The 71,005-nt window shown below is 37.1% G+C and overlaps 5 protein-coding genes, 1 long non-coding RNA gene and 1 pseudogene across 19 annotated transcripts in view; 2 read left to right on the top strand and 5 right to left on the bottom strand.

Annotated features, from left to right (window-relative positions):
• Positions 1-4,272: 4,272 nt before the first annotated feature.
• On the bottom strand, positions 4,273-4,370 carry LOC120104144 (annotated as a pseudogene).
• Positions 4,371-13,611: 9,241 nt separating this feature from the next.
• LOC103716170 (peptidyl-prolyl cis-trans isomerase CYP63) lies at positions 13,612-24,340 on the top strand. Of its 8 annotated transcripts, none has more exons than XM_008804062.4 (14): positions 13,612-13,700; positions 16,709-16,795; positions 16,951-17,005; positions 17,410-17,498; positions 17,772-17,796; positions 17,883-17,921; positions 18,023-18,140; positions 18,553-18,713; positions 18,796-19,162; positions 19,257-19,396; positions 20,779-21,001; positions 21,118-21,441; positions 21,516-21,596; positions 23,636-24,340. In XM_008804062.4, the coding sequence occupies exons 2-14, from the start codon at positions 16,718-16,720 to the stop codon at positions 23,991-23,993; spliced, it is 2,058 nt and encodes a 685-aa protein (XP_008802284.2). In that variant the 5' UTR covers positions 13,612-13,700; positions 16,709-16,717; the 3' UTR covers positions 23,994-24,340. The 8 variants fall into 8 exon arrangements, with proteins under 8 accessions (XP_008802284.2, XP_026663932.2, XP_008802287.2 ...); XM_026808131.2 differs by having other exon boundaries at positions 13,621-13,744; positions 16,713-16,795; XM_008804065.3 differs by having other exon boundaries at positions 13,621-13,744; positions 18,796-19,153; positions 20,782-21,001.
• Positions 24,341-25,722: 1,382 nt separating this feature from the next.
• On the bottom strand, positions 25,723-32,000 carry LOC103716169 (2-methyl-6-phytyl-1,4-hydroquinone methyltransferase 1, chloroplastic). 3 transcript variants are annotated; one of them, XM_008804059.3, is made up of 4 exons: positions 31,857-32,000; positions 30,931-31,590; positions 29,778-30,084; positions 25,723-26,112 (listed from the first exon to the last, which is right to left on the bottom strand). In XM_008804059.3, exons 2-4 carry the CDS (start codon positions 31,488-31,490, stop codon positions 25,957-25,959), a joined length of 1,023 nt encoding a protein of 340 aa, XP_008802281.1. In that variant the 5' UTR covers positions 31,491-31,590; positions 31,857-32,000; the 3' UTR covers positions 25,723-25,956. The 3 variants fall into 3 exon arrangements, with proteins under 3 accessions (XP_008802281.1, XP_008802282.1, XP_017700452.1); XM_008804060.4 differs by having other exon boundaries at positions 30,931-31,612; positions 31,857-31,954; XM_017844963.3 differs by lacking the exon at positions 31,857-32,000 and having other exon boundaries at positions 30,931-31,850.
• A 12,780-nt stretch (positions 32,001-44,780) lies between these two features.
• Positions 44,781-50,087, top strand: LOC103716168 (guanine nucleotide-binding protein subunit gamma 1-like). Its single transcript, XM_008804058.4, has 4 exons — positions 44,781-45,242; positions 49,471-49,523; positions 49,619-49,663; positions 49,769-50,087. The coding sequence occupies exons 1-4, from the start codon at positions 45,117-45,119 to the stop codon at positions 49,851-49,853; spliced, it is 309 nt and encodes a 102-aa protein (XP_008802280.1). The 5' UTR covers positions 44,781-45,116; the 3' UTR covers positions 49,854-50,087.
• Positions 50,088-50,089: 2 nt separating this feature from the next.
• LOC113463320 lies at positions 50,090-52,736 on the bottom strand. Of its 2 annotated transcripts, none has more exons than XR_005506434.1 (3): positions 52,535-52,734; positions 52,039-52,269; positions 50,090-50,563 (listed from the first exon to the last, which is right to left on the bottom strand). It is a non-coding gene; the product is annotated as an uncharacterized LOC113463320 (long non-coding RNA). The 2 variants fall into 2 exon arrangements; XR_003387380.2 differs by lacking the exon at positions 50,090-50,563 and adding an exon at positions 50,578-50,958 and having other exon boundaries at positions 51,372-52,269; positions 52,535-52,736.
• A 3,346-nt stretch (positions 52,737-56,082) lies between these two features.
• Positions 56,083-67,450, bottom strand: LOC103716167 (protein gar2-like). Of its 4 annotated transcripts, XM_039114302.1 has the most exons (11): positions 66,366-67,450; positions 64,299-64,360; positions 64,139-64,218; positions 63,947-64,023; positions 63,815-63,855; positions 63,538-63,583; positions 62,667-62,728; positions 60,998-62,537; positions 60,176-60,252; positions 59,607-60,034; positions 56,083-57,151 (listed from the first exon to the last, which is right to left on the bottom strand). In XM_039114302.1, exons 1-3 carry the CDS (start codon positions 67,278-67,280, stop codon positions 64,191-64,193), a joined length of 1,005 nt encoding a protein of 334 aa, XP_038970230.1. In that variant the 5' UTR covers positions 67,281-67,450; the 3' UTR covers positions 56,083-57,151; positions 59,607-60,034; positions 60,176-60,252; positions 60,998-62,537; positions 62,667-62,728; positions 63,538-63,583; positions 63,815-63,855; positions 63,947-64,023; positions 64,139-64,190. The 4 variants fall into 4 exon arrangements, with proteins under 4 accessions (XP_038970230.1, XP_038970229.1, XP_038970228.1 ...); XM_039114301.1 differs by having other exon boundaries at positions 60,998-62,728; XM_039114300.1 differs by having other exon boundaries at positions 60,998-63,583.
• A 968-nt stretch (positions 67,451-68,418) lies between these two features.
• The window catches only part of LOC103716166 (60S ribosomal protein L4-like), a 3,934-nt gene continuing 1,347 nt past the window's right edge, over positions 68,419-71,005 (bottom strand). Inside the window, exon 2 of the mRNA XM_008804053.3 lies at positions 68,419-68,736. Within this exon, the coding sequence (XP_008802275.1) occupies positions 68,623-68,736 (114 nt within the window). The 3' untranslated portion in view covers positions 68,419-68,622. The remainder of the gene's footprint in view (positions 68,737-71,005) is intronic.

The raw sequence follows: 71,005 nt of genomic DNA, 5'->3' as shown, positions 1-71,005 counted from the left end.
GCTATAGTTCGGGTAGGATCCAAACAAGTAAAAAGGAAATAATATGCTTATTATGATGTGATTTTAGGTGACTCAGGATCCGTCACCAGGACGTGAGAAACTTGGGAGAAAGCGAATCACGGTAAGTAACCTGTCCTAATCTTTTATGGATCACGCATGAAATTTAAACCGTTATACTTATACTGTAGGTCATGTACCCTAAATTATAAGCTATGAACGGTGAATGTATATGGCATGCTTTAGTTATACAAGTTATGATTATATGTGCTTTATGATTTCCATTATGCCTACGAAATAAGTAGATTACATTATATCCTAAGATATGGATTAGGAATCATGTATATGAGTGGCATGCGTTAGCCATATAATTGGTGATTATGCTTATATCATGCTTATGTAGATTTCATGATGCATGTAGGATGAATGGAATTACATGTCATAATTTTCATTAACATGAGCATAAAGAATGATGATGAATTGCCTCTAGTTATTTGCATTGCTTGCAAGGGGTACCTAAAAGTTCTTGATGCTACGGGCCGAATGCAACTGAGCCGGCCTTGCCAGTGGCCGATAATGACTGAGCCAGCCCCGCCAGTGGCCGACTAATAACTGAGCAGGCCCCGCCAGTGACCGATAATGAATTCGCCGTAGCATCCATAAGGTACTACCTACAAGAAGTATTGTTTACGGACTCTTAAGAGCTACTGATCGAATGCAACTGAGCCGGCCTTGCCAGTGGCCGAGAATGACTGAGCCAGCCCCGCCAATGGCCGCCTAATAACTGAGCGAGCCCCACCAGTGGCCGATAACGACTTCGCAGTAGCATCTGAGAGTATGACCACGGCATGCCGGCGGCACAATTTTCTTTATATATATATATATATGCATATACAAGATTCCTTGATAATATAGGATACTGAATTATTTACTCAGCATGGATATTTTATCATGATGATTTATTAGATAGCATACATGTCAGCTTCTCAAACCCTGATAAGCATGGTTAGCATTTTTGGTTGATTCAACAAGATTATACAGGATTACTTACTGAGCCGTGTAGCTCATGTCTGTTTATTTACATTTTTTTTTCAGATCACCACCAGTAACAGCTGATGAGAGCACAAAAGTGCGATCTACACATCACTTAAATTAGTATTATTGCTAACACATAATGATAGAAGTGCTGTATTAATATTATATTTTTGTAGGGTGCAGGTGATCGGAAATCAAAGTTAAAATGCACATTGGGTTCAAAAAGATGCATCATAGTAGGTGACTAGTCAACCACATGGGGTCAGTCCCAGTTGCACACTAGAAGGAGCATTAGCCGACTAGGTGCAGCCACATCCAACGATCAAGCTCAGCCATCCAGGTTCATCACCCGTGAAGCATCCTTCACGCGTCCCAGCTCCTGCTCCATCCCGTGTCCGTGCGATGCATTCCTCCCAAGCTTCCATTCATCCGTTGCGCTTCTTCCACGAGTCCAAAGCCACGCGTCCCAGAGTCCGCATGCAGCTCATCAACCCGCGATCCAGTCCCCGTCAGCCATCCCAGGATCTGTGTCCACCTCTTCTCAGCGATTTGCCATGAAGCTTCTTCCACGCGTCCCATGCATCCAGGCTTCCGAGTCCATTTGTTCAGCCGAGATCCCAGCTCCGTGATCGTGATCCACCCGTGAAGCTTCCATGTCTGCATCCCATGATCTTCAGCTTCTCCCAGATCCCGCAAGCGTCCGCTCTCCACGTGTCTGCATCTCAAGCACCGCGTCCCAGCATGCAACCGCTCACCTTACGCGTCCGATCCTTCCGGAGGGAGCAGCCCGTGGGATCAGGGATTCATCTCAGCTGGTCTTCACCGCCTGCGAGAAAGGGGGGGAAGGGAGCTGGTTATTTGGGGGCTCCCATTTGAAAACAGGGGGGGTCTGTCATCCCTCATTCAAAAAAAGAGAGGCCACTCCCATTCGGAAAAAAACAGAGAAGGGAAATAGGGCGCACTCTGTTTCCGAAAAAAGAAAAGAAAAAAAAAAGAAGAAAGAAAATGAAAGGGGGATTAATGTTTTCAATGAGTGGCTAAAGTCCTAGGGAGGGTGATGGAGGAACCTTTCTTATATTGCTCTTTGAAGTAAACTCTAAACTTTTGCTTTCAATGGTTTATATTTATTGATATGTTCTTGATCCATGTGTAGTTATTTCATAGATAGATCTTTAATGGATTATGATTATTGATATATGGATTGCTTTAGTATTTGATTCGTCGTAGACGTAGAAAGCACGATGGATGCTTAGAAATTGAGTTCATATGTTCATGAAACATATACCATGATTAGATCTATCCTACATTTAATCTTTAATCAAGAACCATAGAGTTTATTCCTTGGATGCAATATCATCAAGGGAGATTCCAGATCCCTACCATCTTTATTTCATTGAATTTTGTGTATTATTCTTTGCATTTAACTTCTGAAAATCAAAACATCATTTTAATCTACAAATTTATTGAATTGATTAATCTGAAATTATACTAAATAATCTCACATATATTTCGTTCCCTGAGGATTCGACCTCGGACTCCCGAGAATTTACTACTTGTGCGATTCTCCTGCACTTGGGAGAACAATTTTATTTTTGCATCAAGTTTTTGGCGCCGTTGCCGGAGAACGGCTAATTTATTAGTATAATTTTAGAGTTAATTTTTAGTTGATTTGTTAGTATTTTTCTTTTGAAAAAAAAATCTTTATTACTATTTTTTTATTCCCTGCACAGTCTACATCAAACTCTGATATCAAAGAAATTAACCGTCTGATTGAACTCAAATTTGGTCGTCAGGTGCAGGACCTTGTTTCTTTCATCTGAACGGTCTGATTGACATTCTAAAACTTTTAAGACTATCAGATTAATACGAAAACTTGCTGCTGTCTGTTTTGAATTTTCTGCATTTAATTGTTTTGAATCAGAATTTTATTGTTAACATATCTCATTGACCCTTGTTGCTAATTGAAAATTTAAAAAAAAAGAAAAACCTAAAATTTCAAATTTCAAATTTCAGAATTCAAATTTCAAACTTTAATTCATAAAATTTAAAAAAATAAATAATTTGCTTGATCACCTATTCAATGAAATTTAATGTCATGTCATAAAATATTAAAAAAAAATCTCTTGATTGTTGCATATAGTATATGGCATCAGCATAAAATACTCTAAGGGCTGAACCCATTTAAAAAGATAAGGTCGGAATTTCATCACTCGTCCTTAGCCCAAAAATCACCCCATTGCATAAATATCCTAAGCTTAACTAAAATCAACTAGACGTTGGCCCCTAAGGACATTCGAGCTCAATAGGATGAAGACTACTGAAAGTTGCACCAATTTCGCTCTGTGGCTTAGTTGATGTCTAGGCAAGCTTTGTCTCTATAAGGGAGACAGTTCATCTGTTCGAGGCAAGTGGGTTTTAAGTGGGACCTTTGCGAACGCATCGTGACCCCTCCACTTACCTGGGAGCTTACCTGGTCAACTCGGTTCATTAGACCGGATTGGAGGCTTAGGTGCCCTCTTCAAACCAGTTAGGAGCTGTCCAGAAATTTAAGAAAAACATTAGAAATTGAGGTGTAATATTTAGTTGCATGTTTGATTGTGAATAGATTTTTGTTTTAGGGTGTAGTTTTAGGGTATCTTTAGTTAGTACTTATATTTATATTTATTTTTTTTAAAAAAAACAACATAAAAAAAAATAATTAAATTTTGTATGCTAGGTTGGAATAGGGACGATACCGGTCGATTAAGTCGCACAACTTTAGATCATCCCTTAGGACACATCCTTGAAATTCCTTCGCAGTATCTCACACCTTGTGAGATGGCAAATTTTCCTGATGATATAGGAAGTCACCATGGTGATGAAGGTAGACCCCCAGTTATGACACTTCGACAATACTTACATCCCACTAGGACTAGTCAACCTTCATGCATGATTATTCCTGAAAATGTAGGACACTTTGAAATCAAACCAGGAGTAATTCAATTGCTGCCCAAGTATCATGGAATGGAATCTGAGAACCTTTATCTTCATCTTAAGGATTTTGAGGAAATTAGCATCACATTTAGAGTGCCAAATGTATCGGAAGATGTCCTTAAATTGACCTTGTTTCCTTTTTCCTTAAAGGATAAAGCCAAAACATGGCTGAACTCCTTGAGACCTAGATCGCTAGGAACATGGCATGATATGCAAAGAGAATTCTTGAAAAAATTCTTTCCCGCACAAATGACTAATTTTTTGAAAAGGCACATTAGTAATTTCCAACAAAAAGACCATGAAACATTTTATGAATGCTGGGAGAGATTTAAAGATTTGCTTCTCTCTTGTCCTCATCATGGGTTTGAAACATGGAGAACCATTAGTTTCTTTTACGAAGGATTGTCTCCACAGTTAAAACAATTTATAGAGACTATGTGCAATGGTCTATTTCTGGAAAAGCAACCCGATGAGGCATGAGACTATTTAGACTCTCTCGCAGAGACTGCACAATTATGGGATACAGGGGATAGAGTGAATAAATCTTTGCCTAAGCCTACTAGCATTCCACACGGGGGCCTTTACAACCTTAATACTCAGGATGATATTCAGGCTAAAATGGCAGCCCTTACTAGGAAGGTAGAGGAAATTGAACTTAGAAGAATTGAACCCGTTAAGACCGTAGAACATAACAGCGAGTGTTGTAGGATTTGCGAGATGCCTGGCCATCTCATCACTGATTGCCCCACAATACCCGCATTCAAGGAAGTCTTGCACGATCAGGCCAATGTTATGAATACCTATCAAAAATCTTTCAATAATCCTTTTTCGGGTACTTACAACCCCGGATGGAAGAACCATCCAAATTTCAGGTGGAGGAATGACCAACCTCAACAAGTATATAACCCAACTCCTCCACCTCCGCACCCTCATTATGCACATGCACCCCCTCAAAAATCCAGTCTCGAAGAAACTTTGCAATCTTTCATGCAAGGTCAAGCTAAAATCAATGATGAATTAAGAAATCAACTGACAACGCTGACCACTGCTTTAAGTGCTCAAGAGAAGGGTAAGCTACCAGCTCAACCACAACCTAACCCTCAAGTCTACGGCGGTAGCAATGCATCATCTTCAACTTCGCATAAAGAGCAAGCAAAGAGTATAATAACTTTGCGAAGTAGAAAAGTTATTGACCGACCAGTCCCAGAACAAACTCAAGCCATACCTGATTCTGACCCTTTAAAGACAAAAGAAAAGGATAACGAAGAAACTGAAGCACCAACATCTACTGAAAAAATTGAATGTCCTTTTCCTGCACCATTTCCACAAAGATTAAAGCCCTTACAAAAGCTTGAACCAAACTCTGAAATTCTTGAGCTTTTTAAGCAAGTAAAAATCAATGTACCTCTTCTTGATGCAATCAACCAAGTGCCTTCATATGCAAAATTTTTGAAAGATTTGTGCACTGTCAAGCATCGATTAAATGTCAAGAAGAAGGCATTTCTGGCTGAAAATGTGAGTGCAATTTTACAGCATAACATTCTCCCTAAATATAAAGATCCAGGTTGCCCAACTATCTCGTGCATCATTGGCAATTTTAGGATTAGGCGAGCATTGCTAGATTTAGGGGCGAGTGTGAACTTGTTGCCATATACGGTATATGAGCAACTCGGTTTGGGTGAGTTGAAGCCAACAACTGTCACCTTACAATTAGCTGACAGGTCAGTGAAGGTCCCTAGAGGAATTATCGAAGATGTGTTGGTCCAAGTAGACAAGTTCTATTTTCTTGTTGACTTTATCGTACTGGACACACATCCGGCTTCCAATTCACCATCTCAGATTCCGGTCATCTTAGGATGCCCATTTCTTGCAACTTCTAATGCATTGATCAATTGTAGGAATGGTGTCATGAAGCTTTCTTTTGGCAATATGACTTTGGAACTGAACGTCTTTAGTATAGGCAAACAACCCAGTGAACATGAAGAAAGTAAAGAAGTTGAATGGGTTGAAACCATTGCGGAAGAATATTTGTTAAAAGAAATATTTACTAAATCGGCCGACAATGGTTTGATAGATTGGTGTTCTGAAGGTACTGCTGATGATACGGTCCCACCTATTTTAGATAACTCGGATGTCATGATGGTCAATGGGTGGAGACCGCGAATAGAGGAATTTGAACAGCTGCCACCTCAAAAAGCAAAGATAGTACCATCCCATGAACAAACACCTAAGCTCGAGTTGAAACCTTTACCGAAGGAACTCAAGTATGCCTTTCTTGGATCCAATGACACATTTCCTATAATCATCTCATCTGATCTGGATCATGCCCAAGAAAGAAAATTACTTGGTGTTCTAAAGAATCATAGAGGAGCTTTAGGGTGGTCTATTGCAGACTTAAAGGGGATTAGCCCTTTAATTTGCACGCACCGGATATATTTGGAGAACAATGCCAAAACCACAAGGCAAATGCAACACAGGTTGAATCCTACGATGAGAGATGTGGTTAAAGCAGAAGTCCTCAAGTTGCTTGACGTGGGTATTATTTACCCAATTTCCGATAGCAAGTGGGTAAGTCCTACTCAAGTCGTGCCCAAAAAAGCAGGTCTGACGGTAGTCAAAAATGAGCAGGGTGAACTAGTTCCAACTCGTGTTTCGACGAGTTGGCGCATGTGTGTTGACTACCAAAAATTGAATTTGGTCACTAGGAAAGATCACTTTCCCCTACCCTTCCTAGACCAAGTTTTGGAAAGAGTTGCAGGACACAAATTCTATTATTTTCTCGATGGCTATTCCGGGTACTACCAAATCGAAATTTCACCTGAGGATCAAGAGAAGACTACCTTCACTTGTCCTTTTGGCACATTCGCTTTCCGTCGGATGCCATTCAGGTTGTGTAATGCACCTGCAACATTCCAAAGATGTATGCTTAGCATTTTTGAAGAAATGAACGAGAAATTTTTAGAAGTGTTTATGGATGATTTCTCTATTTTTGGCGATTCTTTTGATGATTGTTTATTACATTTACAAGCAGTCTTAGCTCGATGCATGGAAAAGAATCTGATACTAAATTGGGAGAAATGCCACTTTATGGTGCCAAAGGGAATTGTCCTAGGACATATTGTTTCATCGAAGGGCATGGAAGTTGATAGAGCTAAGATTGACTTAATCGCCAAGCTACCTGCACCCAAGATGGTTAGAGATGTTAGATCATTTTTGGGTCACGCAGGATTTTATAGGAGGTTCATCAAGGACTTTAGTGTCATAGCCCGACCATTATGTAACCTCCTATCCCTTGATACACCGTTCAATTGGACTGAAACCTGTCAAGAGGCATTCGAAAAGTTGAAGTCTATGCTTAGCACTGCACCCATCGTGCGACCACCCGATTGGTCATTACCTTTTGAGATCATGTGCGATGCGAGTGACTATGCGATAGGAGCTGTCCTAGGACAACGCAAGGATAATAAGCCATATGTCATCTACTATGCAAGCAAAACCTTAAATGATGCTCAAATGAATTACACCACCACCGAGAAGGAATTGCTTGCAGTAGTGTTTGCATTAGACAAATTTCGCTCTTATATCCTTGGTGCTCCTATTGTTATCTTTACAGATCATGCAGCGCTAAAATATTTATTGGATAAGAAAGATGCCAAACCACGCTTAATACGATGGATACTTCTACTCCAGAAATTTGACATCACTATCAAAGATAAAAAGGGAGTAGAGAATGTGGTTGCTGACCATTTATCACGGCTAGTTGTTCATGATTTGGTGCCACAGTTGCCCATCAAGGACTCGTTCCCTGAAGAGCAATTGTTTACACTTTCTACTATGCCATGGTATGCTGATATTGTAAACTTTCTTGTCACGATTCGGATGCCGGGGCATTGGGGATCGAATGGTAAGAATAATTTCTTGCGTGAAGTAGGAGTTATTATTATGATGCCCCTTATTTGTTCAAGTATTGCAATGATCAAATCTTTAGAAGATGCATTCCGGATCATGAGATACAAAGTGTACTCTCTTTCTGTCATGCCAATGCTTGCGGAGGACACTTTGCATCTAAGAAAACGGCAGCTAAAGTGTTACAATGTGGTTTTTATTGGCCTACACTATTTAAAGATGCCCACGAGTTCTGTAGGACATGTGACCCATGTCAACGTGTTGGAAGTCTAACTCGTAGGCAAATGATGCCTCTTCAGCCCATTACTGCTATTGAAATTTTTGACATGTGGGGCATCGATTTCATGGGCCCATTCCCACCGTCTTTTGGATATGAGTATATTTTAGTTGGTGTTGAGTATGTGTCAAAATGGGTAAAAGCTGTTGCCTGTAGAACTAATGATCACAAACCTGTTTTGAAATTTCTAAAAGAAAATATTTTTTCACGATTTGGGATGCCCAAGGTTATAACTAGTGATGGGGAAAAACATTTCTGTAATAAGCCTTTTGAGATCCTATTACGAAAGTACGGTATCACTCATAGAATTGCAACTCCTTATCATCCGCAGACTAGTGGCCAAGTAGAGCTAGCCAATCGGGAGATTAAATGAATTTTAGAGAAAACGGTGAATCCATCACGCAAAGACTGGTCTTTAAAACTTTCTGATGCATTGTGGGCTTACCGTACTGCTTATAAAACTATTCTTGGTATGTCCCCGTATCGGCTAGTCTATGGAAAAGCATGTCATCTACATGTTGAATTAGAGCATAAATTATATTGGGCCATTAGAAAATTGAACTTTGAATTGTCAGATGCTGGTTTAATTCGAAAATTACAATTAAGTGAGTTGAATGAAATTCGTCGGGATGCGTATGACAATGCTAGACTTTGTAAAGAACGAATGAAAATTAGGCATGATAAATCAATTCTAAGAAAATCTTTTGAACCTGCACAAAAAGTTCTTTTGTATGACTCTCCCTTACATCTGTTTTCTGGAAAGTTACGATCAAGATGGACAGGTCCTTTCATTGTAAAAACTATTTTTCCACATGGGGCAGTTGAAATTGAGAATCCACAGGATGGTCAAATTTTTAAGGTAAATGGACACAGCTTAAAACCTTTTCTTGAGAATTTTGCAGATGAAGAGGACTCCTTTCCCTTGGAGGAGTCTTCTTATGACTGAGCATGACGGCCAAGGTATGTGTATATTAGTTAGAATTATTTTTTTATTTTTTTCTTATTTTGTAGGTCTTCTTTTCTGGAAATCAACAGCTCAAGGTATTCTTCTTCTCTCTAATATTCTTTTCTCTATTGTTTCTCACATATAGCTTTCTTGCATCTTTTACATTGAGGACAATGCAATATTTAAGTGGGGGGAGGGAAATATTTTTCAAAAAAAAAAAAAAAAGTTTTTGCATTTGATTATTCCATTACTTTCTTTTCTAAGCAAATGCACATGTATTTTCATATTGAGTTTGTGCAACTATTAATGCAAGGAATACATGCATACTATGACTGATCAGTGACCTATTATTAGATCCCCACACGTGTACTTAATGATAATAGGAAAGCCTCAGGAGTTCACATTTGTTAACTGCATTTTTGTTAGCCTTATCCGTAAAAGAAGTATGAGTATCCTTGTTCGTACCATAAGATTCAGGATTTGGTTTTCACATAAAGATAGAGGTTGAATATCCCAGTTAGATTACTTAGGTGCCTTATGATCCGACCTTGGTTGACCTATAGTCACGATGCAGTCACATATATAATAAAAATATATATATATGGTTCAGTCTATCTTCTCTTTTCTTGCAAAAAAAAAAACAAACAAAAAAATTCTCATGATGACAAGTCTGTCCTCGTGGCGTAGTCTGATTTGAGTAATTAAGCCCGAGGGGTGTTTCACCTAATGTCTTGAGCCAACTGGATCGGGGGTCATTGGCTGAAAGCTCGCTACACGGATCTTACTAGAGCCTGATGGGGTTGGACTATTGTAATCGTCATATGTGTTTTAAAAATAAAAATAACAATAAGCATGAATAAGGTTGGTTGGACTGAACCTAGTGACATGTGGTAATGGCTGGTTTGACTCCATTGTATTGGACCTCTGTGTACCCGGGTTGTTTAGTTGGGATTGATAGCTCTTTCTTTATATGCGAACCATTCTTGACAAATTTAGACAACAAGTGATATTCTGAAAATTTGATGGATCAGGTTCTAATAAAGTGTAGAAAACATTTGTGGACTTGAGTAGTGCACCTAAAACTCAGGCGGTGCTCTGTTGTGGTGGAGGTATTAGTACTCTGAGAAAGTCATATGATTTGATGCACACTACACTTTTATATTCCTTGCTTTGACAGTTGCCATACTTGAAAATATTTGTCAATTAATTACATGTGTATTAGCTTAGGGTTTATTTTTATTAGAATATCATGTCATATACTTCATGATGTTTGTGGGTAACATTCCTGAAAACCCTCACGAGACAACACTCGTCCACTAGGGTAACCTAGGGGTTTAACGGCTTGTTGCACGTGCTAAGTGCAATCGTGATTCCTACGAAAGTGAGTACTTATCTTAATTTTATGCAATTAGTTCTAATAAAACATCAAAGGACCAACCAACACTTTTTGTACTCTCATTTTATCAATTGCTTGTTAATTGCTAGAGACTAGCAATCAGCTAGTTGGGGGGTGTGATGAGAGCACAAAAGTGCGATCTACACATCACTTAAATTAGTATTATTGCTAACACATAATGATAGAAGTGCTGTATTACTATTATATTTTTGTAGGGTGCAGGTGATCGGAAATCAAAGTTAAAATGCACATTGGGTTCAAAAAGATGCATCATAGTAGGTGACTAGTCAACCACATGGGGTCAGTCCCAGTTGCACACTAGAAGGAGCATTAGCCAACTAGGTGCAGCCACATCCAACGATCAAGCTCAGCCATCCAGGTTCATCACCCGTGAAGCATCCTTCACGCGTCCCAGCTCCAGCTCCCATCCCGTGTCCGTGCGATGCATTCCTCCCAAGCTTCCATTCATCCGTTGCGCTTCTTCCACGAGCCCAAAGCCACGCATCCCAGCGTCCGCATGCAGCTCATCAACCCGCGATCCAGTCCCCGTCAGCCATCCCAGGATCTGTGTCCACCTCTTCTCAGCGATTTGCCATGAAGCTTCTTCCACGCGTCCCATGCATCCAGGCTTCCGAGTCCATTTGTTCAGCCGAGATCCCAGCTCCGTGATCGTGATCCACCCGTGAAGCTTCCGTGTCTGCATCCCATGATCTTCAGCTTCTCCCAGATCCCGCAAGCGTCCGCTCTCCATGTGTCTGCATCTCAAGCACCGCGTCCCAGCATGCAACCGCTCACCTTACGCGTCCGATCCTTCCGAAGGGAGCATCCCGTGGGATCAGGGATTCATCTCAGCTGGTCTTCATCGCGTGCGAGAAAGGGGGGGAAGGGAGCTGGTTATTTGGGGGCTCCCATTCGAAAACAGGGGGGTCTGTCATCCCTCATTCAAAAAAAGAGAGGCCACTCCCATTCGAAAAAAAACAGAGAAGGGAAACAGGGCGCACTCTGTTTCCGAAAAAAGAAAAAGAAAAAAAAAGAAGAAAGAAAATGAAAGGGGGATTAATGTTTTCAATGAGTGGCTAAAGTCCTAGGGAGGGTGATGGAGGAACCTTTGATGTATTGCTCTTTGAAGTAAACTCTAAACTTTTGCTTTCAATGGTTTATATTTATTGATATGTTCTTGATCCATGTGTAGTTATTTCATAGATAGATCTTTAATGGATTATGATTATTGATATATGGATTGCTTTAGTATTTGATTCGTCGTAGACGTAGAAAGCACGATGGATGCTTAGAAATTGAGTTCATATGTTCATGAAATATATACCATGATTAGATCTATCCTACATTTAATCTTTAATCAAGAACCATAGAGTTTATTCCTTGGATGCAATATCATCAAGGGGGATTCTAGATCCCTACCATCTTTATTTCATTGAATTTTGTTTATTATTCTTTGCATTTAATTTCTGAAAATCAAAACATCATTTTAATCTACAAATTTATTAAATTGATTAATCTAAAATTATACTAAATAATCTCACATATATTTCGTTCCCTGAGGATTCGACTTCGGACTCTCGAGAATTTACTACTTGTGCGATTCTCCTGCACTTGGGAGAACAATTTTATTTTTGCATCAACAGCTGCTAGAAGCATTTTTCTTTTCAGCAGGGCTTCTTTATTTTTGGGATGATATGAATATACTTTTGTGTATATAAACTATGTAGAAGCTCTGTACCTTATATATACCCTCTGTTGTAATGCACATATTTTGATATATGCAAGTTTGACTGCTTTTGACTACCCTGTTACCCATGTATGAGGCTGCATGCTATTGTGGGCGGTAGTCGGCAATAGCACGGCCGTGTCACGGATCCGGGTCCGGGGCGTGACAGTAATTGTCCCCAAGGAGGGCAAGGGTATCATCTCCATGGTCACCAGCAAGACCCCTTTCATATCATGCATGCATGGCCACTGAGATTTGGTGGGAGGCATCCTAGATATTAGCATAATTTTAGAAATCATGCAATAACCTGTATCAGTCTATATTGTTTTTCTTTGTTAGCATGATTCTGTATCATTAGTATTATTTTCTTTTGTTAGAGCAATCATGTATCGACCAATATTATTTTTCTTTATCACTATAATTTTGCTAGCATGATCCTATATTAGCATATATTATTATTTTTATATAAAATCTATATACGAGTATATATAACCCTGGAGTTATATCGAATATGATGGAACATAGATATAAAGTCTTTTTTTTTGTTTTTTTTCCCTTCTGCAAATATTTCAACGGTAGAGAATATTATTGAAGCCTTTCAAATGATAGGAAAGTACTCAGGTCTTTTGGCTCCCTAAGGATGAGAAGGGCGCGTCCGCCCTACAACTCAACCTTTCTCAACCTGCAAGTGGGTTGAGCTGTTAGGTTAAGTTGTACAGATCCAAGCTAATCCTCAAACGCATAAATGTAAAAGCCTTCATCTGTCGCTATCTTTGCTAGATATGGCTATGATGGACTAGTAATTTGGGACGTGATGTTTAACAATTTAACTCATTTAACTTGATTTAATATGTTGTACTTCAAATTAGGTTATTAGTCTAATAAAATAGTGAGATTTGAGTCTAAATTTTTGACCTGTTTAATACACACGTTAAGTTTAGATTGATAAATTTTTGATTTATCTTGTGTTAGACCAGACCTATATTTGATCCGACCGATTGTGACTCCTACTAGTAATATTTGTATCAGATCAAGTACATGGGGATGGTTTTAAATCTGCTGCACTACAATGCCATTCATGGAGCACCTCATAATTTTTCCCCCCCATAATTTATATACAACTTGTGACACTGCCAAACCCATGCCTGGATCACCTTACCGAGGCCGAGGCTCCGGCCTAGATGGGATGCAACCGGCCGGCTCAGACACCACCCTTGCCAAGAAAGAATGCCCGGCAAAGAACCAACGCGAACCGGCGATCCACACCGGTTTAGCAAGTTCGGATTCGGATCCGTCATGAATCCAACCCGTGATCAGTACCCGTTTTAGAGTCGCAAGGGGCTACATCAGCTCGCTGGCTCTTTCGCCCTCCGCCCAAAACCCTAACACCCGAGTTGCAAGGGTGTCTTTCTTTCGTGGAATCCAGAAAACCCTAATTTCGCTGGTGAGTCTTTCTTTCGTGGAATCCTGAAAACCCTAATTTTGCTGGTGAGTCGTCTTCTCCTATTTCTTTCTTGATGCGGTTTTCCTAAAATTTTCGATGTTGTTGCAAAATGTACTTTTTGATTCACAAACCTGTCTATTGATGCGTTTTTACTAGTATATTTTAACGCATTCTTGATTAAAGATCGAACCATTTTAGCCTGTCCGGTCTCAAACCCTTAATTTATCGATTCACGGATCTAAATATTTTGGGGAACGACTAAAGATCCCCCCTTTAGCATGAGTCCATCTTCTGTGAGGCATCATGAAGCTCAAGAAACCGGAATTGTTTAATTTGGCGAGAAAACACGGCTCTACAGATCATGCAGTGTCTATCTTGGACTGTTAATTTCTAATGAAAAAGGTAGTCGTTGATTCATTGTCTAACTGGGTTGTGATCTTCTCACCATTGTTCCGCTATCTGATCAGCTTATCTATCTCTATGTTGGAATACGATCATATTCTTGATAGCTTCTGATGTGTTAGGCTTAATTTGATCTCGTTTCAATCCGGGGAGTGCTTACCCATTATTATTTCTTTCTTGATTTTAGAATCTTTCCCACTTTAACTACATTAATCTTCAGTCTTTTTCTCTTTTTTTTCTGATTTTTTTTCGCTCTTTAGGAGTTTGATGCGACTTGTTAATCTTAAGTTGGGAATTGCACTTTAACCTTGTTGCAAAAGCATCACCCATTATCTCTGTTTTGTCATTCTCCTGTGCTGCTTCATTTTAGGCCTCTCTCTCTCTCTCTCTCTCTCTCTCTCTCTCTCTCTCTCTTTGTGCTGCTCCCGTTCAGGCCTCTCTCTCTTTCTCTCTTGTGTGTGTTTGTGCATGTAGCATTGCCTTTAAGTCTATAATATTTTGGCAGCTTTTCAGATAACAGCTTCCATAGGGCATTAAGTGCTGAATTTAAAGGGGAATTTGGTTGTACCAGGAATGGATAATGAGGTTTTTGGGTATACTATAATTACTTACATTGATTTTGCACGAAGAAACAGTATATTGAGGACCGGAAGTTTGTAGAATAGAAGATGAGAAGAAATATTGGTAGGTTGATGTTCTGTGACAATCGAATATTTGGCAGGATTCACAATATTATGCTTATGCGGTAGACATGGTTGAGAGGCATGGAATAAAGCCTATAAGGGGGAGTTAACACTGAATTTGAGCTTGGCTTGGGTTTTTTCCTTAAACTTCTTGAAAACGTCAAGTTTGAACCTGAATATCATCTGATCTTATTACTTTACTGGATCAAATTTTAATTGGGAATAGTCTAAAGTAGAAAATTTTAGTCGAGAAGGTGAGAAGATTTTAGTAAGATATCTTTTTTTTTCTTCCTTTCAGGGACAATTGGCTGATTGCTAGCTACAGAATACTGATTAAAAGTGAAAGTGAAAAGTCGAGGGTCACAAAGCAAGTTATACATCAGTATTTTAAGATATGTAAATTTAACAGATTTCATCACAAATCTACTTCAGAATCCCCTTGATGACATCAAATGATGAATTATAGAACCTAAGCAGTATCACCGAGCCCGATGTATCTAAGAAAAACAAACCTATTCATGCAAAGCTATTGACCTAAGGACAAGAATGTAAGAATCCTAATATCAGCTCATGAACCCTTGCCTGGGCCTTTAAAATACAAGGATGTGGGGGAGGAGAGGAAGGGGCAAGGAGATCTCTCATCTTCGATGCCACATTGATGGAGCCAAGCCTGTCCAATCAGATGGTTTGTGTGGTTTAAATTATCAAATCCACGTTAATGAAAATGTATGTAAAGCTAAAATCTTCCAAAAGGATGTTTCGAGCTGATGGATGGTTGTTGGTAACAAGTACACAAACATGAGGATAAAAACACTACATAAACACTTAATTTGTGGTCTACTTTTGATCCTAGTTCCCCATTGGTTTCTGCTAAATCAAATTTCTCTTGACATATTGTGGTGTCATAAAACTATTTTTATGATTTTATCATGCCACCAGTGTTCACCACTTTTCTTTGTTGATCTCATATCCTCTATCATAGTTATTGTTCCTTAAATTGTTTCTGGTCTATGAAACACAAAGAAACACCATCTCAAATGCTTCTTCCTCACTCTATCTTCTATTTTTGCTACATATAGACTCCTTTGAGAATTTTTTGTACAAATGTATCATACATGCACGTTGTCATGTTTTTTCACCATCTTCACCATGGCCTTGAGTGCTCTTAACTTTCAAACTTCCGTATTCATACTACGTAATTGTTCGAGGTGGGTGTCAAAGGATGGATGGTTAGTAAAGGAGGAAAATTATTGACAGAAAAGGCAATGACTATAATTTATTTCCTAACACTTATCTCAGCTTGCAATCATTTCGAAGATGCATGATTAGGTAAGTTCCCATATTTAAAAGTTTGCATCGGCAGCATAATTTGGGATTCCATAAGGACAACCTGTGGCTGGCACTAGCTAGTCCCATATTTGAAAAGATATGTGCAAAAGATTCTGTCCAAAGGGTCCCATAAAAATGAATATCAGCAAATAATAATAGAAGGCAACAACTACTTTATTTAGTTATTTGGACACCAGTGCATTATGCATGTACTGCCTATGCTCTGTATGAACTTGTTTCTTTACCACAAAATAAACTACAAGTAATTTCTCGTATTTTATTCATTTTGAGGACCTAGCTTGTCGAGATGATTGTTCCAGCAATAATCACTCTTGTAAATAGCTTTTGGCGAACGTGGCTTACCAACCGGATGACATAGATTAAGGAGTTCATTCAATTGTTTGAAGAATGAAGACATTCTGGATCTCCACTTTTTGATCTCTTTATTTTGTAAACTTTAGGTTGAGCTAACAAGGAAAAAAAGGAGAAGAAAGAAAGAAAGAAAAATTGTTAAATTTTGCTTGCCTGATTTCATTTTTGTGGCAGATATTTGGTATATTGGTATATGTTAAGTTGACTGCAGCATTCTTGTAGTCAGAAAAGATGGCCAAGAAGAAAAATCCCCTCGTGTTTCTAGACATATCAGTTGATGGAGATCGAGCTGAAAGAATGGTAATCGAGGTATCACTGCAAATCATCTTATCATAGAGCATATTTTCTATCTATAGATATGTCATTCTGTTCATTTATCTTGCCTTTGCTTCTATTTAGCTTTTATCTGTGCTAGGAAAACTGATCCATTCCTTTGGTTGGTTTTCTATTGTCTGAGTATACAGCTCTTTTCAGATGTTGTTCCTAAGACTGCAGAGAATTTTCGAGCACTTTGTACTGGTAATATCCATATATCTTTTCAATTATTGACAATTTCTTAAGCCATAATCATACATATGCCTGTATATGCAACATGACTCACATGTAATGGACATGATAAATGTTATATATCTGCTTTTTTTTTTTGCAAGGACACAAGAATCAACTGTTAGGTCTTGTCATTGATATCCGATGGCAACAGTTGACTGTTGGACCAGTTGATGTGAATAAGTAACTTATGTTTTGTACTGTAAATATTGCCAGATATTCACTTTGCTAGTGGTGGCCTTGATTTACATTGTTGTGCCTTTATACTGGTCTATTTTCCTTTAATATACTCTAGATGCTATCTTATTTGATGCAGTGCATTCTAAACTTTGTGTTACCATATAAAATGGAAGGCCTAACTTCTGGTACCCTCGTAGGAGAGAAAGGCATTGGAGCTTCTACTGGAAAATCATTACATTACAAGGGATCAATTTTTCATCGCATTGTCAAAAGATTGGGTGCTCAAGTATGTCATCCAGTTTTTAGATTGCAAACATTTAATTGAATTATCTCCAGCAGGGTTATCCTGCTGAAGTCTTGTTTCTTGACCCCTTCGAATATGTATCATATAAGTTGTGGAGAGTTAAAGAGTGGGATGCTTTTGCTGTTGTTGAGTCAATTTTTTAATGCAATTTTCTGTATTCTGATGTTCTAAAAGCCGGTTCTATCTAAATTTATGGTATGATCTCAATCACCTTTGATGAAAGCAAGGATCACTGATGAATGCTATTTTTTGCAGGGTGGCGATATTGCAAAACTAGATGGTATTGCTTTGTTATGTCCAGGCATCTTTCTATGTGACTTCTTGCTGTATATACTTTCAAAGCTCAACCTTATGTGCTATTTCCAGGCAGTGGTGGAGAAAGTGTTTATGGAGGAAAGTTTTCAGGTATGCTGTATTTATAAATAATAATGTACTTCTGGTAATTTCCTGATATCATTTTAAGCTACACAAGTCTTATATTATCGGATGTACACATATCTTTGTAGACGAGAATTTTAAGCTGAAGCATGATGGGCCTGGTGTTTTGTCCATGGCAAGTCCTGCACCAGATTCAAATGGATCACAATTTTTCATTAGCTTCAGGGCTGCACCACGCCTTGACGGGTAGCACTTATTTTATTTCGGCTTTCATGTGTTTGTTTTAATTTTATGTCATGATTCTACTGAAACATGGTGGAGTTCTTACACTAAGCGATAATCTGTAATAGTGTATTGTTTTTGACATATCTTTGTAGTTCCATCCTTCCTTGCTGTAAATTTTAAACAGATAAGTTATTTTGTTTAATACGGTATGACGTTTCTCAGGTCATCCTCGTAGTAGTTACATTTGCATTTCATGGAGTTAGTTGATCAATACATGTCATTGCATTATATTGAAAAAAAACAGATATCTGCTTTTGAAGAAGCCATATATTTCACCACCTGTGCCTCATCATTTTAGAAATAAGTAACTAAGAACGATTAGATAATGTGACGTTACTGTATTGGGCTTTAAGATTACATTTTATTTTTTCAGCAAAAATGTTGTTTTCGGAAAGGTGGTGAGTGGAATGAGTTTGCTGAAGAAGATAGAACAGGCTGGTTCAGATAAAGGAAAACCTATTTGCACCGTTAGAATTGTGAATTGTGGTGAAGCTTCCGATAATAAAACTCAAACTGCACTTGGGACTACAAAAGGTAAGAGCAGATGCTAGTATAATGTGGTTCAACTTCCTGCATGGGACTCTGTTATTCATTGGATACATTTCAATTCCTGCAGAAAATAAGCTTATAAAATCAGGAAGAGATCTTCCTTCAGATAATAGTTCTGATGGAAAGGGGAGGATAGGACACAAGAGAACTGCTAAAGACAAAAGAAAGAAGAGAAAGAGAAGATACTCATCATCTGATTCATACAGCTCTGACAATTCTGATTCAGACTCCTACTCCTCTGATAGCATATCTGACTCAGACTCTGATTCAGACTCTTCATCATCAGATACTAGTTCATCCAGTGATTCGAGACGCAAGAGGAGAAAGAAAACATCAAAGAAGGATAGATACAAACATGGGAAAAGAAAGAGGGACTTGCTTAGAGGGAAGCAACAAAGGAAGCATAATAAAAGATCAAGACGGAGGTCAAAATCGTATGCTGTTAATCCTTTTAAATATCTACATATTCTTATTCCTTTTCTGCTTGTGAGTAACTTGTTATTTGATGACTGTCGGCCTCATCTACAGGAGTTCGGAAAGTTCAAGTGATCCAGAGAGTGAGAGTGCCAGCAGTAGTAGCTCAGATAATGAAAAAGCTGATTGTCAAAGGGATGCTAATAAAACCAAATTTTCGTCACAAGCCATTGATATATCTGCTAAAGCTCCTGGTGTGTAATCTATCATCTCAGAAATTCCATTTACCCGTTTAGATGTGTTTGACAAGTTATCTTAGATAAATCTTCCTTTAACACTAACTGTTGTGTGCTTTCCTTAATCTTGATGTTCATAAGTTTAAAGTAGTTGACATGGTTAATTTCCAGTAACCAAACTCTACAAGTTGCTTGATTTCTTAATTATTGTGCTTCTTGGGTTTTGTGATTTGTAGAGCTCGGAGATGATGCTGACAATCTGATTCCTGAGTATTTTGAGTGTATTATTTGGTCCCAAGTGCAATCCTGTTGCTGAGTGGTTGTAATTTTGGGGCAGTATGCTACTTTAGATAAACCTTGTTGACTATTTGGGTGTAAGTTACTGGCCAGACTTCCTAAACCTCACTAGCAATCTACCTAACTCCTCTGTAGCATTCTGCAATTCAGTTTGGATGCAGCTGAAACTTCTATTCCTTTATGTGCCTGAAGGAAGTTTGTTCCATCTGTTGGAGCTGTTTTGATATCTTGCAGTGAAGATGTCCTGCCACTATGAGGTGAACAAGACTGAGCAAACAAGAAAAATTAGGAGGAAACATCAATTTGCCCTTGGAGAGTTTAAGTGTAGAAATCACTAGAATCTTGTGGCTTACACTGGATCACATGACATCTTTATTTTAATGATGAAGAGAGCAAAATTGTAGAATATAGATCGCGTAAAACATCCCTAGAATCAATATATGTATATATGTATATATATATGTGTGTGTATATATATATTAATGTGTAATGTTGATTGGGTCCCAAGATGTCCATGTTTCAAATATTTTTTTTTTATCCAACTGAATCATTGTCTTGATTTAGAAAGCATCTCAATGATTCTTATTGATGTGTGCCAGAAAACTACGACGCCATTGCTAGCTAAGCATACAATCACTTTTTGAAGCCATTCTGATGATTTTAAAATCTAAATGCTTAAATTTAAACAAGCTATAAAAGATTGTCCTAAAGTGTTAATGGATATCATCATTGATAGGACAAGATGAACCATGCCACTCCTTCACTCATATAGTTTCAATCTGTGTCAGTGATTGGATTAAAAGTTAAAAGTTGTCTACCATTATCTAATGGCTAATTACTATTTCTATAATATAAATTTCTTCATTTATTGGTATGTAGATATTTCTTGGGGACTTCTGTTTGTGATAAGTCAAATATAATATGTTTCATTTGTCTTCTGCATTGTTCAACTCATTAATATGGACAGGTATTAACTCAATTTATTTATGTTCGCTTGTGTCCTTGCTATTTCTACATGCTTCCATGTGAATGCACCAGAATGATGTCAAGTTCTGTAGTTGCTAATTTTGCTTATCAAGGCTGATTAATTTGCTTATCTCTAGCAGGACAGACAAAACCTCCTTCAATGGTCTTGGGTGAAGAAGAAACTGTAGGAGGGCCAAGGAAAGATGAAAAGGAAACTGTTAGAGATAATGCTTCACATGAAGAGGGTGAACTCCTTAACGAAAATGGTGAATTTCGAGAAATAGACAATGGCTTGGGAGCCAAGGTTGACAGAACTGTGAATCTACAATCACAATCAGATGAGAAATCAAGCAGATTCAGGTTTCACTTTTAATTTAACTCTTTACACATGATGTAGATGTTTATCTGCAACAGTTTTAGATGGGTTTTCTTGTTTCAACATGTGATTAATTTTTGCTTTGACATTTTATGTGAAGGAGCAAGGATCTCAAGGGGGGTTCAAGTGCAAGTCTTAGGAGTGGTCAACCAATGAGAGAGAATGAAAGGCAAAATCAGAAAAGTCCTTCAAGGAGTCCAGAAAGAAGCCCTGGGTATAAAGCTTCTGAAGCCACTTTAAATCGTGGCAGTTATTTGTCAAGAAGCCGTTCCCGAGAGGAGGCCCCAAAGCGACTAAGGAAAGGACGTGGATTTACTGAGCAGTATGCATATGTCCGCAGATACAGAACTCCTTCACCAGAGCGTTCTCCCATTCGCTCCCACTATTACAGGGGAAGAAATGAATGGGCAAGCGGCCAGGATAGGTAATCGGATTGTATTTGGCAGAAGGTTGAGATAGATCTTCTATTACACTGAATTCTTATTTATTCTACCATAGGTACTCAAGATATAGGACTTACACTGAGCGTCATCGAGTACAACGCTACCGTCGCTCCCCAAGAGGCAGTAGTCCACTCAGGTTCCTTCCACCACCTCCCCTTCTTGTGTTCTTTAATAGTTTGTATTTACTTTATCTATTTACTTTTTGCGTATTTTTAGAGTTTTACGTGGCTTTTGGATTGTAATGATTATATGGTCATGGTTTTGTTATTTATATTTCTGGATCATATATCTATCAAATGTTACAACTAAAAATAGCCATATTACCTTTCTTGTTAGAGAAATTAGATATATCATTAAAACTGCACACCACGACCTGCAATTAGTACCAGTTTTCACTAGCATGTCCAGATTTTGCATCAGAACAGGGGATGTTGGCCTCTATATGCCCATTTGGAATTCTTTTTTAGAGGTTCTCTAATAGAGGTCACTTGTAGGTAGTTGTCTAATACATGGTCGACCGAACCGTCTAGAGCTGTACCGATGGTGGACCGGGACGGTTAAAACCGAGACCGGCGATGGAGGGGGAGAAGGAAAAAGAGGAAAAGAGAGAGAGTGGGGGAGGAGGGAGAGGGACAGGGAGAGGAAGTAAGAGAGAGGCCGGAGAGCTGCTGCGATTAAGTGAAGTCGGCAATGGATTTGCCGACTTCTACTTAAATTCGCAAAAAATAAAAGGAGCTCCTTCGAGCCCCTATTTCGAATGAAACAGAGGACTGGAGGCGGAGCTTCTCCTGACATCCATCCCTCTGTGCGGTAGCTCTCCAGCCCTCCGCTGGCTCTCCAAAGGCCTCCTTCTTCTCTTTCTTTTTCTCTCTCCCATTCTCCCTCTCCCTTGCCTCTTTTACTGTGTCAGTACAGGGCCAACACGGCACGCGCGGGGCCATACCAAACTATGCCACCTGGCAACCAGTTCGGACCTCGGTACTGGCACAGCAGACGTTGGTCTAATATCTTAGTCTAATATCTTGTTTGGTATTAGACAACCACACATAGCAACTGGACTTGTGGTTGCCAGTTGTGGGCATCCACAGAATGAACAATAGTTTTTGCAGCTGCATTGCAAGCAAATGAAATTGACAGTTGCCTTCTACTTATAGCTGCAAATTCTATTGCGGGCAACCAAAACAACCCTAAATTTGAAGAACATTTGAACATCACTAATGAGACGTACTAGCGAGATTTGTCTATGATGATGGGATTGATTTGCCAACCTTAGGACTCTCATCAAGATTTTGCATGTTTTTTTAGGATATTTGATGGACGATTATCTAGATGTGTGAATGCCTGATTTCATGCAGTGCTATCTAATTAGAGTTTGGAACATGGGCATACCTCCTGAGATGTAAGCTTATAGTTAAGCTTCATGCAAAAGATCCTCAGCCTTACTCTTTCCAGAGGAACTCATCACATCTACGTGCATTGGAAGATGAAGAGAATGTATATCACTTGTTAGATATTTTTATGGTAAGTGTGGGAAACTTTTAGGGATAGGTGAACACTGTGACTGGCATATTTGTGATATCAAAGGATTACTTGGTTATTAGGTTCTTGGTTGAATGGAATTTTGTGAATAACTGCGGAGTTATGCTCCCCAAAGAAGAGAACTTTGGGCTAGGTAAGGGATTGCGAATGATATCATTTTGAATGCGAAAATGCTGCTTGCCTGTTGACCCTTTAATGTCTGGATTTTGTATATCTATAATGGGAGTGATTTTCTATTTCTTCTCATGCTGGTCACTTGCAATAGCATAAAGGTACATAAAGTGATCCTCTATCATTCGTAGCTATTTTTCAAATCATGGAAGAAATATAAGGATGCTCACCGCTAGCGGGGTTTGAGGACTAAAAGCTTGACCCCAGCTTTGAGGAGTTGATATGTAAGTTACTACAATGATTACATATTCTGCTCCTGCTTGGCCAAACTGAAGTATGGCCCCCTCTATTTTTTGATGTTATCACGTGGTGCATTACTTCGTAATTCACATTCCTCAGCATGATAGTTGACGTAGACAATTTAGTATTTTCATGTAACATGCATGCTTGTTATTCTGTGTTCTTAGGTAAACTTATATCGAGAAAATACAGATTTTCTGACAATTATATATATGATTTTCTTAGATATCGAAACAGGAGAGGGAGAAGTAGGAGTATTTCACCCACTGCCGTTGGTTACCGTGGCCGTGGGAGGGATCGCAGCCGGAGCCCAAGACGTAGCCCTAGTCCAAAATTTGACCTACAGCCAACAGTTAGTGATAGACTCCGATCTCGTCTTGGTCCGGAAGGAAGTAGACGCTCTTCTGATAGAGGAAGGTCAAGGTCAAGGAACCGGGATTCTTCGGCTTCCAGATCTCCTGATGCAGGTCCTCGTGGCAAGAAAGACAAGGGTAATATGAGGTCTCGAAGCAGTTCTAGATCCAGTAGCCCTGCTGGAAACCGTGGGTTGGTTTCTTATGGAGATGGAAGCCCTGATAGGTAGCTTCCAATGAGCGTTTTAAGTAACATTCTCTCTTTTCCAAGCTCCTGTAATCGCAGTGTCTGGTAGGTGTGCGCATGGAACCGGCCTGTGCTGGGCCATGTTCAGGCTTTCGAACATTATGATGTTTTCTCGCTTGTTTTTAGGCTGTTTCCAAAGACCGAGTTGATTTGATTCGTCTCATGGATGTTTCTTGCATTTGAAGGTGGTGTTTTTTTCACTGATCGGGTACCTCAAAATGATTGGTAATGAACTGCAACGCAAAGATGATTAGCTGAGAATAAATTGATGAAACAATAATAATATGAAGGAGGATTCTTTTCACTTGAAATTTGGAAATCTTGAATTAATGTTGATGGAGTGAATTCCTTCAGTATGCATTTATCTGTAAAAGGGCAAAAGCCAGGTCACCGACGATTGTTTGAAGTTTTTACTAATTGGACTGCCTAATCGGTATCAGGTATTGCCTCACAATGCTTATAATGCAGCTCAAGGCACGCATCCAGGTAATTTTGAGCATACGACAGCACCATGTTACAAAGATGAGGTGTTTGTGTGGGAGCATTAGCAACTGCTTCAGATAAGTAGTCTTCCAGTTTAGCATATTGGATGGTGCAATCGCAACCATGACTTGATATGCATCATTGGAGTATTTTGATGCACCTTGTTTGAGGTCATGCATGCAAATGAGCAAGAGCTTGAGCAGGAACATCCATATCAAGTGATTAAAATTGGTGAACTATTTAAGCTTGATTAGCTACTTGGTGTCGAAAAGCTATGGCATGTTCTGAAGCTAGAGGCTTGAGAGCTTGGTCTTCTTCCTGTCACCAAAAACAAGGATGCTGCTGCTTTTGGTTTGTCATGGAATTTGAGTCTATATTTTGTGGAAACAAGCAGTATTGGCCAGATGATTGCGAACAAGTTTATCCCAGATATCCATCCATCCAGAGCGGACGCTTGATATGCTTCTACTAAAGACACGCACAATCAACATGATGAAAAATCCCATCTACGAAGGTAGTACCCAGCAACTACTATCATAATTAGTCATGGTTCATCCAACTCAACTATAAATGATAGCAAGAAAAAAAGACATTAGTCATGTGTAAATGTAAATCTCTCCGCATAAAATCAGGCATTGCCATAATGGTGTAGCATTCCGTTGTATATAATATAGCATAATATGTAATAGAATATGACATTGTTACAACATAATAATTAATAAAATATGACATTGATATACCTTGATGATTATAGGTTTCAAGCTATCTATATAATGGATCCTCAAAAGAATATGTTTTTAAATTAAAAAAAATAAAGATGCAAGACATATGTCAATTGAGGATTGAGTGGCTGTAACCCTCGGCTTAGCAACTAAAGATTTTAGATTCCATGAACCGCTGCAAGACAAAAATTGTAGTATGCATACATTTTCCTCCCTTTCTCTCTCAATTAATGAAATAAAATAAAATGGAACAAAAAGCCCTGCAGGACATATAATAACCATGCAAATTGATCTATTAGATGTTACAGGGACATTTCTAGGCCTGCCTAGGAATTCTCACGACAGTAGGAAAGATCATGCATTGACAAATTGCTGATTTGCAGAATTCATATGATTTCAAGCCATATGCTAATCCCGCAAGGAGATGATGCTGCACATGCTTCAGAAGGATAGCAAGCAGGGGCATCAGCTCATGACTGCATTATATATTCTAAATGGGATACCATATCCTGCATAATTACATGGCAAATTGCTTTCAACTAGATGACAATGTGTTATCTTTGTATAGCACATTGACACATAAAAGCACCATCAGATTTTATTGTTCTCCTACTCAGCTAATCCTGATTGATATAAGAAAGGTAACAATGCAGTAAAGACAATAAACAAGCGCCTACATGGAGAAGTACATGCATTATTTGATTATCACAAACCATGCTGTCCTTTCAAGCTCTCTCTCTCTCATATTGGCATTCCCTTGGGGACTATCTGATCTTTAATCCACATATAAATGGGCACCAACACAAAGTATGCTGCTGCAATGGTACCTAAGATGAAACGCAAGAGGAAGGCAAATGGATTCACAGGTTGCTTCACGTCCTCAGCCTTTGGACCAAGCTGCACAAAGACCCAAATAATCTTATAATCAGAAGATTGTAATAGGTTCATAAAGCATTAACTGAAATTTTGTACATGATTCCTAATAAAACAAACCCAGGGGAGACCCTCACTTCCTCTGTTTCATCAAAAAAAGAAAAAAAAGAAATTTTGTACATGATGTATATGGAAATGAGGAATTTCTCTGTTCGTTCACTATATAAATTTTTCAAGCTAATGGAAGCAATTCATTTGGCACTCCCAGTTTACGCTAGAGCATTACACCTTATATTATGTGGCAGCATGAGGCTTTTTTGGCAAATCTAATCTATGATTCATAGGCACATAAACCATGAAGACCAGGAACTTCAGGCCTAAAAGTATGAAGCGGCTATGGAGTACCCATTTGAAATCTTGAGGAGCATAGTGATTTTTTCTCCTTGTGAATAGTGTAAACAGATCCACCTGGTGAACAGCATCACTGAATGTGACATTTTTGGTATGGATTATTGGTTTATACAAAATTCATGCAATTAGTTCATAGAATTGTATTAAAGGTGCTGTCTGGATGTTACTTAGGTTTTAAAGTTTAAACTAAACTGATCAGGTTAAACATAAGAGATTAGGGATGACAAAAATCATAGATGGCCTCCCAGGTGCTCAAGCCATTCTATAACACTCTTACGGGGAGAAGCAAGGCCATTTGAAGCCTGACTTTGATAAAGCTTTCAAACAGAATCTCTTAAAGTTCGATGGATTGGTTGATGAGAAATTTTGACTTCTTTCTAAAAGATGGTGCTCGTGGATAGCTGATTGCATTCAAATGATTCGAGATGTTACCTTGTAGGAATTGTGGATTCATGTTTTTTTTGGTTTATAAGAATCCTTAAAGATGCAGAAATTGTGGATTCATGTGTGATCTACTAGTTCTTAATGCAATGGACCCCTATGAGGCATAAAGTGCCATGACAAGTACTAGCATTTGGTCCCTACAAAACTCGTTTAGTAAGCAAATTGTAGTTTTTTGGTCATGGTCAGCCTAGTTCTGTTCAGCTGTCATTTATTTTCCTTAATATTTTTTAGGAAGTTGGCCACTTGAAAGGAATCAGTACACCAGAATTTGTTATGATGGCATCATTTCTGAAAGTTCATATGAAAGCTAGTTCACTGAAGATAAAAGAAATTGCAATACAAACGGAGAGAATCCTAACAATTTATAAATCGACAATTTTTTTTCATATGCTTCGACGAAATCCATGTTACAATCATGGAGTTTTGATGCCTCCTTTTCTGAAAGTTCATTAAAAAGGACCATTCTTCATCATAAATATCTTCAGGCCTTTATACATGGTAGCTTCAGATCTTCTTTATAACAAGGTACATGTAATTAACATTTTTCTTGAGCAAGACTTTTTCTGAACATGATATGTGAGAAAGTTCTTTGTTTTTTAAGGACTAAAACAGAAGAACAGAAAGCAACTTTACTATACCCGAGTTGCACTACTATGAATGACTTCCCAGATTATATGTTCTCACTACTTCGGAATTTTCTTAGTCAACTACTTTTATATCATGTCTGAGCAGGTTTTATGTGATTTTTATTATATATGGAAAAGAAATCTGAAGTAAGTGTGTGAATCAAACAAGGAGCTCCTACCAATCACTTTATATAAGTACCATGAGAACTAAGATTGTTTAGACAGAGAGGAATACTAGGCCAGCCATACGAAGTGTTACCGAACTATTTTGGCAAAATTTTGAAGTCTTATCACGCCCAATAATAGTGTGAAAAAGTACTAATGTGGTCGCTGGTTGATTTATACAAAAAAACTGTCACTAAGATTGTGGTTTGGAGTGGTCTACTATGCGTTGACATGGAGGACTGGGGAGTCCAAAATCCGAAACCTTAAAAGAGTTGATTTGCAAGTAATGGCTCCAAAAAAAAAGTCACTAGGCTTGTGGTCTGGAGTGGTTTATGCATTGATATGGGACTCTGGGGAGTCCAAAATCTGTAACCTTAAAAGAATCGATTTGCAAGTCAGGGTTCCTTTTTGGACTTGAATCACCTACGATGGCCATCTTATCCTTTGTTAGCAAATATGGTTCTCTAGGAGTAGCAGGGCCTTTAGATAAATTGGACTCATTCAGCAATCAATTACAACAAAATTTCAACATGCTATTTTTTACATCAAATTTTTTTCTAAATATTTTCTCGTGTTTGATCCTTTCATTAATTAGCTCTATCTTTTTTCAGGATACTCTACATTTCAAAATGGCCTTGCATACAAATGCTTACCCTAAGTATCTCTTACCCATCTTACTATTCCACCTACTCAACTCATATATTTTAATTTCTCTTTGTTCTTCCATGAAATAATCTAAGATAATGGTAATCATTACTCCAGCTATCCATTCACTATCTATTTTCACTCAATAGAACTAAATTCCATATGTTCTATTTTATTTGTATTATTTTTTAGGTACCGCAAATTAGAAAAACAAAATGACTGAAGAAAATAACAAAATTGTCATATCGATTAGCTTAAAGTAGTGTCTTCTTGACTCAAACTCACGAAGGCATAGAAAGGGATTAACCAGATCCTTCACAGTTATGAGGTTTATATGGAACTTAGTCAACCAACTTAAAGCTTAAAGATGATTAAGCCCCCCCAAGATTCTTAAACTGGATTGTGATTTTATAGGCAAACATTTACACTGAGATAGACAGATCAAGATAAGAAAAATTATGGTCCATGATGTTGTCGTTCTAGTGAGTACAAAAAGAACTAGTACTTGGAAAACACTAGAATTAATAGATACTTACATGCTAGTGAGCTATTATTTTAAATAAATTATTGAAAAAAATAAAAGCTTTTAAATTCACCAATAAGAAACAGCAAAGGTAGAATATGAAAACATAAGAAAATAATGCTTCTCTTCAAGGTTACAAAACCACAACTTACATGAAGGCAGAAACTAAGGCAGACAGAACCATCCATAATTCACCAGGAAAAGTAGAAGGTGGCCTATGAGAGAAGCAGTTCACCCATTAATCTTGACCTCTCTCTAAATATGACTGACTTACATAAAGTTAATGTTTTCATAAACTCCACTCTGAAGCAAGAAGAGCGAGATCTTAACCTAAAATGCCACTCGTACCATATTAAGGTTGCATCGGCATAGCCCCTAAATAAAAGAAACAACTACAAGTTTATATAACCAGACAAACCGCATATGTTTTAATATTTGATTAATAGGCATGGTCAATTCAGAAATGACTTGATAAATGCCACCTATTGGAGAGCTATTAGTTGAAGGTGCATAAAATTAAACAATTACAATAGATTTGTGATTGATTACTAGCACAATCCACTAAATATCAATTACGTAGCATGGCAGAGGTAGCAGTGTGCTTTTCAGGAACCTAAGCAAATAATGTAACCTATTTGTAATTCTATCCTGAAAACAAAATCATCAAAACATAGCAAATAGACAAGGAGACTATTTCCTAAAAATGTTTGATAGCATGTAGAGATTTTTCTCCGTCTGTCCTTTTACTGATAATAATACTGAAGCAGATAGCATTGAATAAAGGGAAATAATGCAGGATAATAAACAAGCGAAATGAGTTTAGCATCATGGGTGCTTAAAAAATATTTATATCATGAATTAGAAAAAAAAAAAACCTGCAGAGGGGAATCCCCAGATGCTCTTTTCACACCCGTCACAGAGCATCCCATAATCAGACCATGCCGACGAACACCACGGTACCATTTGGGACCAATCCTTTTCAATTTAACATCCTTAAATCCAGCCTTTTGAAACCATTCAATGTATTCTTCTTCCTTAGGAAAGAGCATCCACATGTCAGCAAAGAAGCGAGCGAGCCAGAAGGTTGGGTATACAGGACCAATCACACAGGCTATTCCTCCAAGTTTCAACACCCTGTATGCTTCCTTGATTCCACGTTGCGGATCGGGCCAATACTCGATACTGGAGAATGATGATAATGCCAACATTATCAAAGAAAATGTAGGGTCTACATTAATCTATCTATGTAATTCAACATAAATTCCTCTTACATTTCAAGGAGTATAGTAGAAAACATATCATAACACAAGAACAGATCTAAGTCAATTTTTTTTTTTTACGTAAAAGAGTTCTATTACACATCCATGTGATGCCTATAAATGTTAAAATATATACAAACTAGTAATTTCAAACTTTCATTAAGTTGTTTTAATCTCATATGAAGCTTAATTAATAGAATTGGAAGTTGGTCCAGGAGCAAACCCAGGTCCGAGAGCAAGGAGGGGAAGTCTCCAAAATTTGAAGTAGAGAAGCAACCAGGAAGCAAGTCCAGAAGTGAAATTCCACAGATTTCAAAGCAGAAGCACATCCCAGGTAGGAGCTTCCAAATACTAATATCTGAAGAAGGACCAGAAAGCAAATCGGCAAATACAATGCCTACATACAAGATGATTAATTGCACCTAAATTGGATAGAAGCCTACATTTGCTATCAAGACATCATTCATTCTGGAGTAAATTATCGAGCATGCTGATCAGGCTGACAACAATATTTCAAACATCTGATATGCAAAATATGGAATCAGGTATCAGCTCATCAGTATTGGAACCATATCATCACATCTCAGATATCTATTGATTGATAATTTTGACCAACACCAACAGAGAATGTAAAATTTTGCTGCTGAGATATGATCATCCAATCAAATCTATGCGGCGAAGTATAAATACAAATTTACAAAAGGAAGAAAGATCTCAACTGTGAATTCAGGAGAGCAAATGCGGTGCGAAGAGGTCACTGAAAATTTACCTTCCAGCAGAGATATACCGGTCCACGGAGTCGGTGGGGAAAGGGAGGTCCTCGGCATCTCCCTCCATGATGGTGCACTCCTTGAGGGCCTCCTTCTGCCTCGCCTTGGCAAGCTGGTGCGGTGACTGATCCAGAATTGTAACATTCTGGGGGTACACATGCTTGATGATCCCCAGAGTGGTGAATCCCGTCCCACCGCCCACGTCCACCACCTTGAACCTGGGATCGAAGAGATCAGCCGGCTCGAGGGCATCATCCCTCATGTCCTCAGTCCAGTGCCCAGGGTTTATGACATGGTCATACACTATGGAAAGGAACCTATAGAACCAAAAAGCCTCCTTTTTGTGCTGAATGAACCTGGGCTGGGAGGATGGCCTGGAAGATGAGAGGCTACATCTGGGTACCATGGATCGAGCCCTAGAATTCACATTAAAGGACACCCTTCTCATCTTCGGGAGGCATCTTCCGTGGAGAGAAGACCCCAATAAACCCAGCCCGTTGGGGGCTCTCCCTCTAGAGAGAGTGATGTTCTCCGCTCCATTAAGCAACGAGGAAGCCATGGAGTGATAAAGGGAGGAAAACCCGCAGAGAAAAATCCGATCTTGGACGGTTCACAGCTCTAATTCTACTGAAGAAAAAGAGCTACTTTTCCATGAACAGCTGAAGAAAAACAAAGAAATTGCTTGAAAAAAAAACGAGTCTTTTATCAGAGATTGGAGGACAGATGGACGGAGACAGACAAAATTTAGAAGCTAAAAGGCTGTGGTTTCTCAACTCTGATGAGAATACGATGCCACTTGTGGGGGAAAAATGTAGTCTTTTTTCACCTTTTCTTCCCTTCGAATGTCATGATTCGAAGGGAAAACAAAGGGGGCTTTTGAAAGGGAAGAAGAAAGCTAGGGATCGAGGAAGGAAGGACTTCTTACCAGATTCCCAGGCGTTTGAGATGGGAGGAAGAGAGACAGTAAAGAGAGAGGATAGAGCAGCTTGCTTGAGTCCAAGACTCGGTGCACACCAAAACAAAAAGACTACCACAAATTTTGTGGTGTTTGAGATAGCCAAACAATTTTTTTTATGGTAAATAACTTTTTTTTTTTCAGGAAGAAGTGTTTTTTCCACGCCACACCATATGTGCACGAAGCTCTGCCACATGTTCAGAAATTCCAAAAATATTTTCTCAATGAAAATCTCTATATCTATTAAATAAAGAGGGGAGAGAAAGCATGATTTTTTTTTAAATTTAAAAAAAAATAAAAAAATTTGTATAAAACACAACTCTTCATGAGTAAAAATTTACGGGTAAATCGGCTTTTTTTCATGCATTAGAATAAAGATAGCCATTTTTTTTATAATTTATTAGATGTCTCTTCGATGAAAAAAGTACCAATTCAAATGAAATGAATTCGAAATTATATTACCGCATGAATCAGAATTATAAATTATTCTATTTTTATCTATTAAATAGTATTTAAGTATTTAGAAAAAAATCTGTTTAAAATTATAAGTAGTAAATATTTTTTTTAAAAAAAATATGATTATGAGTTATTAAATAGTAAGATAAAAAAAAATTTGCTATTCTATTCGGGACAATAGTCCCTAACGGACCCAATATCTAATCATTTCAAAAATTTATACAAAATATGTCGTGTTTACAAGATGGAACATCTATTGATGTGATCTTCAATCCATTAAAAGTACCTACAATAATGATTATGGGACAGGTATTTGAATGTTCCCTTGGATTGCCAGAGGATCTACTAAAGAAATATTATAGAATAGCATGAGAGATATGAGCAAGAGGTTTCAAACAAAACTAGTAATTTTTTTTTTCTTTTCATGTATAATAAAATCCTTTCTTTCCTCACCTTCTCCATGAACAAATAAAATAAGACCCAACAGTTTCTTTCCTGTGTTTTTTCACTGGACTCTTCATTCTTTTCTTTTTTTTTTTTTATTGTTGGATTCTTCAACTCCACGTACAAATAAAATAAGACCTCATTTGGGAGGACTTTTGGACGGTCAAAAAGTACTTTCTGGTCATCTAAAAATACTTTTAGATAAAATAAAAGTGTTTGGTAAAATTTTTGAAAAGTTGTTTCAGTTTTCCCATAAAGCTAAAACAACTTTCTGAATCCTCCGAAAAAGCACTTTTAGAAGTTGTCGGAAAGCTGTTTTAAGTTATAATATTTTTTTAGACCAAAATATCCATAATAAAATCAAATAATTACACAAAATGTCCTTTATAAGTTTAGTCATCGAAAAAGTAAAAAATTAATTTACGCTAACAATTGTAATAATTTTTACCTTTATTATTGTATTATACTATAAATATAATATTATATTATACTTATAATAATATATTAATTTGTTATATTAAATAATTTAATATTATGTTATATTATCCCACAATCATCGAGAGGATGGCAAATTATTTACGCTAATAATTATTATATTTATACCTTTATTATTGTATTATACTATAAATATAATATTATATTTTATTATATCCCATATATAATATTATATTAAATATAATATTATATTAAATAATTTAATATTATGTTAAATTATCCCATAATCATTGAGAGAATGAAAAATTAATTTACGCTAATAATTATAATATTTTATACTTTTATTATTGTATTATACTATAAATATAATATAATATTTTATTATATCATAATACATTAATATGTTATGTTAAATAATTTAATATTATGTTACATTATCCCATAGTCATCGAGAGGATGAAAAATTAATTTACGCTAATAATTATAATATTGTGTACCTTTATTATATTATATTATAAATAGAATATTATATTACATTATATCATAATATATTGATATGTTATGTTAAATAATTTAATATTGTATTAAATTATTATGCTCTATTGTATAATACTATGTAATGTCCTTTATGGTTATTTTGTCATGCCAAAAGTACTTTTTCAGTTTGTTTACCAAACACATGTTAAAGTTCTACGGTACTTTAGAATTATAGTTACCAAACAGCAAACAGCCTTTTATAAAAACTTTAATTCTAAAAGCTTTACTTTCTAAAGTTCTACTTCCAAAAGCCCTACTGCTTACAGCTTCCCCAAACGGGGTCTAATAAGTCACAATCGTTTCTTTTTTTTGGTTGGTCAAAATCTTTTCTTTTTTTCCGTTAGGCTCTTCAAAAAAATACCATAAGTAAATTAGCACACAAAAAAATTAAGCCAAAAAAAGACAACCATTTCTTTTTTCCTTTCTTTTTTGTTGGTCTCTTCAAAATCTTCCCTTTTTTCGTTGGACTCCTTTTTTTGTTGGATTTTTCAAAATTTTTCATTTTTATAAATTTCCACAAGAAATAAGAAACTATTTTTTTTGGCTTGATTTGTTTGTGCACTTAAAAAAATCATGCATAAAGGAAGCAAAAAAAATTCAATTTCTTATTTCTTTTAGAAACATAACAAAGGAAAAATTTTGCTGTTTATTTATTTTTCTTCACACATAAATAATTTTGACCTCAGATTTAGTGTTACAATGATCGAAGATAGTAGAAGACCCAAAAATATTGCTTCTATTTCTTCCTGCAATTGAATTGCTAGTCTGTGCATAGGCAATTGATGTAATTAGGAGAGTTACTATTGTATTTTTCTATTATTCCTTCAATTATTTATTTTTCTTATAATTGGAATGTTTTATTATTTCTTGATTATTCATTTTTCTATAATAAAAATATTGGAAATGCTATAGATATAAATTGGAAGTGACTGGAGACTAAAATTTGATCGCTAAAGTTAGTAGTGGGTTTTGCCATGGGTACTTATGAATACCCATAAAGTTATTTGCATGTTGATATTTTATAATTTAGATATCCTGTTACTTTAGCCCAACCTTAAATTTTTTAGTTCACAAATATAAATATTATTTTTATATTTATAGCTGTAATGTATAGACGTAGAAGTTAAATAATACATATTCATTAGACATAAATTTTAGTTTTATATTTAAATATGTATAAATTTTATATTTATAGTTTTATATTTTGGTTTTATATTTATAATTAAGTAGTATTTTCTGATAATAAATATATTAATATAGTGTTTTGTGTTTATTTATAGGAGGCCGGACTAATAAAGCTGGTAAAATTTGTTAAGAAAATATTGTAGGAATGTTACATCTATGTTTTAACATTCATAACAATCGACACCTCATCACCTGTAAGTTTTAATTGGGCTATATATGGCATAGTTTAAATAGATCTAGTTGAAGAAAGCCACTCTATTTTATAACTTATTGATTAGTATGATCAATCTAATAAAAGATTAAAACTTTATTATTTCTCTAGTTATTCATGCGGAACATATAAATATTACTAATTTTTTCTTCTCTATTTTTTTATAGATTGAAACAATCACGAGATGAATGCTACAACAAGAACGAAAAAACTGCTTAAGTTCAAATATTCAACTGTCGCGCTAAATAATTTATCTTTTCTATTATTGGTGATCTTTTTATTAGTTAGATGTTAAAAGTAAGATGGTCAATAATTATTACACATATTTTGCTTATAATATATTTTTTTAATTTTATTTTTCAAGTTCTTATTATTCTTCTACTAGCTGAAATTATGTTTCGACTTCCAATATCTTTCCATCCATTGCATGCCGGGGTGTCAATCTTGTATATGTTAATTAATTTAGCTTTTTTTTATTAGAAAAGAAGCAATGGGCTCCTACCAGCTTAAGGTGGGAGTGTATTTGTTGCATATCAATGTGAGAACCAGTACGGATACTTGTTTCATCACGTATTAGTTGTACATCGAAGAACTCTTGTATACTTAAGTAGGATCCAAAGATTCCAAATAATAAACTTCAACTAATTGTTATTTTTTTTAAATGAGGTATTAATATCATCGCAAACGGTATTAGAGCATACCTGCTTCACAAGCCATAACAGAACATGCCCTTTTCCTAAATTTAGACTAAAGAAATATGTGTGAACTCACAAGATCTAATTATTATTATTATTATCATTTTAACTTATTAGAGATTTCCAAAGTACAATCACGAGATTGTTGTGCAAAGAGAAGAAATGATTGGTCAATCTTTCCTTTCTTGATTGGGAATTTATTTGATAAGGCTTTTTTATCTTTATCTTTTGCTCTATTGTATACCAAACCAAGCTTTTTATTCCGGCTGAGATCTTGATTTGTGTAGGTATTAGACACCTCCCATAAAAGATATGGTCAAATATCAATCCCTATTATCCTAGCTATTATAAACTCATAAATCTCGAGATATTGATCAATATGATTTATTATTTCAGTCGATATTTTGTTGACCACAACTAATTTGGGACTAAGGTTGAGTTGGGTTGAGTTGAGTCAATATTTTCTTATTATATATTTACCTTTTTAATTTCATCTGATTAACAAATTTCAAAAGTAATATATAAATTGATTGCTAATCTAGTGTTTATCCAATATTCGGATACCTAGGTCCTAAAATATTGGCCAAGATCTCAGAAAATATCATTTTTTCATATTTACCAAATTACTATGTTGGCGGAGATAAACTATGATCTCAATTCATTACGGTCTCGATCACTATCCAAAGAGATGGACAACAACCTGGATGTTAAAAATCCAGTATTAAATGATTTCTAAAACATCATAGGATACTTTATTCTAGGATTAGAAGGAGGGAAGTAAATAAGTTATATATCTGTGTCATCCTATTAATGTGATCAATCATTTGGCAAAAGTAGATTGACTGAGTTGTATGTATATCATTTCTCTTATTTTTTGCTTGCGATTGCAAGTATAGCTGGTAAAAGAGCTTGTGCTTGGTACCTAGAAAATATATGTAACAGAAACATGAGTTAAAAAAAATGTTTTTTCATATAATTAAAAATTATTTTGTGAATGTAATATTACTTTTTTCCCAATGTGCTTTTAATTCTTTTGTGGTTCATTAAGAAAAAAAATATTTTGAGCAATATAGCTATAATATGCCGTCGCTAAGGTTAGGACCCTAGCCTCCTTCTAGCCTTTAAAAGAAAGATGCTAAATTGATTAACTAATAGCTATTAGAGAGAAGATTATGTATAATACATCTCATGCTTGGAGAAATAAACTTTAGGAATCATTTTCCGTAAGCCTCCACCTTGCCCCATTGTGGTCGAATCCCTTGCGATGCTACCCTTATCCTCCTCCTTTCTCTTTCTTTCTCTTTTCCTCATCCACTTCTCTCCTGGCTTTGTGCCTTTCTTCCCCTCCTCTCCCCACTCCTTTTGTCTTTCCTCCCTCCCTCCTCCACCCCCTCTCTCTCTCCCCCTCATGAGAGGCTTGAGCCCCTATTCCTTCCCTCTCAACTCTCTCTCATGATTTAAGGTGCAATTATGCCCCACTTGTAAGCCTCGATTGTACTTTTTGTAGGAATTTCTATGGAGGTATGTTTAGTTTTACATCGACTATATATTGGATAGATTTTGAATACTTATACAAGACCAAAGAATTCAAATAACACATTCTGGTTAGTTTTTTTGAATGAGATTCTAAATTATTATAAATGATATAAAAAATACACAGCCCACGGTCCATATGAATTAGAAAATATTATAGCATATGTCTATTGAAGCTGACCACGGCCCACTTATAGTATTTGTGATTGATTTAGTGATACTTATGAATAGATTTACATAGATTTGGACTCTAGCTTGATAAGGATACCAAAACTTAGATAAAAAGAGTATATGATGACCCATACAATATATGTTTAGTCCCACATCAGCTATGCACCAGATAGATTTTGAATTTTTATATAGGGCCAAGAAATCTAAATAGTACCTTTTGGTTAATTTTTTTTTTTTTTGATGATATCCTAAATTGTTGCACCTTTCCTCTTTCCTTTTTATCTCTTTTTCTTTCTCTTTATTGTTGTCCCTGCCTCTCTTATGACTTTTCCACCCCTATGAAAATAGAAACTTGAGAAATGGATAATTAATTCCTCTGCTAAAAACGGACTATGGCATCCATGATTACAATGGTTTCCCAGTCAGGTAAAACCCTGCCTCTTTATCTCTCTCCTTGCCATGTGGCTTGTGGTTATAACACACATGATTTCAATGGAGCTTTCTCTACATTGTAACACTTTGGCTTGTTGATGGGAGATTTTTTCTAGTTGTCAATTGATTTTTAATTGTAATTGAGTCTTCGGACAACCATGAATTCGGCAAATTCTCAGAGTTTTGTGTTTTAGCAAACTTTTTGGCATGAGAATTTTTTAAATTTTGAAATTAATTTTTCCTGATCATAACGTGGTATGGCTCAAATTTGAAAATTGATTTTTATGATTGATGGAAGGACTTATATTTGTTGGCTAGTCTTTCGCTCTTTAAGCAATCATGGTATTTTGTTGGGTTTCTCTTGCAGTACCCTCATTTACTTAACAAAAGGAGTGGAGCCAGTCTCCCCCCTTCTTCCGAAAAGAAAAAATGTATGAGAGAGAGAGAGAGAGAGAGAGAGAGAGAGAGAGAGAGGAGAAGAGAGGATATTTGGGACAGATAGATTAAATGTGCATTTAATTTGCGATTGAAATCGAAATTAGAATGGTTTCCGAATGACCATATTTTCTAACATATTTAATGTTTATGATGAGTTCCCATGGACAGATTCAGCCTAATGTGCATGGCTTCCAATCGGACCTATTAATTTGGACGCTCGGAAATTAACAAACACTATTTCTTTCGACAGCAAACACGACCAAAAAGAACTCAGACGAAGAAGTTCGTCACACATACATCACAACGCTGACCAGCAACTACAGCGTACATGGACCGAACCGGGGGGCTCCCTCTGTGGCTGCCGCGGCGGCGGCAGCGGCGGCGATGGTGGTGGAACTATGTCTGGCGGAGTCGGCGGATCGACTTCCGGGGGAGGCTGGCGAGGCAGGACATCTGGCGGCGGCAGCGGGATGTCCGGCTTGGGCGGCGAAGGGATGGGCGGCCTCGGGAAGTCCGGCCCGGGCCTGGGCACCGGCGTCCCGAGCGGCGGCGGGTCAACCCCGGGCGGGGGTTCGATATCCGACGGCAGGTCGATCCACTTGACGGAGAGGAACATCGGAGCCGGAGAGCCTTGGTAGGCCTTCTTTGTTGAGCCTAGCACTGGTTTGAGATGGGGAAGAGAGGATGGAGAGGATAAGCTCCGTGAGGCCGAGGAGTAGAGGTGGCCGGAGGTTCTGAGGAGGCCGAGGGAGATCATGGTTTGCCGGAGGAGGAGATCAAGCGGGTGGCACCAGAGGACGGTAAGTGCCGCTTACTACTGCTTGGTTGGGTAGCGTAAAAGTTAGAGAGAATGAGTTGCCACGTGTGTGGAGGAGTGTGCACGTGTTTGCGCGAGAAAGGGTTGTGCGGGACACGTGGGGATTATCGCGTGCGAGCGTTAGACAGGTGGTGCTCCACCCAAGCCGGAGTCAACAGCCGTTTCTGTATGCAGGGAGATTATAGCCGTTTGTTTTCTCCTTTGGTTTCCGGAAAGCCGTTTGTCCCATGATTTTTTTCCCATGATTTTTTCCCAAGGGTTCGGATCTATCCAGAGAGACTAATCAGGCTGTAGACTGGTGGTCTCATATATGGCTAATCATTTTGGAAGTGCCATATATTGAAAAAAAAAGGTGCCTAAAATTCTCTGTGATTTACTGTTTTAGCACCCAAAAAAAAAAAAAAATTGGCCGTTGTATAGATCTTAGTGGCTTCAATTCAGATCTAAAATGAACTTATGTGTGTCGTTGTTACTAGCTGATAAAATATATTCGTTAAAATCTGAAAAAAAATATTTATTTAACGTTCAAAGATTTATTTTATTTTTCTTTGAAAAAAAAGAGAAAGCAGATGCAGCTCAAATAAGCTATAATTATTCAAGTTCAATTTTTTCCTTTTTTTTCTGGGAAATGCAACATGCAGGAATTGAATTTAAAATCTCTAATTACGAAAAAGAGGTATTACTATATCACAACACTTAGGATAGCGGATGAGGAGCACTGTTTCAAGTGTGATTTACAAAAAATGATGTGATTTAAGCGAAGGCATTGGATCTCAATTGTTTCATTCCACTTTCCTATACAAATATTTCATACGAATCTTTCTCCATACAAAACATTTATGGAAGTCATTAAAATTTAAGATCAAGACAAGTCCAGTAATAGAATACCATTCAACCCCTCGCACGCACACAAGCACAAACACACATGCAGAAAAAATTCTAGTGGCATAAATTGAAATAAATAATAACATAACAACGAACACCTCTCACTGGCAAATCTCATGTAACAAACGTCCAGCTAACAGCAATTGGAGGTGAAATATGTGCCTGGTTGACGGCCCTCCTATAGGCAGAAGTTGGTATTACTCTCTTTCGTTAGGGTTGCCTAAAAAAATTAATTTATTTCACATGAAGACTATCTCGATTGAATTTTTGTTTTTATCATCATTGGAGGTGGATTTGGTCTCTAACTCATCCTAGATTGTGAGCAAAAAGGTTGCAATCCACCTACAAATAAATCAAAACAAAGTGAGAAAAAAAGCATAGATAGACGCTCAAACCAAAAGGGCTGGGTCCAATTTGCCGTCGCAAAAGGCATCAGGCTTGCCTTATAAAACGGATGGCCAAAAGCCGCCACCATACATGCTTGAGTGCAGCCAACAAAATCGAAAAAGAAAACTCGATAGAGAGAAGAAGGAACAACCGCTTGGTTCTCTCAAAAAAGATAATTCGACATTATCTTCTTGCATATGGTTGTAGTTTGGGTTTTCCTTCTAACCTTTTCATCTCAGGTGGTTGTATTGTAGCATGTTATCATCTCCTTTGCAGAATATCTATTATCTGAAACTATACACCATTATATTGAGAAAGTTGCAAACTGAAGCTGGAGGCTTGATTAAAGCCGGCCGGCCAACCAATACTGAAGAAATATCACGAGTCCCAGCCCATACTTGGTACTGAGAAAAATTGGCTCATGGGGTCAGCGCATGAACCAATTTTTTCATTTTATACAACGATTGTTTTGTTTTCATTTGCCATTTTGTTTTGAATAAGAGTGCTAATCATAAGATATTATGCGAACAGTGACATAATACCTTATTTTATTAAAAATATTATTCTATTCTTCAAAGATTCAATCAGGTTGAACTAGACAAAATGTAGTTCCATAGTAATAATATTCTTACTACCATATAATGCAAAAGCCTTTGAATCTGACCCACTCGACATCTCTTTTTGTCTTTAGTATGAAACCGCATTTGAGAAAACCGAGGGCGCATCCTCGTGTCATTTCCATCTTTAACATATATACCCTTGTTAATTAAATTTTTTACACTAAATAATTGAAGCAGGATAAGCAACAACATTTTTTATTCTGGTTACCAGATATTTAGTTTGGAATCATTTATTTTTTTTTTTTTGTACCTTTTTTTTTTTTCTTGATAAGATAACACATCTCTGCTCCTCATCTCTGTCATAACTACTGTGGAGGTCAAGATGAGGTCGGGCTCCGGCCCGTGCGTCCAGCGCTATGGATCTTTCGCCCTCCGATCTCATCATTGATGGGTCGAGTGAAGTCAGGCTCCGGTCTGCGCATCCAGCGTTACGAGGGGATCTGCCGCCCTCCGACCTCGTTCCCACCGGTCTCAAACAGCGGAGACGACTGCTTCTCCTCAGAGGTATTGTCCGCTTTGGGGATCGGTGGCTCCGGGGCCAGTGGGCTCGCTGGAGGGCGCCACCCCTCACGGTTTTGCCCCTCAAAAGGCGCCTCTAAAGAGAAAGGGGTTGCCCCCCTCCATTTAAGAAACAGACCTCTTCGCTATCTAGTCGATATGGTACTAAGTCCGACACCTTTTATTTTTACAACAAATACGATTAATCTTCAATAAAAATCGGATGGTCCTCTGCCTCTCTTTACATTAGAAAGTATTTTAATAATTGGATTGTATCTATCAAAGCACATAAATAATTAAGTATTTTAATAATAATAACAACCTACAATAGATTATAGTTTCGAAAGGAGCCGTTAAATCGGGATGATGCTATTGAAACCATCCTCTCAGCGCCCTCATGGCGCACACCACGGCGACCCCCTCTTCTGAGGTAAGAGAGGGTGGCCTTTTCTCTTGGTTTTTTTTTTGGTTACGCAAGGAGGGGGCTTCATCATCGCAACCGGAAACCACGGTCTCGCTTTCCTGGCCTAAACCAGCAATCACAAGGCCACGCGCCTACCCACAAAAAAAAATCACAAAACCAAAGAAAGCGTGGAGGAACGGAGCAAAAAACAAAGACGAGGGCCTTTTTTTTTGAATGACTTGATCACTAAATTAGTCCCTACAGGCCGGTCTCAAATTTATTTGAGCCTCCAACTACTTAAAAATTGCAATGCTATCGCGGATCTTATAAAAATATTTTAAATAAGCCATTACTATCACTTTGACGTTATTATGAAATGAAATGAAACGAAACTGCATGAGTGGTGGCATGTATTTTATGATGTAGGCTACAGATTCAAGATATGGCTAGGGCTGCAAATGGGTCGGATCCTAAGTGACTCCCATCCAATTCAGTTTCTTGTTCGGATTCTAATTTTGGATCTAGACCCAATCGGTTAAAAATTGGGTCGGATCCATGCTTACAAATTTTGACCTGACGGGTCATTCGGGTCAAGTCGGATCTAGGTTGGGTCCGAGTCTATGTATTTGTATATTCAAAGATCCACTATATAATAGTAAAAAACTAACCCAAAAAAATGGGTCGAGTTGGGTCGGGTCCGGATCCGGGTCAATATTGGGTGGATCCGAACCAATTCGAAAAATAGAACGGGTCTAAATTTAGGACCCGGCCCGACCCCATGAGTCCTAAAATTCGGGTTGAGTCGGGTCATGGGTCGACCCGACTCATTTGCAGCCCTAGATATGGCAGAAAGACAATAAAGAGGAAAAAAATTGCCCCAGCAGTATTTTGTTGCGGAGAATTTTTAGCCAAAATACAAGAGAAAAGAGCACTGGTTGGCAAAAAAGATAAGAGGAGATTAAGAGAGGGAAAAGATTGACATGGTTTGCAAGGATGGAAAGCTCTAAATTGATCATCCCCATCTGTTTTTATGGGAAAAGTGCATCATTCAAAATTTTATAGAGACCAACAATGTTGCAGATTTAGTAGCATCCTATGTGGCTTACCATTTTAGAGATTTTATTTGTGTAAACCACGTCTCTGTTTTGTTTTTCTTGTACTCTTTTCTTCTATCTATTGTATTCACACCCGCTGTGGGTGAATTGTTGATGTACCAAAAAAAAAAAAAATTCATAAATAGAGACCAATCCAGAGAGAGTTTCTGGGTGGGTTGGCTGTCTTTATTTTTCTTCTTTCTTCTTTCTAGGGAGGAGGCCCATCTTTTTTTTAATTTCTTTGTTTGATGCATATGAAAATAGAGTGAAGAATGCTATGTGTGCTACTAGAGAAACTATTTACAAACTGTTAAAGGAGCCCAAATGATGAAGACTTAATGTAGGCTATTTTGTAATATATTAGCAAGGTTATATGCTATCTTCTTGAATGTCAATTGATTATATAAGCAAATGTACTATATGAATAATTATACATTCATTTGCTTATCGAACACTTACCCAGTCCGGTACTTTCGAATGCATCAAACTGCTCACCATATTTAGATTTGCACATGGAGAGACATAATTAAATGGCATTGGGTTCAGCTTCAATTTTAGGCCCTATTGGTATTCTGGTGTTGAGCATGACATTTTCAGCGCTTTTTTGTGCATTTTCGAAGTTCATGATTCTAGGTAAGCTCCAGTCCCAAAAGCTTGGTTAAAGATTTGATTTGATTGCAAGAGTGTTATATGATAAGCAACATCTTTTAATCTTTGCTTAGCATGCAAGATGTTGTTGATTCATAAATGGTCTGGCTATTAACTAAGCAATGGCTGGGTTATGGCGGACTAGAAATAGTTGAGGTCATTGCAAATGATTCCTTTTAAGGTTATCTAAATAACAGCAATATGGACAAGACATCTTCAGGAATAGCTTCAATAGGAGTAAAATGGCCCAGATAATAGCAAGATATCGGAAAGCTTCAAAATAGAGTTTCTCCCAAAATGCTATTTTCAGCTTTCTGCAAAAGCTAAAATAGCTTTTCAAAAATTTTACCAAATACTCTTTTTCATCTAAAAGTGCTTTTGAAAGGTCAGAAAGTACTTTTTGGCCCTCAAAATTGTTCCAAACGAGACCTAAGTCATCATCGTAGAAGTTAAAGCTAAAATGGCCCAGGTAACAGCAAGATGTTGGAACATTTCTAGGCATAGGTCCAAGTGTAAGTCATCATCTTAGAACTTGTTGATTTTTGATAACTTCTTCCTTATTCAAAATGATCCATGATACTAAGCTCAATGTTGGGTAGGATAAAAGCATCATCCTGATCAGAATTGTTGGAAAGGATCAACAGGTCCAGTTTGTAGAGCATACATAGTTGGATCTCGATCTGGATCTCTTGTTTCTCTCTTTGTACGAGTTTTATTCTTTTGATCTTTTATTTCTTTTTAGCAAACTAGAGCTTCTTCCTCTTTTATTTTAGTGGAAATTTTCCACAACAAGATTCTGGCATGGCAATTTCATCTCTTTCTGCCATGTCTTAGAACTGTAACTGAATTCTTCTTGCCATGTCATTCGCAACATCTAACCAGAAGAAATGGCTCATTTGAAATGATTTGATAAAGTTAGGGGTAACATTGTATTTTTGAAAAAATTCGGGGAGTTAAATAAATATGAGGCCGGACCTTAACGTCTAATTTAGTAATTAAGTTTTTTTTTTTTTTAATTAACACTGAAACCCCCTCTCCCTTTCGTTATTCATGTTGGCTCCTTCCCCCTTCGTAAATCCAAAAGTATTCTAGAAATCTGAATCTCTCTCTCTCTCTCTCTCTCTCTCTCTCTCTCTTTCTCGCTGAGCTCGGATCTCCGTTTCGGCCCGTGGTGCTTTAATGGAAGCTCGCCAGATTTGTACCCAAAGGACGAGGAAAGTGGACGTGGTCGGCTGCCGCTGAGGTGGTGGTGGTGGTGGTGGTGGTGAACCCCTAGAGATCTCTGCCGGTGTTCCTCCGGATTCGCGAGGGAGGAGGGGGACGATCGATCGGACAGCAAGGATGCAGGCCAATGGAGTAGAGGAATCGTCCATCGATCACAAGCCGCCGCCGCCGGCCGACACCAGGGGGAAGCACCGGATCTTAGCCGAGCTGAAGCGATTGGATCAGGAGGCGCGGTTCCTAGAGGTAGGTCAGACCTACTTTTTTACTTATTTCTCTTTTCAATCTTTTACTTTTGATAAGTGCCCTAATCGATAAGGAGACGAATAAAGAGAGATAAGTGAAAAAGAAGTTGGAATCTTTCTCCTTTTAATGTGTTTGTGATTTGAGTTTAGAGGAGTAAAGCATCTTTTTTCCTACCTTTTATCAAAATCTTCTTTCTTGAGCATGGACTTCGCATATGTATGTTCAAAATTTGTCTTTTTCAGTTGTTTTCTTGCAAGAGCAATATAAAAATTTGATCTTGGCGTCTCAGACTGGTTCTTAAACTCATGGATTTATAGGAGAACTCACTGAGAAAGGAGTGAGAGTAATTAGTTCCTTCATTATTTTGGAAAAGTGCTATTTATCAATCCCTGGATAAATTTGAAATCTTGTCAAGCACTGATCTTGGTAGAGCAAGTAGTGATTGTGAGGAAATAAATTGTTGAGAAAAAGTATACTAGTTGATGAAGGACATGCTAGTAGCTGTTGATTATTGGCTACAGAAACAAGGGAAATGGTGGTTGGATGTTTGGTTAAGTGGATTTATGAGAAAGAGGAGAGAAGCGCTCCCAAAACAACTCAACTTTTCAAACATCTTGCAGAGTAACAGCAGGCTGGTAGCTCGCCTGCAAAGTTTCTAGTCTCTTTGATGCCCCTTTGGTTGATTCTTATTGCAGCAATACTTCCACTCAGACACTGACAAAAGAGAAGGAAAATTCAAACTGAGGCATCTTGTCTGACATCAATTTGAAAATCACAATATATTAGTATGTAAAAAGATAAATATTGGTCTTTTCTGTTAGTTAGGAATTACCTCAATCAACATATTTCGATGTTGTGCTGTCATTACCATATAGCCTCCTTGAATTCTAACTTCAAATATTCAGGTTACCTGAACATGGGACTATGTTGGCTCTTTTTTTCTGAAGACACTAATTTGCATATAAAAACTGACAGCAGGCATAAAGCAGAAGGGATGCACAACATTTCCCCTCTTTTCCAATATAATGAACTACGCCATCGCTGCTATGCATTGTAATTCAATAAAGCTTAGTTTGATGGAATTCACATTAATTTGAATATTTGAGAGGTAAAATGGACACTTTTTGAGGAGGGAGAAATGCTGATCTAAGATTTGCAGAAATGCAATTTGTCAAGAAACACAAAGTCTTCTTTATCAGTATGTTTTGTTAAGTCCCACACTTGCTTTTATGTCCAAACTTTACCTAGTGTCTGCTGTCGTGCCCCCAAGCACAATTTTGATGCCTTCATAGTCAGGAGTGATGATTAATGAATCTATTGACAGGTTAGGTGAAGCTTCTGCTGTTTAGATACTGATTTGCTGACAAGATGCATATGTGTTTCTTTAAAACTTTTCGATTTGAGCTGCAGTCTAAATCTTGTCTTGTTGCTGATAAGATCCATAGATTCCACAGTTGTGCTTGTATATAGGATATTGTCATGTGCAAAGTCTTCTCTCATATATCTATGGATTCTTGGGAGACCTAGAGAGGAGGAATTTTTCACTTTTAATGGTTGTGTAGAGAGGATCCAAATTCTGATGAACCTGTGACATTGTAGAGATTGGATTTTCTTCAGTTGCTGCAGTATTACAAGACTGCAAAAGGCTGCTGACTGCCAAGCTATTCACATTTTTCGAATGAACTGGACATAGGTTTTTTCATAAAGTTAGGGGGTGGTTTTGGTGAGAGGTGCTGAACACGATTGTTTATTGCCCTGTTTAAACATTTGCTTACCTGCTTGTTATCTTATGATTGGCTGCATGCAAATGAATATTTCTGAGGTTTTGCCACACAAGTAGGCATACTCATGCCGAACTTGATTTGCACATTGCAGAACTAAGCTTGGTTGGTCAAATTCTAAGAAAGTTGTTATTGCTGTGGATCACATGTTGACACTTCCTATAATTTTTGCCATTAAGGAACATATTCATATGCAATGTTATTTATCATTTTTTTATTGTTCTATAACGTGACCGCTTATACGCTTACAAATTGGTTGCAACGAAACCAGATATGCCATATAAAATGACTTGATATGAGGTTTTCAAATACTAGTAAATGGCCATGTGAGAAGCATATCAAAAAGTACTACAAAATATTCACTAATGCTTTTCTTTAATTTCAATAAATAATAAAAACCATGTTAAAATTATAAGTCTAACCCTCCTCTCCTCGCACCTCCCTTCCCCCCCAAAAAAAAAGAAAAAAAAAGAATCAGCTTTAATTTGTTGTCTTATTACACAAGTAGTATAAATATTAAATAGACAGAGAAAAGAGAAAAATGAAAAAGTAAAAGGCAAAAGATATTGCTATTTGACTTATTTTATGGTGAGTAGTTACAAAATGTAGAGATCTACTTTAAGTCTCATGAGTTTAAACTCTAAACAAATCCTGAAGAATGAAAAGGAAGAAGCTTCAGGGTTACACTTAAAGAAAGAAGAAACAGTAAACAGAAGAATAAGATGCAGTGAAACTTAGATAAATGGAAGAGAGAGAATTAATATCTCTAAATCGCAGCAGATTCAGAAAAACATCATTAGATGGAAACATTTTAAAGTACCAAACATGGAATTGAAAAGATTAATTTATGGAATAAAATAATAAAATAGAGAAACTTGAATATCTGAAAAATTAAATTTAACATCTTGAAATATGATTCTGATCAATAGCTTCTTCTGTCTTCCTTCTTAGCATCTTGAATTAAAGTACACGCAAAACAAAATAAAATCAATGAAAAGGAAAAAGAAAAACAATTGAGGGAATGGCAGGATGACATATGGAATTTGGATAACACAACTTTTCAGGCCAATTTACAAACAAATAATAATCTAGGTTGTAAAGAAGGCGAAGATGGAGCCAGATGTGTGAGTCTGGATTACGGAAAACTGATTGAAATGGAACAAAATGATAAGTTGAGTCAAATAGGAGTGTTTGTTCAGGAAAGATAGTTAAATCATGTAGAGAAATCAGGAGACAATGTTTAGGACAAGGTTCTCAAGGAGAAAAAGTAAAAGGCTGAGGGGGATAACAAACAGGGAATGCTTCCTTTTACTTAATTATGCCATTGTAATAATTAAAACTTTATGGAATTAACTGAAAATAATTTAGTGGCTGTTTGAAAACACTTTCAACAGACAATATTCCTAAATTTGAAACTATCTATCTCTTTTTAATATACTATATCTAATGTGTCAGAATAGGTAATCAAACATATAGACGAGCTTGTATAATGTATCATTTGCTCTCAATACCTTGTCTTTTTAAAGTCATAAAATCATTCTTATCCGCCATCCTGTTGTTTGGGAATCATGTTCAGTCAATTTTAGATCCATTAGGGGACCATCTTTGTATAAATCAAGTTGCTAGGTTACTTGGCTATTTGGGGGGGGGGGGGGGGGGGGGGGGGGAGCCTTAGCTAGGTTCCCAGGGTTTACGATTAATTATTCCCTATTCTATGGTGGATGATGTTTGTCAGAATCAGATTCCAATATGCCAATATCCTCTTAATATCATCCATATTCCTGCATCGCTTGTACCTGTCCCAAACATATGATAAGATCAAACGATTGTAGTTGTGCCTGTACACAGTCCCTACACTTGCATGTGTGCTTAGGTACTTGTTGGGGCTGGAACTTATTATTCTCTCCAAGTCAAGCATTACATGTGCTACTGTAAAAGACAAACATTTTATTGACGTTTAGTGCCTCTATGATAGTGCTACGATGTATATACTTCGATTCGAATATACAAAAACTAGAAAGTTGTGCACAAGTACCCCAGGATAAAGCAAATCCATCGCCTGTATATATGGAATTTGTTTGGTGGCACTAAACCATCTACGGCTTCAAAGGGCTGCACTTGAATTAATTATAGATGGAACAAGGCTTGTCATTTATTTTAGCAAGATGATCTGAAATAAAAGTTATTATGTACAAGCAAAACTGGAAAGCATATCGAAAATGTTAAATGCACCAAAATGTGAATGCCCCTATGTTACATGGAACTTGGATCCTGCTTTATTTTTCTCACTCCATAATCTCCATATATCTGTACCTAGATTACTACAGAAAATACTCCTGATTTTGTATGGCATTCGATTAGCTTGTATGGTGAGAAAAACTGTCATCTTCTAAGGCACTATTGTGATTCTTCTTACTAAATCGTCCAATGAAAATTGTTGTGAACAGGAAGAGTTGGAAGAGCTTGAGAAAACGGAACGAGTATCAGCTACTTTGCAAGAGTATGTAAAATAGCAGAGTTTCAAGTGACATTAATGCTTCTAAAAATTAAAATACTGTTACAGGGAACTGATTTTAAAGTTTGGTATCTAACCAGATTGCTGCTTGAAGTGGAAAGCAGGCCAGATCCTCTGCTTCCAGAGTAATCATCAAAGCCTCAGCCTTACTAGTGCCCATATAGAATAAGATATAATGTATACTTTCCTGTTCCATCTCTGATAATATTGCTCTTTTTCTGGAATCGCAGAACAATTGGACCTGCAAACCCGTCTTGGGACCGGTGGTTTGAAGGACCTCAAGATCTGCATGGCTGCAAGTGCTGGATACTGTGATTCTTATTGAAAGGGAGATCCAGTGATACTTATTTTTGACTTTTTGTTTGGTAGATATTGTTTCAGACTACTTGTTGGCATGGTTTTGAAAAGAAGATGTGTTGAAAGAGAATTTGTTTTCGATGCAACAGTGTAAATTCTTTTGAAGCGAACCAACTCCTTATTTTATACACCATAATTTGATTTGCAGAATTGGAATGAGAAAAGGGTGAAAAACACTGACTCATACGGAAATAACACTCGCCTCTTAAACTTTCAACTTAAGCCTCCTGCGACAGCTCAAGAAAAACTTAAAGTCTCCTGTGGAATGGTACATGAGAAGAACCTCCCCAACTTTAATCTAAGTTCTTGCAGGACTGTCCCTGACTCGCTGAGTTATCCATCCCAGTCATCATTTAGAGCCCTTCACCTGTGAGAGCACAGCAGGCCTGATGTCCCAGTCATGGTTCTTGATGCTATGGAGGGAGAGTGCATAGGGGATCTGAGCTTGGGACATGGCATCCCTAAGGTCCTGCTTGTTTGCAAAGACCAATACTACAGAATGCTCGAGGTCCCAATGCTGAAGTAACCTGAAGAGCTCATCTTTCATAATGGAGATCCGGGTTCGATCAGTGCCGTCTAGTACAATAATGACAGCATGAGTACCTCAATAGAATGTTGCCCACGAGGCCCTCGATCTTTCTTGCCCACCCAGATCACAGTTCTTTTTTCTGTGAAAATCATAGTTTTTGTAGCAACTATTATAACATTATAGCTAACCACTATTAACATTATGCTTTAAGTATGTATGTTAACATTTAAATAGTGACATCATTTTGAATGATAATAATCTTCACTCCCTGTCTAGCTATTGCAATCCATTACATGCTGTCATCACAATGCAATATCAAAATATTAAAAAAAATAGGCACTCAATTTTGCCAGCAAATAGTAGCTCATTAGAACATTGAAGCAGCCAGACGTAGGCCAGGCCAACAATCATACCTTTTATCAAGGTATGATCCATTGAAGTTCAGAGTGATGCCATTAGTTGGTTCAGGTGTCGACAGTCTTAGATGTTCAGTTACCACCAATAACAGGAGTTCTGCACACAGATCGCATGATCCTGTAATTAGGGCTGTTAATGAGCCGAGCTGCTCGGGCTCGGCTCGGTAAAAGCTCGGCTCGGGCTCGGCTCAGTAGTCAAACGAGCCCGAGCCCAATATGAGGCTCGTTTACACTCGAGCCCGAGCAGCTCACGAGCCCAAACGAGCTCTAGTCTTTCATTGAAAAATCTTATTTCAGCACCATAATTCATAAAAATCTAATCACGTAGAGAAAAATAGCTTGTTATCGAGCCCGAGCTCGGGCTCGTAATTGAAACGAGCATTACGAGTTCAAGCCCGAGCCTTTGCTTTGCCAAGCAAGCCCGAGCTCGAGCCCAAAATAGAGCTCGTTACCGAGCCCGAGCCTGAGCTTCTGTGAAACGAGCCGAGCTCTCCCAGGCTCGGGCTCGGCTCGGCTCGTTGACAGCCCTACCTGTAATGTAATGTGATGCTTAGAATCTGTTTGGATTATCCCCACCAAAGCAGAAAGGATAGAAAAGAAAAAAAAAGTGAGGGTACTGAATCTGATGTCAACTCTATGAATTAGTACTAAATGATGTGAGAAAGGCCATCTAATGGGTAGGGATTCCTAGCTTATAGCCTGCACATTTCAAGCTCATCCATCCAAGGAGCAATCCTCCAAGGCTCCCTACAAGTGGGCAGAGTCTAGGCAAAATTAGAAAATGGACAGTATGATGTTTGATGTTTGATTTGCAATTACAATTTAAGGAACAAATTGTCAACTAACAAGCCACCAGAGACACAATCCCCAACCAAAGTGACTTCACCAAAATCAAATATGCTTTCCATGTTGCAAACGATCTTTACATCCACAGTAACTATGGCTTAATAGATGAGCAGTGCTTCCTTTTAAAACAGGACTCATGCTCGTTTCATGGCATCTAGAAAGGATACAAACATGACCCTCAAAAGAAATGACCGAACCAATCTTGAACAAAACTATCGAGACAAAAAAGAGCATTTTGTGCGATTGAGAGAGAGAGAGAGAGGAGGAGGAGTCCCTTCAAAATCCAAATTTAGGCAGCTCCACAGAAAATACCATTAGAAAGGAAATAAGAATGGCAATTTTTTTTTCTCACCTCAAACCATATTGTCTTGCAAACGACCTCTTAGATGTTGCTCCCAAGCGTAGGATCGGAGGTTACTACCTCTCCAAGGTGTAGCTTATACAATGCCGTGGTTTTTCCAGCATTATCGAAACCCACAACCACAATCTTGTACTCCTTCGCAGGGAACAACATGAACCAGAATCTCGATACAAAACCCCCATCTTCCACAGAATCCAGTAGAGTAATCAGTCGCACTTCGATCTGCGAGACAGAATAAGCAATAGTTCATTTTTCACGGGATTGAGAGATGATAACAAAGAACAAAATTTCTGAGATTTAACAAGATGAAACTTTAAGGAATATGAAATGAACAAGGAAAGGCAAACAAAGGGAAAGGAAAATCTTGAAAAAAGAGGAATTTTGGGGATCTCGTATTAGAAAAGTTGGGATCTTTACATAGAAACTGGTTAAAAATAGAACCAAAGATGGAAGGATAGAAAGGACAACGAAAGGGAACGGATCTAACCTGGAAGAGAGGCTAATGAGACGAAGAAGAGGAGGGCGAAGGTCCTCTAATGGCGGAGATCGGAGGATTTGGCAAAAGATTAGAAGAGAAAACCCTAATCGATATGTGAGAGACGAGAAGGGAGAGCAGGCGGATGAGCAGTTGGAAGCGCTTTGAGAGCTGTGCGGTGGGTGATTCAACGGTAGATTCGCGCGAAGGAAGGTGAATCCTCCATTCGCGCGAAAGATACAATCCGAATCCATTAAGAATTTGGTACTAGGTCACCGTCCCAAAATTAAGAATAATCGAAAGACTAGATTATTATATTTGATTGCCCCGTAATCCCACGGTGCAGTGCAGTGATCTCAAATCACCCCACCTTCTTAAATCACCATCTAACCTAGCGGTGTGATATTCATTCTTAAAATCGGAAATCTAAGAACATTTTGAAGCAATGATCTTGAGGTAAAATTTGGGTACGAAATTATTTCTCAATTCAGAAAAAAATAGTATATTAATATATTATATCAATAATATATATAATATTATATTGATATTATATACATTGTATTTCTAATATATTATATTATAATATATTATTAATCATATTATTTCTATATTATTATTCAATAATAATTTTAAATTATAATAGAAATATATTATTATACTTTATATTTATATAATAAATTATTTAATATATTATTTCTATTTGCCTTATTTTTTTAATCAAAATAAATACTAGTATTAAAAATAATATATTATAAGTATGTATAAAAATATTAATTCTATAATAACAATTAGTATATCATTATAGGATTAATAATTTATAAAAAAATAAATATATTTTTATGTAATATATTAATAATTAGTATATTAGTAATTATATATATATAATTAATTAATATATTTTTATAGAATATATCAGAAGTAATTTTAGTACTATATGACCAGTGATTTTGGATTTATATGAAATATCAAATAGATTACTCATAGATACTTTGAAGCTTTAATTAATGGAATATAGCATACTAAATACATTGATCTTAGATTATTGGGGATTGGATTACTCTGAAATAAAGATTACCAAGGATTGGATTACTCTGAAATAAAGATTACCAATTATCTAAGATCACCTAGATGCTCTCATAAGACTCCATGCCACCATAGCATACCGAGAAATGCACCATCTCAACGTTTCACTTACAGTGTTGTTTGGTGCAATGGCCGTTACCACGTTGTAACGGCTAAAATAAATTTAAGCTACAGACGTTAATGAACGTATGAATAATGAAACACTGAAGAACTGGTGCATGGACTTGGCAAACATTACCATTATCCAACTCCTTGTAACTTGCAACGATTACAATACATGCCTCCTCAAAATCACCCAGATCAGTTTTTGAGCAAATATGTGGGCAAGTCATTCAACCTTATGAAGACTACATTAACTCATCAAAACCTTAAACTATAGCAGTTCCCTGGACAGTTTCACAATTAGTCTGTCTACTTTGTGAGACTGTAAACTGCCTTTAAATATAGCAACTGACTACATTTCATGCACAAAGCTGCTGCTCCCTCTTTTATGACTGATGGATGTAGTGTAACAATTAGGTACCTAGTCTTCAATATCACCAAATACAGATGCAGAACAACCTAGGAGATAGCCAACTTCAAAAAGTGTTGCAGTCCTGCTTTCAGATGCACAAATAAAGCTCCTATCCACAAAAATGACGAAATATACCCATAGTTTCTTAAACCTCACAAACAGAAAATAATGAACACAGGCTAAAGAGTCTGATGAGTAGACTAATAAACACCTCTCTTCTTGAAAGGGAGATATGAATAGAGAACACTCCAATATTCCCCTCAAAAGACAGCTAAAAAACTTCATTCAATATAATAGACAAAGCTAGGCTAATGTTCCTTAGGTAAAGCTTGCAAGGTAAAGAGAAAATAGAACTTGGACACACATGGACCCTTTAGAGGAACATCAAATTATTCCTGCTTGACACTTTATCTTAAATAACATTAAAACCTGTCACCAAATTTATGTGGGTTGAAGGCATGCACCAGTCAAACAGCTTGAAACAGCAACTTCGTCGTAAGCCAAGCTATTATTGCACCAAGCTACTACTAGAGTTGGTCATAAAGCAGAATTCAGCACCACAAACCTGTTGCCATCCAAACTCTGATTTGAGGAATTCCAGCTGCATCTGAAAGCTCTTTGATGCTAATTGAAAGAAAGAGATCGATCTATTTGGTGAAGCATTATATCTACTGCTGTTGGGCAGCCTGGAAGTTATTCCATTTTCCATTTTTGTTGCTACTTCTAACAATTCTTTTTACTCTTGCATCATTAGTATTAAATTCTTCAGCATTATTGCAGTACTTTGAAAATTTTGAGGGACCAAATGAGAGATGGTTTGATCCTCACGTTTGGTACACTTGTTATTGTGGTTCGCAGCACATCTCTCAATCAAGTATCTTCCACAGTTCTCTTTATGTGTTCTCCATAGTATTATGAACCATACAGAACCTCCATGCTTCAAATTTTTCAATTGATTGCCTGAGTAAGAAAACAGCCTGAACAACTTCCTAACAAATGTCAAACTAATTCTAGCAAGCGTTTGTCACTTGTCTCAGACTTTTCTTCAACTACACATTTAGTAGAGATTTTGCTCAGAAAACATTTAGTAGACATCTAGATATGGTGGCAGAGTTATAGACACCCAGTATGGTACCAGACCCTCTCATGAAAGAATGGAAAATATCCTGGTGGAGGGCAATGTGTTACAGCTTTTATGTCAGAAAGATGAGTGATTATCAGAAGCATTAGATTTGCTCATTTTCATCATCCAACTGTATTAAAGCAACCTAAATTCTCTCAGAAAGAAAATTATCTTCTTCTTAGCAGCACACTTCCTCTCCTAAGCCTTGTCCTATTCATTTTGCTCAGCTAGCAACTAGCACTTGAATCATATTAACATGTTACATCACCAATATAAACAACATAAATGATTGGTTCTAATACTTGCCTTCTTCAAATACGCAAAATCAAAAGTATTGACCATAGTAGAACTCACTAAAATACAATTGTCAATCTTCAATAAAATTACTAGTGTGTCAGAAGACGTTGGAATTATTGGTAAGTATAAAATAATTCTGAAGTTGTGAAATCCTTGCAGAAAGTATAAAAGATAAGCTGCAATGATGTTTAATCTATCAGTGTATTAAGGAAAAACATCTTTTATTATGTGTAATAAATAGCTGAAACTCTATTTAGATTAACAAAAAACAGTAAGTCTCGCATGCACTTTGAAAATATCTGAAGTTCACGTATTCCTAAAAATTTTAAGAAATGCAAGACTAGCATTGCTTCTTATGCTCAAGCAGTTTAAAATACTTTCCTTCAAATTAGCATAGCTTTCATTAATGCAGTTGCTTCACTCAATTTGATAGGTGAAGCTGTAAGTAGCTTGTTGGCAGAAGCAACTTTATAATAATCAACTGAAAAGGTACTTCAATGATAAGATGAATTGCTTGAGCATTACAAATAATCAGTCATCAAGTTCAAGTAGAAGCACAGAGTTCTGAAAGATTGCAAGAAGCAGTTTAATTACTTTGGCAGCAATTACATACATGATGTCAAAAGGCTAACAACGATACAGTCTGGGAAGTTCCTAGTTCACAAAATTTCTAACCATTATAACCAATCTTACATTAACTACAAAGCAGAACAATTTACAAAGTACATTCGGAAATGATCCTCAAAGAGGTTAGAGAAATTTCTAAAATTCCTGACCTTGTTGAAAGATAAGGATCATTACGCTGGAATCAAAAAATTTAAGCAGACAACAGGTGCCTCAACTGATGTAAATGTTCTTCATTTGAAATATGAAGAGATAGACGAAGATTTGTTAAAAGTGATTCCTGCTCCCAACTTAAAGGACCCGAAGCATAAAAAGCCTGCACCGTAGATTGATATGCATGCAGCTCTAATTCATGGATGCTTGCAGCTAATTCATCTTCAGAAACAGGGTGGTTCTTTTTCCCAGTTTTGGATGGACATGAAGACATGGCATCATCAAACAAACTATCGGGAATTTCTATAGCATTTTTTCTGGTATTCTCATTAATATATTCTGGCAAGTTGTTACCACTACAACTAGCAATGGAGCACTCATTATTCTCTTTAGTAATTTGCAATGGTATGGAAGATGAATGCATAGCATGTTTGTTTGTCCCCTTCTGAACACCCATCTTAGAAAATTTAATTGTTCTGTCTTTATTGGATATATGCTGGCAATTCCCGCCCATCATATCTTTTGATAAAGGAATAGCATCTACCTTTCTAGGCAGAGCTCGCTTTGCTAGCTGATGAGATCCATCCACTTTTGGGTTTGCTTTCCTTTTCTTTCCTGTACCTTGAACCACAAGATCTGGTAATATCGTATGGTGAGAACTCAGATTCTTCTTTGCAGTTCTTGCAGGAGAAAATGAGCGAAAATGATCTCCATCATATCTCTGTCCGGTGCAAGCTTCTTCCCATATGCCTCCATGTGCTTCACAACCTAAGCCTATGGTATATTTGGGGTTAGAATGGTTGCAGCCACTGGTGACTTGCTTCTTTCCACTGACCTGAAAGCAAGAACACCATTAACCAGATAAGTAAAAATACCAACTGAGAATTTCTTTCTGCATAACAGTTGCACAATTGAAGCAATGTAAGGACTGGCTGTTTCTAGATCATGCTTACAATCCTCATATATCAATTTCCATTACTCATTTTCATTCATGATAAACAAGTACCTGAGCGATGTATCACGAAAAAGGAAAAAAAGCAGATCAAATTCAAATTCATTTTGAATTTATCAAATAAGAAAATGCAACCATTCATCCTAAAGATAGTAAAGTAAACAAAGGAATATTATTACCACAAAAAAGAAAATTCTAAAATTTTATTTGCGGCCATCAGAATATACATGCAAGAGGCGACTGAAAAGACTTTCTAAACATCATTAGGAATAACGATAATCAAATAGATCATGGTCATAACAAGACAAGGAGTACAAAATTTTAGTTTACAAAGCACCCAGCTTATGGCTTACTGCCTAATGATATACAATTTAATAAGAAGTATTAGAAGCACCAATAAAAATATATTCAGTTGAATGTCAGGGGAACTGCAGTTACTAAACTAAGCACAACATGAACAACTCAGACTGGCTGTAGACTAATAGCTTCAGCATTGTATTTTGTTATGTGATTGTTCCTTCTAGATTACCTTTAGAATTGCCTTGCATCATTATTATTTTCTTCTGACATTAGCAGAAAATTTTATTCCAAAGATGGCAACAAAGCACATGATAGTCAGTATATGTTGTTGATCTTTCATGAAGTATGCAATTCTGGAATCTTCATGCAGACAATTACATTCGCATTTTGTATGTTAAATAAGATTATACATGAAGAATCTTATATATAAACCAAAGACTTGAAATGTAAAGTCTAGGATTGAAATGACACTATCAAAACCTTTTCATTCGTCATGTGACATTCAGCTGCATTGAATGGGTCCCATCCCAACTGGCCAAAGTCAGATAAAAAGCAAATAGTTCAAATAGGCTAAACCAGAGCTCATCTAACTCAAATCAGTTTGTAAGTTTGGACTGCAAAATTTAAACTTGTCTCCTCTCAAAATCAGGTTTGCTTCCTAATTATGCCCTATCCAATATGTTCTTGTCTTAGCAACCTATCCATCAGCTTTTATGGACCTATTTCTTTTTCCGGATGGAATGTCTCTCTTATATGCAGTCCTAGGGAACAAGAATTTGTGCACCAAGACATCATCAATAGAATTCCAGAATTAAGGCATACACATGGTTCAGCTCATTAGAATTTGTGTACTAGACTCTCAAGATCATGTAAACAAATCAATGATTGCTGAACCGAGCCGACCCAGTCTCCAACCGGGTCTATTCTCTAATAGAAAACAGTTCCGCCCCCCTAGAGGCTGGAACCTGATTGGATGTGGCCGGAACCGGCTGGAAATTGACAGAACCGGACGGTTTCGTCTGGTTCGGGACCGGTTCGACGAACCTTGAAACAAATTATGTCAGCAAAACCATATAGACTTAGTTTGAGGCTATTCATGTATACATGTCCAATTATGTTCTTGTTTTTACCAATTGCCACCACATATAAAGCTGAAAATGCAAGATTTTTGCCACCAAACATCTACGAGCTTCATATGCATATGAGAACTTTCTGAGCAGGAATAAGGTATATATAAAAGTGCCATAACAAAAATGAAATGTCTAAGATATTGAAGGTGTATGTTACTCTGTGTTTTGAAAATGAACTTTCGATCGCACAATGCCTTTTAAGCTCTAGCTAGCTGATAAATCTTAGTATACCATGTTCAGTTCCTAGCATAATGACCATGATGGAGTGCATTACATAATGATACAATAGTGTAAAAGAAATTCACAGAAAACAGAAATGTAGAGAAGCAATGAAATCCACATGTAGCATGGTATATAGTTATGATTTTCCATTTAAAACCAAAAGTGCCAACGTTTATAACACAAAAAAGCAATGGTGCATAAACACAATATGGGTGTAGCAAAGATAGAGATTTGGGTTAAATATGAGGTACAACTTCTACTATCTTCTCTTTGGCGATAAATTTGGGACTATGTATTACTAAGGAAAAAGTGAGACATGAAAGTGTGGCCCCCTTTTTTTGGCAGAATTGAAATACCTTCCAAAATCCATAACAGTTAATGAAATTTGAAGAAACAGATCATAAATCTTACTTTTGAATACAGCTTTTTAGGATAAACAACACATAATAGCAACCAATCACAAAATATGATGAAGCAGATGTAGCTTTACATGGAAGACAAAATTATGAAATTGAACAATTTTAAAATAATATAATTTTTCCCCTAAATAGTTCTCATACATTATAACATGTAAGAATGATATTCAATCACAGAATCATAAATAAAAAAAAAGTAGCATAGAATGGATAACAGACTGACGAATTAGTAAAAAGAGATTTCAAAAATTCTGACAATTGGTCCAATACCTTTCCAATCACAACCCATTGATTGTTTTGCCAAGCTTGTCGAACCCGTAGACTGGAGACATGAAATTCTCTAAGCTGGATAGAGCCAAAGAGTCTAATGACGACATGATTGTTGTTCAGAACTTTTGCAACCTTCCCAACCCTCCAAGAATGGAGGTCAAACACTTCAGCTATGTCACCAACATTCCATCGCTCTTTTCCATGCACAAGAGGTGGACAGGGCCTAACATCTTCCTCGCGTATCCTTTCTACCACAGGCTTTCCTTTGGCTGTCAGAAGTAGCTCAAATCTAACACAGTATTTATCTCCATGTATTGACAAAATTTTAGCAGGAAACCAGGAGCCATAATGATCCTGATTCCTTCTCATGACCTCCAACTTGTTCCCCTCTTTGAACCTCATGCTTATAATCTACTGTTAGCCTAACCCTGCATAATCCACATTAACTGTTAAAAAGAGTGTAACTGTGAAGAAACTAATTATGTTTGAAATTGTTATCAGTACTACTAAACCATAGATCCAGCAAAAGATGGACTCAACAAAACAAAGACAATAGTTTAACTTAGTACCTGTAGAAAACCAGATGCGTGCATTAGAATAAACCCAAGGCCTTCAGATCTTGTGATCAAAGAGAATTCCTCTCATCCTGATGAACAATTTGTATATACATCAGCTTTTCCCCTTTGTTTCCTCATGTTCAAAAACTAAATACATAGAATTGATAACAATTTTGATTATTCCAAATTAAAGGAAGCCAGTTTATGTTATGAGGCTTTTTCCCCTTAACCAAGAAGAATCTTCTTCAAAATAAAACACAGATTTAAAAAATCAAAAGAGACTACTGAGCTGAAATCAAAACAAGTAGAAACAAAGCAAGTAGAAAGCCGCAATGTTTGGAACTAGAGGTAATCAAAATGACAGAACGACACCATATAATGCAAATACGGAGGACCATTCTCCAAAACATCAACTAGAAACCAATGAAAGAAAAAAAAAAAATCGGTTTTAGTCCTCCAACTAATTTCCGTATAATAGAAGCTAAAGCTATGAAATTACAAACTAACCCAATTTTTTTAAAAAAGAATAAAATCTTCAACCCATCAAATACGAACCACCCAATTTTTTTTTTAAAAAGGATCTTTTGGAGCTTCTAGCCTCTTCTATCACAAATCAACTAACATTCTTGATCGAAATACCGCAAGAATCACCTAAAAACAGAGACTGTCCACCAAAAGAACAGGATAAAGATCAAAGATTTGAACTAAAAAACAATAAGAAGAGCTTGATTTCAAGCGGAAAACAGGAATAAGATTGAATCTTTGGCCATTCCAAATTGCCCGAAAACAAAAATAAAACATGGGAAGAATCCAAGAGACCGATCGGGGACTGACCTGGGGGGGATTGGCAGAGAGGAGAGGCGGTTCGGGGCCAATCCTGACGCTTAATTCTGGAACGGGACCGCAATAGAACGGGAAAACGGCGTGCTGGTATGCTTCGGAGATAGGCTGGTATAGAACAACTTTAAATAAATAAATAAATAAAAATAAAAAAGAGAATTTCTTTTTTCTTTATTTTGTTTTGCTTTTAACTATCCATCGTTGCATAAATCGCTAAAACCCGTCATCTTCTTTATTTTTACTAATTTTATCCTATATAATTTTATATTGAAAAAACTGCCTTTAAATTGGTTTCATCACCACGGATGTACCTTAGAAAAAAAAAAAAAAGACTGAAAGGGATTAGACATACCGGGGGGTAACAATGATGAAATGGTAGGGCCCATGGCTTTGCAATGGATAACAGCAACAACATCAAATTACATATATTTATTTTTTTATTTAACTGTAGAGAAATCTTGTGCACATAAAAATACTATAGGAAATCGAAATCTCCTGCTGTTTGAGTGATGGAGATCAGCCCAGGGTGCGGGGTTAGCTTAGGATGCGCAAGACAAGACTTGGGTTATGAGTAAATGATGCAACCACCAAATAAGCTTTTAGTTGACCAGGCTTTAACTGGATTGTAAAAGCCTGAATTGTTTCCTATACAGCTCATCACTTCTGAAATTTCTTCTATCTATTTCTTCTTCTTTTTTCTAATTTTGTTCATTGTACATATACTCTTTGTGGATAGCTATTTGGGTTTGCATAAAGTATGAACAAATGATTGTGTATTAGTGTAATGAATCTGTTATCCTTTTTCTTGAGAAAGATGTGTACCCACGGCTGAGGCTAAGCCTCACAATGTAGCATATACAAGAATTGCATTATTTATCAACCACCTAAAATTTAAATTGTTGCTGTGAAACTAATAGTTGCACTCTCACAGTATCTTGACATAGTGTTGTTTTTTTTTTATATATATACTTTATTTTCCTCACAAACAAAAACCGAGAGGATGGCCTTTAACAGTGGAACCTTGCATAACGTGGTGGGACAAGCCTGCCCAACTTCGCTGAAGGGCTTTCATGAGTATTTTCGTCAAATTTATAGCCATGTTGTGTGACATCTGGAGGATGGCGGATGGCTGGGCCTTCTAAATTGCACATGTATACCATGAGATGAAGAAGATCGCAGACTGAGTCGCATCCTTTACTGCACAGCATTCTGGCGAGATTCTCTGGACACACCTGAGGATCTTCCCTCATTTGCTTTGTCATTTGTTGCCTCTTGATTCTGTTGGAGCAGCCGGTGTAACCAAAAACAAAAAAAAAGAAGCATGCATCATGTTTCTCATGGAGAGGGGGGTTCAGCTTTGTCCCAGTTTTTCTTCCTAAGTTGCCTCCTTTACCAAAGCCAAATTAAAGTTCTCAAACAGTCGTTCACATCAAAGTTTCCCGTGCACTGATATCCCAAGGAAATCATCATCGCATCCTAAGCGATTTTACCTTCACGGACATGGACAACAGAACAGGGGACAGAGAATATTGCCCTGTAATCAAATCATGCTTAACTGTCACAAAAAGCATACACCTTCAGCAATTAACCCTGACAAGCTTCTGTATTTGTAACCATGTCCTGCTACAAGAAATCATGTGTAAATTTCCCATTAACCAGATACCTGTATCCTGCTTCAGTCACAGGCAGAGACCATGGAACCCTTTTGTGCTTGGTTTCACACACCTGATAAAGTATCATTCCATAAAAAAAAAAAGTATAAAAAGGAATTATTGGATATTTTCTCCTCAAACAAGTTTCAAGAACAGCAATCTATTCTAATATCTTGCACTTGGGTGTTAGCTTAAGAAGTGCTACAAATCTTCAGGCCAAAAATACCATCCATTCCATACAAATCTTTTATTATCAGGCATTCAAACCAATCAGCTTGGTAGTAACTATTCAAACATAACCAACTGCTATTTGCTTTAAGACATTATATTGTACAAGTCAGCATACCAGGTCTTGACCTACTAGTGTGTAATTCTTCACTGCATTGCCTATGCAAGAATCATCACAAGTACAGAGAACATGAAACATGTGCGAAACTCAGCGTGGTTAACATAGCCTATCAAGATAAGGAACAAAAGAAAGTGAAGAAATTTCACTGGTGCACTAAAATCCAGGTGCTAATGAAATAGAGTGATTTTGATCGCTTTACTAGATACAACCTAAAAGCTTTAGAGAGAAATGGCTAAGCTGATCAAAGCTTGTGCCAGAAACTTCACATTCTATCAGCAAAATTAAATATATATGTTTAGTGCTGAGGAGCACCGTACTGGGGTACCCACGACTGATGGCTGTAAGGTTGCATGGAGAAAACACACACACACACACACACACACACATATATATATATATTCCAGTATTTCAATCAATCTGCAGATGAAAGTAAAATAACATGAGTGCGATGAGGATCCAGGAAATATTTATGAACATCAATGAAGAGCCATACACTAATCCAAATGGGTCATTACTGTGAAACTAAAACTTACAGCCGAAATACAGGCTGCTTCCATTTGGAGGAGCTCCTTGCTTCATCTGGAAAAACAAAACAAAACATAAAAAATCCACATCATATCAAAATAAATAAAGGACAAACATGCACCATGAAATTGAAAGATTTAAAAAGGTGTCAACAATCATGAGAATTCTTAGAACCATGTATGCAGTAAAATATGTAAAACTTGCTTTGTTTTCTAGTCTCTCTTTTTGTGAACAAAACCAATCAAGCAAAATGAATTTTCCTTTACAGAATTATTAGGTCAATACCTGATGGGTGTTTGGATAATCTGCAGCACCATAAAGAGAACCTGATAATCCACAAAAGTATCATATATGATTGCTATATTCAAATACCAAAAATAAGGAAAAAAAGAACATCAGCATAAATCCAAAGCATACTCCTGGTGTATCCAGCCCCAGGGTGCTGATAGTATGTGAGAGAAGATCCAGCTATGCCATAGGACAGTGCGCCATAGCTAAAACAACAGATTATTAACTAAGAATGTGAATTGATGTGACAGAAATGAAGGGTAGACAACATATCATGATTACATTTTTCGTGTGAAGTTTCATGAAGTTAAAAGAAGAGACCTTGAGCTGGCAATTGGAAAAGAACTGTCAAGATGAGCATGAGGATACCCTCTCAAATCAGATTCCAGTGCATCATCGCCCTACAGAATCAGCCATATAGTTGAGGGCATGATGTGATGATGTCTTAAGAAAGCATATGTTTACCAGCTTCATGAATTACCATTGCAGTAAAAGCATGCTTTCGTCCAGGTAACACATGTGGATAGTCTTGTACAGCAGGGCCTGGCACAAACCCAAAAGAAACAAATGAATTCCAAGAAACTAGTTTATAGGGCTGCTAGAAACTTCAAGAAAAATTACAAATCACTGCTATGGTCATTGAGTGCCGAATAGAAAGCAATGGTCATCAAAGAATCATCAAACATTATAAACCTAATGCAAATGCTCCTTGCTAAACCAGGTCTCAAATAAGGCCAATAATTCCGATAGAATAGGGAGTCCTTCCAGATTATAGAAGGTATCTACTTTCTAATCCCTCTGTTGAGGTCAAAAAGAACCAAACGAGAAGTTCTCATGCAATGCCAAACCGAAATGAACAGGATATGTCATTGGTAAGCAAGAATAGGGAACTTTCTTCGTGAAAAGCATCAAGGAGCTTGTTCAAATTCACCAGAAAAGTAAAAAGAGAGACATTGTAATAACTATTATAAGAAAGAAAATAGAATGTGTCAAATGTGGCCCATAGACTCCATAGATAATTGCAAAAGGAGGATGTGCTGTGTATAATAGAACCCACAGACTACATAGGCTTTTTTAATTCACCAATTGACAAAGCATTAAAGGAACTGGTCATCCAACTGCCATGGGTAGACTTTCTCATGGAAGATCTAATAGCCACTTCATATATTTTGATAAAATGGGTCTATCCGTCCTTCAGTTTTCACATTTTGGCACATTCAAAGTAATTATGACCTACACGAACGATCTATCAATGTCATGGCTGACCTTACTTCCATAGGAATAGTCATAAATTCTCATAACAATGAGGCAGTGTTTGTATAAAATATAAAAGTTTTATTAATAATTGATTTTTTTCCGGGATTGCAAATCTATTATACTAATATTAAAGGCTCAAGTGTCAAATGTGATGCTATACCTGGTCGTTCAAATCAGACCTCCATTTTGGTACAACGAGAAGGAGTTTACTATGGTCTCAAGAATGAAAAAAGGTCGCCCAAAACGCGATGCAACTGAGGATTTTTGGAATCCACCAATTTCATTTTTTTTTCTTCTTAGTAATAATCCCTGTTTGGTTAAAGTTTGAGGATTAATGGATTAAGCTGCGGGAAAAAATGAAAAAGTAAGAGGAAGAAGAGAGTTTCACAGCTTAAACTTATTTCACCAATAAGGGTTGAATAAGTTTAGCCAGCTTCAGCACCTTTTTGGTTGGATAACCAGCTAGAATTATTCCCCCATTTTTTGACAGTGTTTCGTTGGTTGAGTGGATGACCATCTGCTAACCCCAACTTACCCAGCACCCAAACACTACCTCAGAGAATATGTCAACCACTAGCATAGCACCTGCAGATAATTTACCAATTGCCTTCATGGACACCTAAAAAGCGTAGCACCAGAGATCGAACTGCCCACGTTCTTCTTCAAATGTCATGGTAATAGGTTGTATAACTAATTTAAAGTTGGCCAGGAAGACAATATAACCTTGGGTATGTCTGGACACTTAGGAAGGAATCATAAATTTTCACTCCAATTATATTTTCAGACCATAAGATATGGTGGGTCTAAAGAAACAATGCTGATAAGGGCGTGAGCTAAAATTGAAAGACCTGCTCATCTATATGACAATAGTTTTCTGGAATAGTTCTTATAAGTGCCATTAGAATCAATTGCAATAAAGCTACTGCAGTCATTTGATTAGATCTTATAGCAATTGTTTTAAGGCATTCAATAGTCACATGCCAATTTAAGAGTTCAAGTTCCTTGTAGGAAATTAACAATTTGAACCAAGAACTCCAATATACTGAAGGGAACAAAAGTAAGCAAGCAAGAAATTTGAAGTTTGAACTTGAACATATTGGGTGTACAGTGTCAAACGGACATATGATTCCATATATGGCAAACTTAATTAAGCTCCAAGATAGTTTGGAGAGCAGGGGGACCAAAACTGAAACCAGAATCTAAGTCCAATACAAATCACAGCAAAGAAAGAACATTCCAAGTACCTAAGTCTGCAAAATAAGTCACAGCAAAGAAAGAACGCTGAAAATACCTCCACTTTAGCAAACTCTGCAACAGCCTTCATTGCCTGAGCTGCCTCCTTGTACCTCAAGAAACAATACCCTTTGTTCTTCCCCGTTTGCCCATCCATCATCATCCGGACCTCCACAATCTCTCCAACCTTCCCAAACACCCCACTTATGTCTTCTTCTTCCTTCGCATCCCTATCAAGCCCTCCAATGAAGATCTCTGTCTTCCTCCGCCTTTGCCGCTCTGATATCCCCACCTCGTCATCCCCAGGAGCTGCCCTTGTTGCCGCCTCCACTGCCTCTCCCTTGTGCTGTTCTACTAAAACATCCTTGTTCTCCTCTCTAGAATCAGGATTCTCTGTCTCCATTGCATCCTCTTGCTGAGCATGATCCACGCTAACAGCCTCATCAGCACCAGCCTTTTTGGGCTCAGACTGCTGGGCAGGGGTTTCTTCCGCTGCTGACACCGGTAAATCTATTTCTGCTGCTGCCGCCGCCACTAAATCTACTGCTGCTTCTTGGGCTTTCTCCTCCTCTTTCGCCGCAGATGAAGCCTTTGTTGGAACTCTTTTCTTGATGATATTCTTCTTCACCACCTTTACGGTTTCCGATGCCACAGGTTCAGAGGTCTTCGGAGTGACATTCTCCGGCGCGGAGGAGCCAGGTTCAGAGGCCTTCGGAGTGACATTCTCCGGCGCGGAGGCGGGGTCCGCCGCAGGGGTTTCGGCGGCAGCCGTTCTTCCAGAGTAGCCTGATGGGCTTTCAGTGGCGGCCGGAGAGATGGGGGTGGCCGAGTCGGCCGGCCGCGGAGGGGTGACGGAAGGGGTGGATTGGGAGGCGGGAGTTTTGGCTGCGGCGGCGGCGGATTTGGAGGCGGGGGTTTTGGATTTGGCGGTAGATTTGCGGACGGTTCTGACAACTCGCCTCTTGGGAGCCATTGGACCGGGAGGTTTTCAAGAGTTGGGGCGCGGGGGAAATGAGTGTCGAAGATATAAACGTTTGGCGTATTGTTGACGGTAGAGCCTTTGAGGCAGAGCTATTATAAAAACTTATTTACCGTTAGATAATTTTAATATATATTTAATAAATAAATTAAAAAAAAATATTTTTGATATAATAAAAATAACAACAAAAAATATTACATAATATTATGCAACAAAATAATATAAAATATAAAATATAATATATATATATAAATATATAATATAGTATAATATTACTGTAATATAATATAATATTGTAGACTATAATATGATATATTATTATATTATATTATATTTATAATATAATATAATAAAAAATAAAAAATATTATTATTATTATTATATATTAATAGTGTTATTTTTTATAATTATTATATTTTATTATAAATAATTTTAGTCGAAAAAAATTTATAACTCAAAATAATTTTACGGCGTGGTTTTAAAATATTTTTTGAAAAAAATCTTCAAAATAATTTTTTTACTAAATATTTTTATTTTATCTAAAAATATTTTTGAAGTACCATATTTGATCTAAAAATAAGTTTGCAAGATCAAAAACGAAAAACACTCAAATATACAGAAAGCTGAAAAAGAGAGAAGGTAGAATTGGGGAAAAATTAACGTGGCCTTGGATGGGGAGGAGAGACAGTGGCCAAACTTGAGTTCGAATTTGGGTGCAATATGCAGCATGCACGGTCACAAAGTTGGATCGTTGACATTAAGATTCGTGCATGCAGATCGAAATGTCATTAGTGGTTGGTGCATGGCTACTTATGGTCGGGTTGCTTCATCAAATTAGTGTTTCATGAAAACGTCGAATGATTTGGAACCGAATAGTAGATCGATTTGGATCTCCATGTCTTATTAAACATCAGCCACCCACTCATTTGTTAAAAAATAGGGGGGCATCAAGGGGCAGGAACGTGAGCTACGCTCGGGGTGTTGGGGCGTGGGGGAGCAGGGTAGGATTGGGGTGTCGAGGAGGAGGAACGTGAGCATTAAAACATTTACTTCAGCCATGTTTACGAATCAAAAACCATGAACCCTTCCCAGGGCATCTATTAAAAATTGAAAAATGTAAGAAGTACCCAAAAAAAAAAAAAACACCAAAAAGCCATACATTCGATTGAATTTATGAACCCTAACCTTAATGTCGAGCAAATAGGGCTAGGTCTATTTTTTTTAGCAAATCACCTTGTATTCAAATGCAAAACACAAACTAAAAATAGAAAACAAAATCCGATGGAAATTTCCAACAAAGTTGAACTAGAAACCAAATGACTACTAGTAGCATTGCTCACTGAGTAACACCTAGCCACTTTGAGAAGTTCTCGAATTCAGTATAATCACTGTCTGAAATCATAGTCTTGTACCACATCCTCCCAGCAGCTTTGATTGCAGCAGCTTCTTCCTGCACAAACAAAATTGACACATCATACCACATTATATTGGACTGGAAACTACCAGCTTACACCAATAAATTAAAAAAAAATTGAGTCTTAACAAGAAGATCATCAAGTTATTACTTTGTAACAATACTGGAACAAATATTTGATTTTTCAAAGAACCAAAATTAACACGCAGTGTTAGTTTGCTGAAGCTTATCAATAGCTCCATAAGACTGTTCCCATACTAGACAATCTGGACACAACCAGACATATCACAGCCACAAAGTAGAACCAAACAAAAAGTTTAAGAAACACTACACTAGGAAAATACACTTATACTTGTCAAGACAAAAAAAAACTGTTGCAATTTACATAAACAAAAAGATCAAACTAAATGGATAATTGGATATTTGGACTTAAGAAACATAAAAGAAGTATTCATATATCAATAGCCTGGAAGTTATCATGCTTCATTTCTTTGTTCTCATCACTATCAACAAGTAATTTAAAAAAAAAAAACAAAAGCACATTAACATGAGGCTAGAGGATTAGTCTAACCAACCACAACCATGATGATAGGATAACATCATAATGTATGCAACGGGTTTTTCAACCATAGCATAGAGAAGTATTTCAAGCACTAAGTACACGTTAAGTCCTTGTAGAATAAGGAAGAAAACAGTACAAACTGATTCACATTGAATTGTCTATGGACAACCATGCATTTTTCTACTAGTTATGATTCCAAGCAACATAAGACATTTTACTAACAACTTCGAACATCACATTCATGTATTGCATGCTGCAATCTTTTCCTACGAAAAATGATTTCAGCATAATTTGACTTATTTCTAGCATGACTTAAATACTAACTACCCAGTGCCCCAGCATGTTAAGTTCTACAGCATCCAGAAAGCATCCCACAGAAAATTACATAAAAATGCATAGCTATAAAAACATGTCCACCACTTGACCTCTTAAAGGTTAAAGGTGTATTTATTAAAAAAAACTACCTCTTATTTCTATTTAAAACATCAACAAAAGCAGTGACACACAAAGTAACTTCAGCATATCTAGTATTAGGGCACTCGAAATTGGTGAGAGCTGAAGCATCACCACCTTTAATGATGTGTCCTTAAACTAGGTACTTCAAGTTCTACATAAAGAATCCTGGAACTTCATGTCATATTTTGCAATATCTAATCATCCAACAGTGTCAAAATCATAAATTTCTAAAAACTGAAGTGTCTAAGTAACAACGGTTCATAACTCAAGACTTGAACACTGTACAAGTTCGATCAAATTGTTTCAATAAAGGCCAAAAAGAAAATATGTTCATAAATAGATGGTTTTCTTATTAAAAAAGCAGCAGAAAATATTTAGATTTATATTTATCTAATCATAACAAAAAATAATATCATTTACAATTCACATAATCTACTGCTGACAGGATCCATACAAAAAAATGTCTAACAAAACTGAAACAATTTCCTCTGATATGACACCGGTGATTTGCAAGATCTAGTTCGAGTCTGACATCCAAAGAGAATCAAACTTTTAGCAGTGCACCCCACTTTTAACAGCATTTTAGCATGCTCATATGTATAATCCAAAAAAAGACAACCTATTCTATGTATGTTCATCATTCCTTGTAAATATTCCTACCCTAACCAATAGGCCCTGTAGTTTCTTATGGTTCAAAATTTAAGCATCAGGGTATGATCACTAAAAGATTAAAACAACTTATGGACAAATCTTGAATTCCTGACTCGAACTCAACATCTAAAATGATATATTCTAAGTCAATTATATATTTGGAGAACACTCATCACAAAATCTAAACAATCAGCTGCCATGTCAGAAGCATAACCTTAGTAACTAAGGCAATCAGAGACATCTGATAATATTGGAACATATGTAACTAAGAATCATAAGATCCTAATAATGTTGAGCAACCCTATGCTCAGAACACAATACTATATGGTGGTGATTAATTATGTATTGGGCACAACTACAAGCCAATAATTCTAAAATAACACCCAACATGCTAACATATGCATTCATTCAAATTTTTTCCATACTCTCAGCAGCATTTTTCTATTTGTTTATTAACCAGAGACTATAGGCATCCTGATACACATTGTAAGATTAAGACGCAGACATCTAGAAGAAGAGGTAGGTTTTGTTGTAAGAAATGACATCTAGAAAAAAATGCATGATAAGTTCAAAATTATGTAATTCTAACCACAAAACCTGGTGATAGAAAAACATAGAAAAGGAAAACACTTCAAA

This window comes from Phoenix dactylifera, chromosome 16 (assembly GCF_009389715.1).
Source record: "Phoenix dactylifera cultivar Barhee BC4 chromosome 16, palm_55x_up_171113_PBpolish2nd_filt_p, whole genome shotgun sequence".
Classification (NCBI taxonomy): Eukaryota; Viridiplantae; Streptophyta; class Magnoliopsida; order Arecales; family Arecaceae; genus Phoenix; species Phoenix dactylifera.
Note: the sequence above shows the minus strand (reverse complement) of the source record. Positions and strands in the feature narration are given on the sequence as shown.

Coding starts and splice junctions, on each gene's coding strand:
- LOC103716169 (XM_008804059.3), bottom strand. CDS start 31,490: ATGGCTTCCTCGTTGCTTAATGGAGCGGAGAACATCACTCTCTCTAGA. Junction 30,085..30,930: donor CGGTATATCTCTGCTGGAAG/GTAAATTTTCAG, acceptor ATCATTCTCCAG/TATCGAGTATTGGCCCGATC. Junction 26,113..29,777: donor CTGGGGATTCCCCTCTGCAG/GTTTTTTTTTTT, acceptor GTCTTTGTGCAG/CTTGGTCCAAAGGCTGAGGA.
- LOC103716167 (XM_008804055.4), bottom strand. CDS start 60,008: ATGAGGTTCAAAGAGGGGAACAAGTTGGAGGTCATGAGAAGGAATCAG. Junction 57,152..59,606: donor AATGGGTTGTGATTGGAAAG/GTATTGGACCAA, acceptor TCTTGCTTTCAG/GTCAGTGGAAAGAAGCAAGT.
- LOC103716168 (XM_008804058.4), top strand. CDS start 45,117: ATGCAGGCCAATGGAGTAGAGGAATCGTCCATCGATCACAAGCCGCCG. Junction 45,243..49,470: donor AGGAGGCGCGGTTCCTAGAG/GTAGGTCAGACC, acceptor TGTTGTGAACAG/GAAGAGTTGGAAGAGCTTGA. Junction 49,664..49,768: donor CCAGATCCTCTGCTTCCAGA/GTAATCATCAAA, acceptor CTGGAATCGCAG/AACAATTGGACCTGCAAACC.
- LOC103716170 (XM_008804062.4), top strand. CDS start 16,718: ATGGCCAAGAAGAAAAATCCCCTCGTGTTTCTAGACATATCAGTTGAT. Junction 19,397..20,778: donor TATATCTGCTAAAGCTCCTG/GTGTGTAATCTA, acceptor GCTTATCTCTAG/CAGGACAGACAAAACCTCCT. Junction 21,002..21,117: donor GAGAAATCAAGCAGATTCAG/GTTTCACTTTTA, acceptor TTTTATGTGAAG/GAGCAAGGATCTCAAGGGGG.